Here is a 63,971-nt window from a genome sequence, read left to right as displayed (position 1 = left end):
TCGCTTGAGCTTCTGTACCAGGTTCTGGATGTTTCGGAAGCCGTAAGCGGTGGCGAAGTGCAGCAGCACCTGGCCCTCCCTCTCCAGGGTCACCTCCTGGAAGTCCCTGTTCCTGGGGATGGGAGCGACGGCATGCAACACCAGCACCAGGCTCCTGCACACACGCAGGGGCCCTGCTGCAGCGCCACGCCCTCCCTCCTGGGCAGGAGGGAGGGTGGAGTGCTTCCTTCCAGCAGAGGTGGAACAGGTGACCTGACCCTCACCCAGGTCTGTCTCCTCACCTGTGAAATGGGAACCCGCTTTCCTAAGGATGGTCCTGAGGCATGGCAAGGGAGGACTTGGCCCTGCCCGCCCTCCCAGGCGCAGGTGCCACTGGCACCCACCTATCCTTCGTACACTGTCCTTGGGCTCAGGACCTCTGAGGGGGAAACAGGCCTCCACTTGTGCCCAATGCTCCAGGGTCCACCACCAAGCCCACCAGGCCACGTGGACCCAGGGCTGGGGAGATACCAGGCTAGGAGCCTCATGGCTGTCCTGGTGCCCCACCCAGCCATCCCACTGACCTCAAAGGCCTGTATGTGACTTCATCCACGTGGACTCCAAAGAGCTCTCTGGCTGCATGCCGGAACACGTGCTCCAGGTAGCCCCCTGAACCCCCGCCCCGGTGGCTGGTGGGCTCCTCCGCAGATGTGCTGCTGGACCTGTGGGAGGGGCAGGCAGTGTGGGTGAGAGGAGTAGGGCCTCAGCCCAGCTGTGCTCAAGCTTTTTTAAGTGGGAAACAGTCCTGGACACACAGGAGTGTCTTGGGGTGACCCCAGGCCCCCGGTGTGTCTGACACTGGGTCCCAGGGAGCTCAGGCCTCTCCAAGCTGGGCTGTGCCTCTCTGAGGCCTAGGACAGGCCATGGGGAGGGAAGGAGAGGCACTGCCCACCCCAGAGCAGCCTGGTTCCCTCTGCTGACTTACAGGCCATCCAGAGGGGCTGGCTCCACCTCTGAGAGCGAGACCCCCTCCTCTTCCAGCAGCTTGAGGACTTCTCCTGTGGGACCACAGCACAGGTGATCCAGCCGCTCGAACCTCAAGCTGCCCGCATGCCTGGCAGCTGCGTCTTGGCCTCAGCAGGCCCACACAGTCACCAGGCCAGAGGTGGGAAAGGATGACCCCTCTGAAGACCCTTAGAGCCGCTCACCCCCTCAGAGTGGCATAAGGTGAGCCAGGTCATTGTGCTGGTCTCGTGCCATCTGCCCAGCCTCCTGGGCAGTTCATTTTCCTGTCTTGCTAGTATTTGAGACTCTGAAGCTTCTTAACTCAGAAATGGGGAGCAGATGTGAGTCAGAGGGCTGGACTGGAGCCTTTCCACCCCCTCCCAGACCCACTCAAGCCAACAAGGAACTCCAGGCCTCAAGGGCTGCAGGTGCACGAGAGGGGTCAGCTGAGAATGCCCTGCCTCCTGGGCTCCACGGGCCCAGTGCCGACACACCTGTGGTGAGGACGCAGTCCACGTCCCGAGCCTGGTGCTCCTGGCTGAAGAAGTCCGGTCTGGAGGCTTCCAGCTTCTTGTCGTAGCAGGGCATCACTGTGACGTGGTACACCTTGTCGGGGGTCAGGCCCTGCAAGAGAGGAGGTGTGACAGGGGAGGTGAGCGGGGGTCGTGGGCGACCTAGAGCAGCCCCACGGGCTGGCACCGCTTCCCAGCAGCCTCCTCACTGGCGCTGTGGACCCACGGTGGGCGCCACAGTCCTGCAGCAGCCAGCTCCAGCGGAGGAAGGGGCCCCACAGCCTTCGTGGTTCTGGGGTCAACAGAAAAGCAGGTCACGGTGTGGAGATGTGAGGGGCCCGCGACCTAACTCAGCACCAGAGCACGTGCCTAGCATATAGGAGGCCCTGAGCTCGGTTCCAGCACCCGACACGAGACCTGAAGCAAGCCTGGCTGTGTCCACGCAGAGGAAGCATGGCGCAGGACTAAGGTCAGTGCGTGGGGAGGCCAGCAGCAGTGAGCTCCCCACCTCCCGTGGGCCATGGTGCCAGGTTCAAGTCCTCAAGGCTCAGCAGGTGCCTGTGGAGGTCTCCACTGCAGACTGGCTCTAGCCTGCTGCTCCCCAGGGCCTGGCCACCTCTCGGAGAGTGAGGAGCACCCTCACTGGCAGCTGCCATCAGTGCCTCCAAGAGCCTCCAGAGGGCACAGGGCCACAGCCACCAGTGACTGGTACCAGGGCCACCAGATGCCAGGCTCACAGCCACCACTCCCAGCATGCCGCCCTGCATGGCCCAGGGCTGTTACCTGCTTCTGGGCGAAGAAGTCCTTGACCAGAGAGCCCATGACCTGCTGTGGGGATCGGGCCGTGCTGAGGTAGGGGAGGATGAAGCTGCCGTGGGTCTTCTCGGCATAGCAGATCCAGCCTGTGCAGCAGAACCCACAGCTCTTGTCTTGGTGGGGCATGGGACAGGTCTGGGCAGCTCACAGACAGCCTCTCTGCTCGACAGTGACGCAACACTCTGGGGGGGACCAACTTGTACAAAAAGTGACCGCAGCCTAGAAAGCATCCCATTCTGTCACCCGTCACAGGAGCATCAGCATCCAGGTCACAGGAAGGGGGTGACTGCAGGCAACTTCCTGATGGGGTGCCTCCTTCTCCAGGAGGCCTGAGGAGCTGCCTGGTCTGAGGTGCTCTCCCTCCCTACCTGCTGCCCTGTTCCCAAGTCATGCTGTTGGTCCTGTCAGCTTTTAACCAACTAAACATGAATCTCGTCACCTGCACAACCATGAACACACCTGGACAGGCAGAAGCCAGCACGGGCAAGGCCACACTGGAGTTGGCCCGATCTCGAAATCGCCGAACGAATTCCCGCTGGCTCTCGAGGAGGCTGAAGTTCCTCGAGAAGGCAGTATCGAGGACCAAGTGCGCCCCTGGAAAGAAGGCACACGCCTGACCCCCACCACAACTGGCACCAGCCACAGATGACCCCTCTGGTGCTGGCCACAGCAGGGGCAGCGCTGTTCACACCCAAGAGCAGGGCACTGGCCCCAACACACAGTTGCTTCTACTGCAGCCTCAGGAAGCTCGTCACAGCCCATTCCATGGGGATGAAATAGGAGCTGCCTGGGGCCAGGGGACACCTTCCTGTGACACGTCTCCCACTCAGTGAACTCTTGTTTTAACTTTTTTTTTGTACTGGGGATTGAACCCATGGGTGCTTAACCTCTGAACTACATCCCTGCTCTTTTTATTTTTTCTTTTTCTTTTTTTTTTTTTTTTTTGGGTGCTGGGGATCAAACCCAGGGCCTTGTGCTTACAAGGCAAGCACTCTACCAACTGAGCTATCTCCCCAGCCCCTTATTTTTCATTTTTTGACAAGCTGTTTCTCAGTTGCTCAGGACCTCACTAAGTTGCTGAGGCTGGTTTTGAACCTGTGATCCTCCTGCCTCCCCACCTCCCGTGGGCCATGGCGCTAGTTGCCGGGATTATAGGCACGCGCCACCACACCTGGCTCCTGTTTGATTTCTAAGGTTTAGTTGGACAGTTCCTAGTGCTCCACCGCTTCCCAGGTCCTCATAGCAGCACATGCAAACATCTGTTTCACACAGCTGCCTCCAAGGGACCACTTCTCCCTGGGCTGTGCAGAAGTCCCACAGTGAATGCCACTCAATCACAACGAGATTCTGGGCAACTTGTACCTGCCTGCTCCAAACCCATCCACTGAACTCCTGCAGGAAAAAAGGCTGCCCTCCTGATTCATTGCACCTTCCCTGCCTAGGATCCAGAAGGAAAAATCTTTGAACTTGTTTCCTTGGGTGGTGCCATATTGATTTCCATCTTCCATTGGACCAGGGGCTGCCCTACACCAGTTTACCCAGGATGCCGGGGACCAAGGCCAGCCAGCCAGCACCAACCAGACGGGGCCGGTGTCAGCAAGTTTCTGGTGAAGAGACCCCTCTGGTCATGGGAGGACAACCAGGTAAAAGGAACATTCTGTGAAAGAGGCCTGTGAAGACCCATATCGAGCCCCTTTCATGTCCCACTAGGGTGGGGGTGCTGGCCACTCCCAGCACGAGAACCCCAACCTAGCCAGGGGCTTTCAGGATACTCAACTGCTCCCCTAGCCCAGGTCCCCAGCACAGTGATCAACAAAAGCTGACCTGACCTGGAATCCAACGAGACCTGGAACAAGTACCGTAACAACAACAAGTAAGAAATACACAGCGGTGGTGAATCCGTAGCGTGGGGAGATACAAGTCAGAGCAGATGGCTGCTCTTCAGAGGTGCTGCTCCCAGCCAGGCAGTGGCCACACCTATAACCCAGCCACTCAGGAGGCTGAGGCAGGAGGATCGAAAGTTCAAAGCCAGCAACTCAGCCAGGCCCTAAGCAAGTTAGCCAGACCCCGTCTCAAAAAAAAATGAAAAGGGCTGGGATGTGGCTTAGGGGCCTAATGCCTCTGGGTTCCATTTTTTTTTTTTTTAAATATATTTTGTAGTTGTAGATGGACACAATACCTTTATTTTATTTATCCATTTTTATGTGGTGCTGAGGATTGAACCCAGTGCCTCACACATGCCAGGTAAGCTCTACCACTGAGCCCCAGTCCAGTCCCAGCCCTCTGGGTTCAATTTCTGATGCAAAAAAAATGGTGCTACTCTCAGCTGTCAAGCAACCTCAAGATGAAGTCGCGCTGGGAACAGCACAAAATGTCTGAGTTCAGGGCTGAGTGACATGGGACTTGGAGGTGGAAATCACCGCATGCTTGATGCCCGGTCACCCAAGGTTCTGCACCTACCTATTTTTTTAAAGAACGAGGTTAATTTCCTGGCAGTGTCTGTAGGATTCAGCTGAAACCGTGCTGCCAGCGACGCTCTGGACTGGGGTGAGACAGAAATGACAACCAGCCGCTGCTCACTGGGTGCTGCTGTCTGTGAGGCGGGGGAGAGGTGCTTACTCTTCAGGTCTGTAAGACCCAGACGCCGCTGCTCTGGAGACAGCCTGCTGCCCCACCGAGGCCCGACACATGGGGCACATTCAGGACAGAACTAGGGCCCAGTGCCTCAGAGCCATGGGAGTCCCCTGAAGGCGGGACAAGTGGCACCAGCTGAGCTGCCCCTGAAGTACACCCTAGGCTGCTGGGCCAGTCTGCACCACTTACTTTGTTAGCATCTAGAACCTTCCGCAGCTCTGCACCACTTACTTTGTTAGCATCTAGAACCTTCCGCAGCTCCTCGTGGCTCTGCTGGGTGATCAGCACGGTCTCTGCGGAGGTGACACAGCCACTGCATGCCAGGCAATCGTTCAGTGAGACCCTGGCTTTTGCCAGCTTCTGGGTCCCACCGTCCTGCAGAAGGGGCATGAACTAGGAGCGTGGCCCCTCTGCAGGGCTCCTCTCGGGAGCGCAGACCCCTTGGCAGCCCGTGCTCGTCTGCTCTCCACCTACTGGCAACCAACATGGTGGCTAGCTGGGTGCCATTCGAGTTGTATTTTTATTTTCTTTTTGGGTCCTCCGGATTAAATCTAGGGCCTTGTATAAGCTAGGCAAGCACTCAATCCCTAAGCCACATCCCCCGCTCTGCCACTCAATATTTTAAAAAATTAGAATATTTAAAAAACTTATTTTTTAAAATTAAAAAATATTACACAAATACTTACATACATCCTAAGTTTTCACATTGACATCAAACTCTTAACTTTTGGGACAAACTCAAGTAGCACATCAAAACAGTATGAACAGCTGGGCACAGTGGTGCACGCCTATAATCCCAGTGGCTTGGGAAGCTAAGGCAGGAGGATCACAAGTTCAAAGCCAGCCCCAGCAACTTAGCAAGGCCCTAAGCAACTCAGTGAGACCATGTCTCTAATAAAATATAAAAAGGGCCAGGGATGTGGCTCAGTGGTAAAGAACCCCTGGGTTCAATCCCTAGTATCAACAACAAAATCGTGTGAACAGGGCTCGCTTGCATTTAGTCAGCACAAAAGCAGTGGACCTGCCTGCTGGAGGGCTGCTGGCCCTGCTCACCCATGCAGGCCTATGGGAACAGGCTCTAAAAGGAGGAGGGAAAGCCAGGGCTGGCTCCCAGTCAAGTGCAGAGCTTTGGGATGCTGGTGTCCAAGCCGGCCTCTAGGAGGGCACTCAACGGACTTTCTAATCAAAATGATCTCAGCTCAAGTCCCGACCCCTGCTTACAAACAGGAATGGTTTCAGCTGGAGACAGGGAAGCTGCAGTGGTGCGGTTCTGGACTGGAAGGCCTCTGGGCTGCTTCCCCTCTGGGTCTGTGTGCCACATTTGAGCTCAGCCTACACTGAAAAGCTAACGGTCCACAGGCCTGGGCTGTGATGTGCCCAAGGAGGCCACTGTGCTCCTTCAGATCAACAACCATGGCTCTGGACAGCAATGCCCACGAGTGCCCAGCACCTTCCCTTGGTCCCTTCATTTGTGGAACCCTTGAAAGAACCAGGCCCTCTTAGTTGCACCAGCTCCAGCCATGGCATGTCTTGGGGTCACTCTCTTGTAGGCAGCAAAAGTCAGCTTTCCTGTGATCACATGATCCTGCTGACCATCCCTCACAGGCGTCTGCACACCCCACACCATGAACCAAGTAAGGCTCCCATTCAGGGAGGATTACTCATCAGGCAGACAGGGCATCACTTCTCAGTTCAGTGGAGAGTGTAGTTTTGAAGCTCAAATGGCAGGTGGCTGGGGTCAGTCTTGACACCATCACATCAGGATCTCATGCACATTGGTATGAGAGAAGCAGGTCTACTCCAAGATCTCACACTAGAACTAGGGAGGGCAGCAGGACCCACCACGTCTGTAGAACAAGTGAGGCCCGCTGCTCAGCCTGGGCACCCAGTCAGATCCCCAAGCACTCTGACATGGTGCCCCAGTGGTCACTGAACAGACCAATTTGAAACAACTGGCAGGATGTGGAAAGTCTCACGGCCCCCACATTGTGACTGGATGAGGCAGAGAAAACAAGCTTCGATCCTTGCAGCTGGACTGTGGTGGGGCCCCATGCCTTACCTGATTAACTTGGAAGTAACTCCCATCGTCCTCGATATGGATCCTGGCCACACCGCTTCCAGGTCTTTTAACCACCTTCACAGGCTTGATGCAATCCTATACCAGGAAGAGATCCCAAATCTGGTCTGTGAAGGAGTGGATGCTCCTGAGGAAGTTGAGCCTCAGGATGGCTGGCCCCATGGCACAAGACTCTGCCCAAGGTGCACGCTCCAGGACAGGACGGTCCCACCATCTTCCTGCGGCTGTCCCAGGCTGCCCTCCTCTGCACTAGGCACTGGAGGCTTACATCAAGGTCACTCACTCTCCAAGTGTTGGTCAGCATGAAGACCAGGATCAACTAGGCCTGCAAACTGCCCATCTGCAGAGACCTCCAATCCTGACCTTCACCCTAAGAGCAGACAGTAGTGCAGCCACCAAGCAGAGGCCACAGTTAATGGCTACTGAGGGAGCCAAGGAGTACTTCCCTTGGTAGTATCTGGAGGTCACCAGCCCACCCTGCCCTGGGAGCAGGTCCCTGGCTCTCCCCGTCTCTGGGTTCTGTCTGCCCATTCTAGGACCATAGTGCCCACTTCCTCCCACCTCGCAGGAGGCGCTGGAGTTCATCCTGCCTGCAAACCAGCCCCGCTCGGCTACTCCGAGGCACCAGCCTCCAGCCTCTGGTCCAGCTGGCCCCCACAGTGAGCTCCAAGTGGACCGCTGCCTCAAAACCCATGGCTGTCTGGTTTCCGCACGTGCCCTAGAGAACTGTCCCCTTAACACCGTTCACTGGTTCCCGCCATGTCCTAGTGAACTGCACCCTTGACACTCTGGTCCCCTGTCGAGGACCATGGGCCGTTTCCGGACACCGTCCGTCCCGCCCGGCCCCAGTGGGATGCCTCCAGGCCTCCATTTCCACGTAATCGGGCGGCCTGCTGGCCCACCTGGGACGGCCCAATGAAGTCGTCCAGGTCTGTCAGCTGCAGCGCCCCGCTGAAAGGCGACGCCATAGCTGCGGCGCTACCGTCAGGCGCCGCGTGCAGGTGTCGTCAAGTGGCGCGAAGCAACGCGGGTTCCGCCTCGCTACCGGAAAGCACCCCGCTTGGCGCATGCGCATCTGCTCTGCGGCTCGTGGTGCGCGCCCTCTGCTGGCGGGCCAAGCGCAGTGGCTCTCGTGCCCTCGCCCGTGGATGCTCAGAGCCCTAAGTTCCAAGCTTCCATTTTCCGCGCCTTCTCTGGCTGCGGCGCTGGGACGCAACCTAGACCAAAGACGACGCGGTTCTAACGCCAGAGTCTCTTTGGCTTCGCAAAGAAGTGGAGGGGTTCCTCACCTCATTTATCTACTTACCCGTTGCTTACCTGCCAGCCAGGTGTGAGCCTGAGAGCTGCCCAGAGGCACGCCTTGGCTGTGCTCTGCTCACTGATGCAGCCCAAGAGTCAAGGATTTACACCAGGAACACAGTAGTTGCCCAGTTTCTATTGCTACAGATTCAGGCAGTGCTGAAAATCTGTCTACAGGTAGGGAACCTCCCTCTCCAATGGTGTTCCCATGGTTTGTTTCTACAGACCTCCAGGACCAGTTACTGATATTTTGGAGACCAACCCGAGGAAACTACATTTCTTTAGCATAAGAATTTATAGCCTGATGCTGGGGTGTAGCTCGGTAGTAGAGCGCTTGCCTAGCAGGTGCAAGGCCCTGAATTCCATTCCCAGCACTGCAAAAAGAAAAGAAATAAAAAATAATTTATAGGCTGCTGGTCTTAGTTGTGAAACCTTTATAAACCATATCATGTCCAGTTACACATTTAACGACCAATTTTTTTTTGAACTTTCCAGAAAATTCCAGGCATTAACCCTGGCTTATTATCTCCAGATGCCTGGACTGGTCTGGTGGGTGCTTGGCAGGCTTGGCCCTAGATCATCCATGGTAACCCTTCATTTCTGAGGAGCTGGCAACCTACACTTCCCTCTTCCTGAGCTCTGGGCTCTGAGTCCCACAGTTGCTCTGCTTGGCAACCCTTGCTTGCCTGCCTGAGGGTTCCGCCATCAGGCCTGGGGCTGGTGGCCTCCCTGAGCCACGCGGATGCTCCCCCAATCCCATGGGGCTTTCTCCTCAGGAGTGAGAGACTTTGCCAGGTGGGATTCTAGGCCACACCTGACCCCCAGTCTCCTGGGTCCCAAATCTGAAAAAGTCTTCCAGTTATGAGAAAGAGAACACAAAATAAACTTAGTTTCACTGAGTGCCTTGGATTGGGTTACGAGTGTGAGTGGCAGGTGCCATTGAGATTTGAGGATCTGTTAGCAGGAGTGTGAGTGGCGCAGTCTCCTTGGGGTTTCTGGCAGTGCTGAGGGAGAGTTTGTTGTGTTGAAGCTCAAAGAGGCTCAGCCTGTCTTCCCCCCGCAGAGTCTATAAGGGCAAACACAGGTGGAGCGGAGGTGGTCGTGACCTGGGTGCCACCTGCAGATGAGCCAAAGGAAAGGCCACTGGTGGTTTGTCCAGACAGGAATGTCGTTAAGCCATGGGAAAGATGGGAGTTCTGACTTGTGCAGCACGGGCAAGCCATGACATTTTATGGTCAGAGAGGACAGTCACGGAAGGTACAGGTTGTGTGAGTCCTCTCCTTCTCTGAGCCACGTGCCAGCCTTGTCATATAGATTTTGTTTTCAGACAGGGCCTTGCTAAGTTGCCCAGGCTGACTTGGAACTTGTGATCCTCCCGCCTTAGCCTCCTGAGTCGCTGGGATCACAGGTGTGTGCCATCACACCTGACTTAATTGTGCACTTTAAATAGGCTACATGCGTGGCGTGTGAGAAAGCATGCAAGTTCATTCTAAATGGAGAAAGATTGAAAGCATTGCCTCTAAAAACTGGTACAAGACAGGGATGCCCTCTTTCACCACTTCTATTCAACATAGTCCTTGAAACTCTAGCCAGAGCAATTAAATGAAAGAAATTAAAGGGATATGAATAGGAAAAAAGAACTCAAGCTGTCACTATTTGCTGATGACATGTTCTATATTTAGAAGATCCAAAAAATTCCACCAGAAAACTTCTAGAACTAATAAATGAATTCAAGTAGTAGGATATGAAATTAACTCTTATAAATCTAATGCAGTTCTATACAGAAGTGATGAACCCTCTGAAAGAGAAATTAGGGAAACTACCCCATTCACAATAGCCTTAAAAAAATACTTGGGAATCAATCTAACAAAAGGGTAGAAAGATCTCTACAATGAGAACTATAGAACACTAAAGAAAGAAATTAAAGAAGACCTTAGAAGATGGAAAGATCTCACATGTTCTGGGATAGGCAGAATTAATATTGTCAAGATGGTCATACTACCAAAGTGTTATACAGATTCAATACAATTCCTATGAAAATCCCAATGACATACCTCATAGAAATAGAGAAAGCAAACATGAAATTCATTTGGAAAAATAAGAGACCTAGAATAACCAAGGGTATCCTTAGCAGGAAGAGTGAGGCAGGAGGTATCACAATACCAGATCTTAAACTAGGCTACAGAGCAATAGTAACAAAAACAGCATGGTATTGGCACCAAAAGAGACAGGTAGACCAATGGTACAGAATGGAAGATACAAAGACAAACCCACATAAATATGGTTATCTCACACTAGACAAGGGTGCCAAAAATATACAACGGAGAAAAGATAGCCTATCAACAAATGGTGCTGGCAAAACTGGAAATGCACATGCAACAAAATGAAACTGAACCCCATCTCTCACCCTGCACCAAACTCCACTCAGAATGGATCACGGACCTAGGAATTAAACCAGAGACCCTGCACCAGACAGAAGAAAAAGTAGAGCCAAATCTTCATTATGTCAGCTTAGGACCAGACTTCCTTAACAAGACTTCCAAAGCACAAGAAGTAAAACCAAGAATCAACAAATGGGATGGAGTCGAACTAAAAAGATTTTTCTCAGCAAAGGAAACAATCAACAATGTGAAGAGAGAACTTACAGAATGGGAGAAAATCTTTACAACTTGCAATTCAGATGCAACACTAATCTCCAGGATATATAAAGAACTTAAAAACCTTAACACCAAAAATACAAATAACCCAATCAATAAATGGGTTAAGGAACTGAACAGACACTTCACAGAAGAAGACATGCAATCAATCAACAAATATATGAAAAGATGTTTAACATCTCTAGTAATTAGAGAAATGCAAATCAAAACTAAGATTCATCTCACTCCAATTAGAATGACTATTATCAAGAATACAAGCAGGACTGGGGTTGTGGCTCAGTGGTAGATCATTTGCCTTGCACATGTGAGGCACTAGGTTCAATCCTCAAGACCACACAAAAATAAAATAAAGGTATTGTGTTCATCTACAACTAAAAATATTTTTAAAAAGAATATAAGCAACAATAAATGTTGGTGGGGGAAAAGGCACACTGATACATTGCTGGTGGGACTGCAAATTGGTGCAACCACTCTGGAAAGCAGTATGGAGACTCTTTAGATAACTTAGAAAGGAACCACCATTTGACCCAGCAATCTCAAAGACCCAAAGGACTTAAAATCAGCAAATTACAAAGATGCAGCCACATTAATGTTTATAGCAGCTCAATTCACAATAGCTAGATAATGGAACCAACCTAGATGCCCTTCAATAGATGAATGGATAAAGAAACTGTGGTATATATACACAATGGAATATTACTCAGCCTTAAAGAAGAATAAAATTATGACATTTGCAGGTAAATGGATGGAGTTGGAGAATATCATGCTAAGCAAGATAAGCCAATCCCCCAAAACCAGAGGCCAAATGTTTTCTCTGGTAAGTGGATGCTGATACATACAGGGGTGGAGGGAGTGTTAGGAAAGAATGGAGGAACTTTGGATTGCACAGTGGGGAATGAGGGGAGGGGGCAGGGGGTGGGAAAGATGGTGGAATGAGACAAACATCATTACCCTGGGTACATGTATGATTGCACAAATGGTGTGACTCTACATCATGTACAACCAGAGAAATGAAAATTGTACTGTATTTGTGTACGGTGAGTGGAAATGCATTCTGCTGTCATGTATAAATAAATAGAACAAACAATAAAAAAAAGCAGAGGTGCAAGTTGCCAGGCGTGGTGGCTCAGGCCTGTAATCCCACCAACTCGGGAGGCTGAGGCAGGAGGATTGTCAATTCAAAGCCAGCCTCAGCAAAGTGAGGCACTAAGCAACTCAGTGAGACCCTGCCTCTAAAAAAAATACAAAATAGGGCTGGGGTGTGGCTCAGTGGTCAGGTGCCCCTGAGATTAATCCCCGATGCCGCCCCTGCCCACTGAAAAAAAAAAAAAACTAAAAACAAAAAACAGAAAGCCTGCGAGTTGGAGATGACTCCATAGTAGCACCCAGGATGTCCAGTCTCAGGATACCACCTGTCGTCCCTGGAGGAGTGCCCGGTGGCCCACACAGCCAGTTCTGGGTTCTTTAGGGGTTTTTTTGCAATGCTGGGGATCAAACCCAGGGCCTCACACACGCTAGGCAGGTCTACTGCTGGGTTACATCCTGATTCAGAAAACGGGAGCAGGGCTTTCTGATCCCCTGCCGCAGGCGGGTTCTGCTGCTGCCCAGGTGGGCTTGTGGCTCCTCGAGGGTCTCGGCTGCCTTGCCTCCCTGCAGACCCTGGCTCTTGTGCAACATCAGGCCTCCGGGTCCCTGGACTCCTGTTTTGCAAACTGTTTCATCATCGTCATTAGTGAGTGTTCACCATGAGCTTTGTGCGAGTCCCTAAGCTAGACCCTGGGGACTCCAGGGTTGACACACGTCAGCATGGAAGGAGGACCCAGGGCCAGTAGAGGACACCAGGCCAGGGCGGCTGGGCCTGGGGCTGCTGCATGTTCTGACCCAGGGCTGCATCCCTTCCTGGGTGGGCACGGGTGCTATGGCTGGGGTTGCCTCTGGAGGTGGCGAGAGGACACCTGCCTGTGGTTGGTGGAAGGAAGTGCCAGCAGTGTGGCCCCTGGGTGTCCACGGGGCTCACAGCACTGCCCAGCCCCTCCTGTGGGCTGGCGTGCTTTCCCCTGGGTTAGTGTCTGGAGGCTGCGATAACAAATGACCACAAACTGGTGTTCAGAACAGCAGGAATTCCTCCTCTCACAGTGGTGGAGACCTGACTCTTCCTGCCTCTCCAGGCTGTGGCCACGTGGTGCCCGGTCTGCCTCTCTGCGCCCTGCCTTCCCGTCTTCTCTCCTCTTGTCAGAACCCCTGTCTGTCAGGACCCCGTCCTCACAGGCCCCTTTTCTGAACGAGCCCATGCTCACGGGTTCCGGCAGACGTGCCCGGGAGGCCCCCTTGCCATGCAGCCAGGCTCCTGAGGGACGGGAGGACGGGCCAACACCAGGCGCTGGGCCATGGTGCGACTTAGGGCGGAGGTGAGGGCAGGCTGGAGCCTTTCAGGGCCACAGCCCTGTGCCAGGGCTTAGGGTACCAGGAGGGAAGGCTGCCTGGGTGGGGGACAGGCAAGGGCAGGAGAGGAGCCGTGTTTTGAAAGGAAACACCGGTTCCCATGTCCAGTGTCAGCACTGCCTTCTCCAGTGTTCTGTGCTGTGCGTCGAGGTCCCCGTCCCCAAAAGCTGGAGAGGATAAGTGGGTTTGCCCAGAGCACACGTAGAGACGCTGGCTGCCTACCTGGGGGCCGGTGCAGACGGGAGGTGTCCAGGCCCATGAGGGCTCCCTGCTCAGCCTGAGGTGCTGGATTTGGGGCCCAGGAGCTTTCCAGAGGACAGGCATGGAGGGAGGAAGGGGCTTTGAGCGTCCGCCTGGGTGACCACCTCTGTAGGACACCGGGCATCGCCAAGGCTGGGTCGGCTAAAGCTGCTCCTGCCTATGGGGCTCAGCTCCCTGCTGGCTGCCCCACGAGCCTTGTGAGCTGGGGACTGACCTGTTGGTCTGCTGTGTGGGTGGCTTCCTTGTCCCCCGAGGCCACGTGTTGAAGGCCAGTTCCCAGCCCATGGACCAGGAGGAGGTGACAGGAGGATGCTGGGACTCTGTCTCCTTCCTCTCTCTGCTTTCTGGCAGCCATGTGAGCTGTGGTCTCGGTCCACTGTGCCCTCCCACTGTGACATGCCACATTGCCACAAGCCCCAAGCAACAGGGCCAAGTGACATGGACTGAAATGTCTAAAACTGTGAGCCAAAACAGCTCGTCCCCTTTAAGTTGGTTATCTGAGGAATTTTGTTACAGTGACAGAAACGTGGTGGCCAATAAGGAGCTCTCCCTATGACTCACGCTCAGGACGTTCTGGGCGAGTCAGGGCCTCAGTGGTCATGGGGACACCCCACGCCTGTCCCCTGCTGTCCCTTCCACGTGGACCGAGGGCGCAGACCCTGTGCTGATGGTTGGGATGGAGGTGGGAAGGCCCCATGGGAGGGCTTCTCTGCAGCCTGTGCCGCAAGGGGCCCAGCAGCCTCCTTCCCCAGCTTTGGAAAGCCTGGGGCTCGTGACGTTGGACGGGCCCCTTCCCCTGATGTGTGCCCACTGCCTCCCTCTTGCTCGGCCCCTGTGGGTGTGTGGACGGTGCTGTCTGTGGAGGGGAACTGCCACAGGGGACGGCAACACAGAGTGGCTTCCCTCTGGGACGCCACATCTTGTCAACAGGTGGAGCCCCGGCAACAGCCCCGGGAGGCCTGGCACGGGCCCCAATTAAGAGCTAATGAGCAGCCCAGCTGCGGCTGCTCCTTGGCAAGAGTCCCTGGCGTGGGCAGTGGCCGTCCCGGGGCAGCCAGGACCCTGCTGGCTGGGGTGCCAGTCCATGGGTGGTGGGGAACAGGGCCTGGGCTTTCCGAGCACCGCACACTTTGCTGACTGTGGAACGGCAGGCGGCTGGCGCCCTGCTTGGTTGACCATGGATGCTGGAGAGGGGTGTGGCGGCATGGCGGTCAGGGCCCCGTGGGGCCTGTTCACTGTTGCAGAGTCCACTCCTCAGCTCCCTCTGCATACGTTGAGTAGGCGCTGCCTCCCTGGACACCCAGGGTCCAGACGAAGGCAGACCTGGGGGCAAAGGACTCAGCAGGTGCAGGCTGCAGCACAGGCCTGTTGGGAGGGTGGCCACTGCAGGGGCAGCAGTGCAGTGGGCTGAGGTCCAGGGGAAGCAAGGGCGGTGCTGCTGGCCCTGCTGCGTGTGGCTGGGCCCCCACTCCCACCTATTCAAGTGGGCTGGCCCCCTTCCTGGGCACAGGAGAGAGCAGCTGGAGCCGCACAGGACACCTTCAGGCCACAGGTTCTGGGGCAGGTGTCTGGCGGGGAGCCTGGGCTGTGGCCCTCGTCTGCCTCCCTCACAGGGACACTTGGTGTCCCAGCGGCCCAGGTTGCCCTCTTCTGGGACTTTGGGATCACGGCTGGTGGAACCCCGACCCTGTCTCTGACAGCACCCACTCTTCTCAGCAGTGGGAGCCTCTCACCTCTGTCAGCATGGCCACCCTCGGAGCCCTGAGAAGATGGGTGGTGGTGCACCCAGTGGGGGTAGGGGTGGCCACTATGGGGCTAGGCCACCCTGGGAGCTCCCTCAGGAGGAAAGAGGACCCCGGGGTTCCTCATGGCCCAGAGAACCCCAGAGGCCCAACCTCAGGCCAGCAGGACCTCACTGCCTCCCTGCTCTGGGGGGACAGTATTTGGAGGCCAGAGCAGCAGCTCCTGCCTCTGAGAACGTGGCTCCTGTCAGGGAGCCAGCTGCCTGCTAGCCTCTGGGGCGACCCTGGCACGCCGAGGCGTCTGCACCAGCGCAGCCGAGTGGTGGTTCTTCCAGGTCCTAGCTGTGCTGGAGGACCCTGAAGGAAGGCTCAGCCATGCCGGAAACCCGAGGAGGAAGGCGATTTGATCTGTGTGCGAATGCACAACCTCAAAGTCGCTTGTCTCCTCAAGAGTGGAAAGGCCAGCTCTAGCCCAGGCGTCAAGATGGCAGCCAGCACAGCGACAGAGGCTTCACAGAGGCCAGCTGCCCTAGGCAGGGGAGTCAGCACAGCACACACTGCCCCCTACCAGAGCTGGAGACGGGCAACCATTTGTCTGAACTTTACACCGTTTTTTTCTTTTCTTTCTTTAAAAAAAAATTATTTTTGCAGTGCTGGGGATTGAATCCAGGGCCTCACGCATACTAAGCAAGGACCTCTCCCCCTGAGCCACCCCTGGCCCCTCTTCAGTCATCTTAGAGTGTTCGAGGCTGCGGCATTAAGTCCTGCTGCAGCGTCATGTAACCCTCACCGCTATCCATCTCCAAAACTCTCAGCCCAGCCGGACGCCAGGTACCCTTCAACAGTGAATCTGTGTTACCCAGCCCAGTCTCTTCAACTTCTATTAAGCCCTCTGTCTCTGGATTTCCCCAGTCTGTCCATTTCACATCAATGGCCCCTTGCAGTATTTGTGCTTCTGAGTCTGGCTTCTTTCACAGAAGCATGTCCACAGGGTCCACCCGCCGTGCAGCAGGTGTAGGAGCGTCGGTCCTTCTCAGGACTGAGCAGCTTCCCTCTGCATGGACATGCCACACTCTGCTGTCCACCTGTTGGTGGGCATTCAGGGTGTCCCTACCCTTTGGTGGTTATGAACAGTGCTGCTATGTTAGTAGAGTTCTTGGCCAGAGGCCTTACAAATCAGGCCCAGCCCCCTGCCCTTGGGCAAACAGAAAAGTACTGCTCAGGAGCAGGAAAAGAACTTCAATGCACAGGGCCGTGCTGGGGAGGCAGAGTGAAGGCCAGTGTCCACCCTGTCCAGGACTTGAATCGGAGCTGCAGGTCTAAGTAGAGGAAGGGCGGGCGAGCAGGGATCTGCATCCGGGTCACACCAGCCTGGCGGCCACACGCTCAGCCCTGCTCCTGCCAGGAGGCTCCGGAGCGTCTTTATTGCTTGAGGCCCCAGGTTCCACTTGCCGCTCAGGGAGTTCATCAGACCCGAGGTCCTGGAGGGGCGATGGCTGGAGACGTCTGGGCACTGCCCCAGGGGTCCAGTGCTCTAAGGGTGGGCTGTCAAGTATCCCCGCAGATCTAGCCTCAGTCTGAAGGTGGGGAGATGTGTTAGGCAGATGCAGGACTAAGAAACCTCGTGTTACTAGATTTTAGATGAACACTCCTCAAATGATCAACACCCAGTGCAGAGCTGAGCAGGGTCACGACGCTTAGGCGATACAGACGCAGAATGAGGGCAGACACGGGATGCTTCCTCCTGCTTTCAGTTACCGCCAGTATCCGCAGGCCTGAGAGCCACGCTTTACAAAGGCCTAAGCCCTGGTTACACTGCGCACGAGTGTGCAAGGATCCACTCGGTCCCCGTGTTCATCTTCTGGAATGTTCTGCTGGAATCGCTGGGTCAGGTTGTAATTCTCAGCCCCGCTGTTTGAGGATCCCCAAGTTAATGTCCATGGGGCCAGGTGGCCTGTCTCCCTCTCGGGCAGCAGAGAGGGTGGCTTCCTGCATGCTCACCATCCTGCTGTGCTGTTGACCTTTGTGCTACTGGGGATGGAGCCCAGGCCCTTGGACATGCAAGGCAAGTGCCCGCCACTGAGCTGTGTCCCAACCCCTGGCTGACAGTGGTCATGATTGGTGTGCAGTGAACACCTCCTCTTCAGCCTACAACTCAGAGTCCAGGAGACACGGCACGAAGCCATCTGCACAGTCAGGAGGCATGTCCACCGCCCGCCATGTTCCCATGAATGGCTGACGGCCGGCTGGGAGGTGGGGCCTTGTGGGAAGTCCCCTGGTCCTGTGGGGCTGGCCCTTGCTGTTCCTCCCACTTGGCTGCCTCTGGCGAGCAGCCCAGGCTGGCCTCAAACTTGGGATCCTCCTGCCTCTGCCTAGTAGCTGGACCAACAGGCGTGGCTCCAGGGCGGCCCCAGCACTGATCTCTGGGTCATTTATTGTCCTTTGAACTTCTGTCTCCTGTTTTCTAGTTTCCCGAGGTAGTGCCTGAAGTTCTTGATTTCAGACCTTTATTTTTAAACGTATTTTTAGTTGTCGGTGAACATAATGACTTTTTCTTAATGTATCCTGTGGTACTGAGGGTGGAGCCCAGTGCCTCAGGGTGCCAGGCCCACCCCAGCCCAGCCCAGACTGCTCTTCTTTATACCACGTGACCACTCAAAGCTACAAGTTCCTCTCTGTGCTATTGCTTTTCTTTCTTTTTTTTGTTTTATTTGTTCTGCTTAGATGATTTTTCTTTCTTTTTATGGTTGTTTTAAAATCCTTTTCAGTCTTGTTGATGTAACTGACCAATAGGAATTGTATATATTCAAGGTGTACAAGGTGATTTTTACATTTTTCATTTCTGTATTTCCCATTTGAAGAAATGTTTCTTACCTAATATATTTTTTTAACCTGCACATGACTGTTCATAGCAGTTTATTTATAATAGCCCCAAACTCACTTTTAAATGCTTTAAAAAGTTGAACAAACTGAGACAAATCCATACCACGTGACTCAGCCATTGGAAGTGTCATTGGGTCTGTGGGACACCGTGGGGGAAAGCGGGTGATGTGGCTAAGAAGACAAGAGGGGGATCCTTCCGTCGCTGGAAATATTCTGTACCTGGATATGGTGATACTGGTTTCTTGATCTCAGTCACATATTTCAAATTTACATCTTTAGTCACGCACGCCGGTATGTATTTCTCTACAGTCGATGCGTGGCACCCACGCACGGGCACGGGCACCGGCTGGCATCTCAGTACTTCTCAAGGGCACGGCTTAGTGGCAGGTGCTCCCTGGCTTCTCTGTGTCAGGTCTCGAGACTTCTCTGGCAGCTGCTCTGAAGCACAGTGACTTGCTGCTGCCCAAGTCAAGGTCCTGTGCCAGGTCACGGGCCAGCGCCAGGCACCCACACCCTCCAGCCTTCCTTTCCGGTCTTTGTCCTGCTCTAGCTGCTTTCAACAAGGACGGAAGACTCTGGCTCTGCTGCCCAGGCTGGCCGCAGCCTCGTGGCTCAGGTTGTCCCCCTGCCTCGGCCTCCCAGGGCCGGTCACCTGTGCAGGCCAGGGCGTGGGCTGGTCCACCTGTGACTTAGGTACAGGAAAGTCCACCTCCTTGAGGAGTGCTCTTGTGTGAGTTTCAGCACAGGCCACTGTGCCTGCCTGCAGTCGCTTCCCCTGGGTGCGGGGTGCCACTCTTAGAAGTGCCACCTCATCTCCTTTGTCTTGGGGTGCTGAACCACTGAACCACATCCCCAGCCCTTTTTATTTTTAATTTAGAGACAGGGTCTCACTAAGTTGCCTGGGGCCTTGCTAAACTGCTGAGGCTGGCCTTGAACATGAGATCCTCCTGCCTCAGCCTCCCGAGCTGCTGGGGTTATAGGTGTGGCCACTGTGCCCAGGCTCCCAGGTAATCTTTACTACTGATGGTTTCATGTTCCGTGACTCCCACCCTCTGGACTTGGAGACTCACTCCACAGAGCGGCCTGCGGTCTGCCTTGCCCACACTCCTCCAGTGGCATGACCCGTGGCTGTGGCTGTGGAGCTCCCTGTGCCTGGGCGCAGCCACGCCAGGGTGGTGCTTCTCTTGCCTCTGCTGACTCTGCTCCCAGTCGCTCTAGTGCTTGCTGAGGGAAGGGTGCTGAGGTGCCCCTTGGCTGGAGGCTGGTGCACCTCCCTGCGATCGCCAGCCTCTGATGCGCAGCTGATTCTCTTCCCAGCCTGACACCTTCTTCTTCACCAGAGGCCCTTCCTGACCCCTGGCCTGCCGTCTGTCTGTCTGGAGTCAGTGCAGCCCCTGCGGCCTCCTCTCTCTGTGTGCCCGGTGTATCCTGCATCTTTTTTTCATCCTTTACTTTTTTGTGTTTTTTTGGCAGTACTGAGGATTGAACCCGAGTGCCTACCGATGTGCCACACTCCAGCACAGTTCTTACATTTTCAAATGGCTAAGAATCAGAAGAAGGCTGGTGCACACCTGGATCCCAGCAGCTCGGGAGACTGAGGCAGGAGGATCCTGAGTTCAAGGTCAGCCTCAGCAAATTAGTGAGGCACTAAGCAGCTCAATGAGACACTGTCTCTAAATAAAATACAAAAAAGGGCTATGGATGTGGCTCAGTGGTTAAGTGCCTCTGAGTTCAATCCTTGGTATGAAAAAAAATTAAAAAATAAAAAAGAGAGAAATCAGAAGAAGGTGATATTTTGTAACACATGAAAATTATGTGATTCTGGGTCCAGTGGTGCACACCTGTAATCCCTGCTACTCAGGAGGCTGAGGCAGGATGATCAAAAGTTTGAGGTCGGCCTGGACAACTCAGCATGACCCTCTGGGGTCTAACGTCTGCGGGGAGCTCAGTCGTGCTTCCTAGAGAATTCTTCCTGAAATCACAGGGAAAAGCCCCTTGTGCAGGACATGCAGTCCATTACCACCATTTTGGTGGCTGATGCTGCTTGAGTCACAAGCAGCTGGTGTCAGTGACTCCCATGCAGCCACAGCAGGAGGCAGTCTCCACTCCCACACACCCGTGCCTGGGCGCTGCTGCCGCTCCTCCCCTCCCCCTCCCCCTCCCCCTCCTCGCTCCTCCCTCCTCCCCTCCTTCTCTGCTTCCTCTCCTCCTTCTTGAGAGGTTGAGGCAGGAGTGTGCAAGTTAGACCAGCCTGGGCCACTTAGCGAGACCCTGTATCGAAGCCACATTTGAAAAGGCCTGGGGGGCTGGGCTGTGGCTCAGGGGTGGAGGCTTGCCTGGCATGGTGAGGCCCTGGGAACCATCCCCAGCACCACAAAAGTAAAAAAAACTTGAGCCAAAGTTGTCTTGGACTGTCCTTGGTCCTGTGTAACAGCCCTTGGCCATCCACGGAACGACACTCTGTGACGTCACCTAAAACCCCGGGAACATGCCCAAACCCTGGCCTTCCAGCCTCCACAGCCTGGTGCTGAGGCTGTGCTGGAGGCAACGCCTGGATTCTGCAGCGGGGCCGCCCGTCCTGCTGCAGCGCCCACGGGATGCCCTACCGGGGCCCCGTGAGCCTGTGGGGTCGTGACCATGCAAGCCCACCTGACTCCTTCCCTGCTCCAACTTGTCACTCAGGCTGACGAGTCTGCTCCTGGCCGTGGTCACTCCTGTTGGGCTCAGAACAAGCAGAGTCCTTACTTCCTCTGAGGCGGCTTGTTTCACAGAGGCGTCTGCAATGCGAGATGTGCTGACCCAGGAGAGCGGCTCAGGAGAGCCGTCTGACGGACTCCGCACCTCCCAGGTGGAGTGTTGGCCCTGGCGGACTAAGTACTCATACCTGAATAGGATGACAGGAGACTGACTCTGCTCGCTTGCACTGCAGGTCGTCTTCCAGGTGATCCCGTCCTGCTCCCGAGCAGGCCTGGGCCACAGTTTTATCCCGTTGGTGTTTCTCGTCTCCATATAGGTATGGCTGTGGGTGGACACAGTACCTTTATCTATTTATTTACCTTTGTGTGGTGCTGAGGAGGGAACCCAGAGCCCCGCAGGTTGCTGGCTAGTGCTTCCCCCTGCGCCCCAGTCCCCGCCCTCCCCTGGTGTCTCTCGAGTTCATCAATGAAGAGTGTGGACAGTCCCTGCCTCATCGCACGCTTTTCATCCCGCACTCTCCAGCAGAAGGGATGTTGTGAAAGGCACTTCTCTGTTGACTTTTGTAAGTTGATCAGGTGCCTGGCAGCCTTGCTGAGTTCTGCATTAATTAGCGCTGGGTTCAATTGCAGAAAACAGTACCCACTCACGGGAAAAGGTCAGAGATGGACGCAGGGCATACTCAGTGCAGCCAGCAGAATCCTTTCCGGGCTTGTGTTTGTTTTTGTTGGTGGTGCTGGGGGTGGAAGCCAGGGCAGCGCACGCCGCCAGGCCCGGGCACTGCACCCGGGAGCCGCCGCAGCCCCTTCTGCAGCCGTGGAAAGCAGGGAATTGGTGTCACAGAGTCATCAGAGGGAAGGGCTGGAGGTGAGGGCTTTTGGTCTCAAGGTCACTCCACCAAGGCTGTGGTCCCAGGCCAGGAAGGACAGGCCAGTGCCCAGCGGGTTGGTTCCTACGGCCTCCATCATGGTGCCAGGCCCCGCTTGGATTTGCCTCCTGCAGTCCCTGCCCACCCTCCCTGGCCAGGTCTCTCCTTCACACTGCCTGAGCCCAGTGCTCCCGGACTCCATGCTGTGGCCAGTGCTCCCGGGAGCCGCACCCTGGCAGTGTGGTCTGCAGAGACCCACCGAAGCTCGGGCTGGGGCCCAGCTCTAGGCTTGGCCCAGGGCTGTGGCCACTCTGCTTGTTTCACCCCTGAGAAGTGGAAGCACAAGACACCCAGAGCCGGGGCCAATACTTCCACCGCACCACTCAGCTAGGCAAGGCGGGGCTGCCGTCCTCCCCAGGTGCAGTCGGGCGGGCGCCCCGCAGGGTCTCCACCCGCGCATTCCTGCGGCATGAGCAGTGCCGCTCCCAGTGGCCACCCTGCCAAGCCTCATGGTTCCCTTGACAGCCTGGGAGGCTGTCCAACCTCTCCACACCCCACTTCCCAGGTGGGGAAATGGAGACAGAGGGGCTGAGGACTGCCCCTCACCTGGCTCCTCCCCATCAGCCTGGGCCTGGGGAGGGTCCAGGAAGGGCCTCAGGGCCTGGGGTGTCAGGGGCCTGAATCAGGACACCACCCCCAGCCGTGGCCAGAGGTGGGCACTTGGAGGCCTTCCCACAAGGCTGGCTACCACGTTCCCAGCACTTCCTTGGGCAGACCATCTGGCACTGCCAGGGCCCAGAAAGGCCTGCACCCTGCAGAGGCCTCGTCCAGGCCTGTCTCTCCCTCGCTGCCCCCCACCTGGGGTCTGCAGAAGCTGGGGTGCTGCTTCCGTCTCCGGAGCAGGGCCTTCCCTGCCTCGGCGTGGAGGCAGGCACAGCAGTCAGCCAGGCCAGAGCCACGGTGCCTGCCCGTCCTTTTCCCGTAGGCAGGGATACCAGCCCCTTGGGACAGAACCCAGTTTACCTGGGGCTCTCAAGACAGGGGGACGGGGGCTTCCCAGGAGCCACATTTTCTGGGGCTCACAGGGACTGATTGTGGCCTGGTCCGCGTGGGGTGGAGAGAGGGCTGGGGTCACGTACATCCGACGTGAGTGGGGAGGGTCTGCAGGCCTGCACTAACACCTACCAGCCCTCTGGCCGGGCCTGCCCAGCCCTCCGTGGGTGCCCCTTCCTCTCCCTGAGGCACGTGAGTGTTGTGAGAACCCCCATCTCCTGCTGTCTTCAGGGGCCAACGCTGTGCTTGGAGCAGGACTGGATGGTCCTAGCTGAAGACCACCCTGACCCACAGTCTCCCTCTGGGTCCTCACTGAGACCCAGCCTCAACAAGGAGTGTTGTCCACCTTCCTCACTTGTCACTTGAGGGTCTGACCCTGGGGCTGGGCTGGGCTGTGGCGGCTCTGCTGGTGGGCCGGGAAGGCTGGGTGGGAGTCTGCAGTCTCTCTCCAGCCCTGCCTCTTGACTCTTGGGGGTGGGCTGGCCTTGCTCCGCCCAACACAGCTACTTCGGCCTCACACTCCCCTCCAAGGAGCTTGTGGTCTGCTCAGACCCCAGACCCACTGGGCATAAAGGAAGGCTTGTCATCCAGCTAGCAGGGTGAGGCCAAGATCAGCTCTCCCCGTGGCCACACCCCACCCAAGGGTCCTGGAAAGGCCCTGCTCTCTGCTGGGGGCAGGCTGACTCAGACCCAGCTCTCCTCCCTACAGGAGGCGGGCCAGTCTGACAGCGGGGCCAGTGGCATAGACGCTGCTGCCTGTGCCCAGGAGGCTCGGCCAGAGCTCTTCTCCTGGCCCAAAGGCCCCTCACTGACCTGGCGGGGACAGGGGGGGACTTCAAGGCACTGTCATCCAGAGGCCATGGCCCTGCCCACGACTCGACGCTCCCTGGGGACCTGTGGGGCCCCCGCCCATGGCAGGCTTCTGCTGCTGCTCCTCAGTCTTGGTGAGTCCAGGGATGGGCTGCTGGGTGGGGTCAGGGAGAGGTGGACGGCAGCCCTGGGTCCTTCACAGGTCAGGACCTTGGAGAAGCCCCTCCTGCCCGCTGCCTTCTCCCCCAGCGTGGGCAGGAGGCCTGGGGCCCAGTGGGGCTGGGGGTGAGCGTGACCTGGGTGCCCAGGAGGAGGAAGGTTCCAGAAGCCCTGACTCCCGTGCCAGCAGTGTGCCGCACCACGAGGGCCTCTACTTTGTGCCCTCACCCCATAGGCTATGCAGGTGGGGCTGAGAAGAGGCCCATGGTGGGGAGGGGAGAGGCCTCCTGCCTCCCTGGGGTGGGGTCTACCCCAGAAGCCCCCAGCCCTCCCCTCCACCCTCATGCCCTCTGCCCACAGGGTGGCTGCAGCCTCTGAGGTCCCAGGTTACCGAGACGGGACAGGTGAGGCGGTGGGGGCAGGGAGGGCTTCCGGTCCTGGGTGGGTGGGTGAGGCTGTGCTTTCCGCCATGCTCGGGGGCTGGGGGCGCTGGGCAGCGGGGGACCTGGGCCGAGAGGCGCATGCCCGGGGAGCCGTCAGCCGGCCTCGTCCCCCAGGCGGAGATCCAGGACCCAGGCTTGGGCACCACCAGCGGCCTCACCAGGTGGGTCCTGGCCTGCAGCCTTCGAGGCTTGGGCACCTTGACTGGTGGCCGAGTGCCTCCACCCCACGTCCTCCCTGACAGGCTCCACCCCCAACACCCTGGGACAGCCTGGTCTCTCTGTGCCCCTGGGGACGCTCAGCCCGAGGGGAACTGCCCTCTCCAGGGGAGTGACCCCTTGCCCTCCGGAGTGTGGCCTGGGGGTGAGGCCAGGGGGCGTGGCAGGAGGAGGCGACTGTGGGAGGGTCAGTCCTGCGCAGGCTGCGGCCCCCGACAGGCCCGGGCCTTCTTCCTGGGTTCGCTTGTGGGTGTCTGGCCTGAGCGTGGAGAACGCCCGGGGGGCCTGGTCAGGGAGCAGGCGACCGCCGCTCCCCAGGCGGATCGGGTGGGTGCCCAGCCTTCCGGGATGCCGCGGCCAGGCCTTCCCAGCCAGACACGGCTGTCTGGTGGCTGAGCGGTCTGGCAGGTCACCTTTCCCAGCACCTCGTCCCCGAGGACCTGGATGCCTTCCCTCTGGACATGCTGCCCTTCCTCAAGTAGGGACTGGCCGCACCTCTCTGCCCTGGACCAAAGCGCAGGGGCTTGGCTCCCCAGGGGGCCGCGGGAGGCCTGGAGCTCAGGCTGCGCCCAGGCCCTCTGGGCAGTGCAGGCCTGGCTCGCCTCTTCTCCCGTGTCACCGGGCCGCAGCTCTGGTCGGCCAGGTTGGGGACAGGGCGGGGGCTCGCGGTTCCCCAAGGCACTAAGGCCCTGCCTGCGCGGGGCACCTGGCTCCAGGTGCGCAAGGGGCCGAGCAGGCTTGGGCCGGGCTGCTGACCGGCCTGCTGACCGGCCTGCTGACCGGCCTGTGCGCTCTGGGGTACACTCAGCTCCAGTCCTCCTCCCCCGGCTGGCGGGCTGCCTGGGGCCCCTGGACCAGGACCATCAGGCAGCAGCCAGGGCAGTTCTGCCACGCAGAGGACCCCCCTGCAGGTGAGCGACTGGCGAGTGCAGGGGCAGCCACGCTGTGCAGGGGGCCCAGGGTCAGCTGTCCGTCACACCCTGTCAGGCCCCTCAGGGTCCCCGTTACAGCACCTGTTCAGGGGCAGGGCCCGGCTTGCTTCTGACCCCTGTTCATTCTGGACGGGCCTCTATATCTGGACAGGCCCCTGTCAAAGTGGTCAGTCTCCGAGCTGGACATTCTGAAGGGCTTGGGGGCCATGTTGGACCAGCCCATCATCCAGGACATCCCCAAGGTGAGACCCGGTCCCCTGCCTCGATGCCTCTGGGCTGGGGGCTCAGCCACCTGCTCTGTGCTCAGGGCATCCTGGCCACTTGGTGGTGGCGCCTCTCCGGGGGCCCGTCCTGGCCGAGCCCCGAGCTCCCTGCCACCCTCACGAGGCTCTGGCAGGACACACAGAGTGAGCCTCTGTCCTGCCTTTGGGCGTCGGGCTGGGATGAGACCTCAGGGTTGGGGGCCAGCACCCCCACGGCCCCCGCCCGCCTGGGCCTTTCCTGGCTCCTCGGCTGGTTGGATCACAGAGGGGACAGAGTAGCCCCATTTCTCCAGGGGGCAGGCTGAGCCCCCAAGTCTCCTGGAGGGTCACAAGACAGCCCCTGACCGGTGCTCCCCTGCAGATAGGGCCTGTCCCCAGAGGCAGGGGACCTGCCCCCCAGGCCGGAAGCCCCACACAGTGGACGAAAACCTCATCTTTTATGAAGAGTGGGAGCTGGAGGCCTGTGTGGACGGCGCCCTGCTGGACGCCCAGATGGCCCTGGTGAACATGCTCCCCTTCACCTACCAGCAGATCCACATCCTCAAGTGCAGACTGGACCAGGTAGTTAATGCCCAGGCCGCTGCCTGCCAGCCTCACCCAGGACCTCCCCAGCCACCCAGGGAGCCGTCCTGGCCCTCACGGTCACCTCCCACACAGACCTACCCACAGGGCTACCCTGAGTCCCTGGTCCAGCGCCTGGGCTACTTCTTCCGCTACGTCAGCCCCGAGGACATCCACAAGTGGAACCTGACCTCCCTGGAGACTGTGAAAGCCCTGCTCAGTGTCAGCAAAGGGCAAAGGATGGACACGCAGGTGACCACCTGCCTGAGGGGCATTGGTACAGGACCGTGCAGCCTGGGGGGCCACAGCACAGGGCCGTGCGGCCTGGGGGGCCACAGCACGGGGCTGTGCGACCTGGGGGGACAGCTCAAAGTTTGCTGGCTGGTAGGGGTCCATCTCTCCCTGTCCCAAGGCACCTCGGCAGCCTCCTCCCACAGGTGACTGCCCTGATTGCCCGCTATGTGCTGGGCGGGGGCCAGCTGGACCAGGACACCATGAGTAGCCTGGCTGACGTCCGTCCTGCCTACCTGTGCTTCCTCAGTGCTGAGCAGCTGGACTCCGTGCCCTCCAGGGTCATGTGGTGAGTCACAGGACTCTGTAGGGCAGGGTGGGAATACTGAGGTCCCCACTCACTGCCTGGCCCACATTGTCCCCAGGACCCTCAGACCCCAGGACCTGGACTCATGTGGCCCTAGGCAGCTGGATATCCTCTACTCCAAGGCCCGCTGGACCTTCAGGAATATGAGCCAGCCTGAGTACCTTGGGAAGATCCAGACCTTCCTGGGTGAGCTGGGAGACACTGGCCAGTGGGCAAAGCAAGGGGCAGGCAAGACCCCATTTGCAGCGGCCAGGCAAGGGCCTCCCTGGAATGCCCTCTGTAGGTGTGAGTGGGCAGTTCCCTGTCTCCTGTCCCCCCAGCCCCCAAATGTGTTTCCACAAGGTTGTGAGCTCTGGCCCTTTTTAATTAGAGGATGAGGTGGTCACCAGGCAAAACTGGGGCCAGGACCCCTCAGGAAGAAGGGAGTCTCTGTAAGTCGCTGTCAGTGCTCCTGTAACCTGTGGCAGAGGGTGGGACGGGTGTGTCATGAGGCCTCAAACTTGGGATCCTTCTTGGACAGGTGGGGCCCCTGTGGAAGACCTGCGGACACTCATCCTGCAGAATATGACCATGGATGTGGCCACATTCAAGAGGCTGCGGGTTGAGGCTGTGGTGGTGGGTAGGGGTGGGGCATCAGGGTGTGGCCTCTGGCTGGGTGGCCAGCATGCCAGGGCCAACCTGCCTGAGAACCCAGTCTGTCCTGGCCGAGGTCAGCAGGCAGCTGTGGGAGGAGGCAGGGGTGGTGGACATACAGTGGAGCCCCACCTTCGAGGGGTCTGGAGGTCCTGATGACTGCCTGGCGCTCTGGCAGGGCCTGACCGTATCTGAGGTGCAAAGACTCCTGGGAACACACGTGGGGGACCTGAAGGCTGAGGAGGAGAACAGCCCCGTGCGGGACTGGATCCTGCAGCAGCGGCAGGAGGACCTGGACACGCTGGGGCTCCAGGGCGGTATCCCCAACGGCTACCTGGTCCTGCACCTCAGCTCCCGAGGTGCGCTGTAGGCCTGGGGCGGAGTCCGGGGGAGGGCGGAGGGCAGAGGGTCTGAGTCGTCCCTCTCTGTGCAGAGGCCTTCTCTGGGGTGTGTCCCCTCCGCGGACCTGGACTTGTGCTGGCAGCCAGCCCGGCTCTGCTCCTGGCTTTGACCCTGAGCTGAGGCCACCTCTTCCTCTGCAGAGAGTGGCAGCCAGGTGGTTGCTGTCAAGCTCAATAAACAGTAGCACCTGCCCTGCAGCCATGTCCTCTGATGGTCACTGGGCCAGCGGGGAGGTGTGGCTTCAGAGCTTCCTGTGACCCTATAAGCCAGGCTCCATGTGGTCAGCTCTCCCCTCTCATGAAAGGAGGCCTTCCTGTTGTGACTGATGGGGTCCCCAAGGTGGTGGACACATGGCTGGGCCCTGGTAAGAGGGTCCCTGTGTTCCTTCAGGGGCCTTAGCAAACACACAGTTGGTGACACAGAGCTTTATACTTTATTCAGATCCACTAGGGAGAACGGTGACCTTGAAGCCCTGCCCAGTCCAGGTATCCTGGAGGAGGCCAGGAGACTTGGGCCTCATCCCCCTGCCTGGGCTTGTAACTGGGCAGGTCCCCACTCCTGAGAGCTGAGGCATGAGGGTCCAGCCCTGCAGACCTTCGGGGAGGCAGGGTCTGTGCCACTCCTGGGCAGGTGTCCAGCTCCACCTAGCAGCTCCCTCTTTCCTGCGTGTGATGCCCGTGGGCCTGGTCACCCTGGGGCAGCACTGTCTGCACTGGCCAGGGCCCTGGTGCCCCGTGAGCAGTCCCCACTGGGCTCAGAGGTGTGCGACGCAGCAGCAGCCACAGGAGGCCAGAGGGCAGGGCCACAGAGAGTGGCAGAAACCCCGGGTGGACTGGGAGGCTGCCTGTGGGCGGACGGGGGCCGTGGCTTCCACCTGGAAGCACCTCCAGCCCCTCTCGGAACCCCTCCCTCTGGGCTAGTGAGGGTGGGAGGCCAGCGAGGACCCTCTGTGCCCGCTCGTTCCGGCCCAGCAGGGAGCCCCTTCACCCCGCCCCGCTCTCGGCAGACCTGTGGGTTCAGGAGGAGGCAACTGTGTGCTCAAATGGGTCAGCGGGCAACGGGAGGGGTGACACCTGTGCCAGGCAGCAGTGCCCGAGGCAGAGGAGAAGGCGCACAGGGTGGCGCGGGGACGGCTATGCCGGCATGCAGGGCGTGGGCCCAGAGGGAGTGAGGGCCCGTACCTGAGCTGGGGGCCACGACGTCATTCTCGGGCAGGCCCGAGGTGGGGGCCAGGTGGAGTGCCGGGCGGGTGATTCTGGGGGGCCTGCTGGCCACAGGGGCAGGGCTGGGCCTGGGGCGGGCAGTGTCCAGGCCCAGCTGGCCCAGGGCGGAGCTGCTGAGGCTCCGTAGCCAGGAGCTGACGGTGGGGTGGCTGCGGGCCTTCTGCAGGTCCCCCACGTTCCGGCCCAGCAGGGTGGTCACGCTGCTGACGCTCAGGCTCTGCGAGAGGCAGGAGGGGCCGCAGGGCTGCCTCTGGGGCTGCGGAGGACCCCAGAGGGGCAGGGCTTCCCCGGTCGACTTGGGACAGGGCACAGGACACTCGGTGCCGCCGACTCTGGCTGTGTGGGCCTGGGGCCTGGGGCATCCTGACTGGCCTGCCCTGCCCCCCTCCGCCGGGCAGCCCGGAGCCCACCTGCAGCACCCTGGGATTGAGGTTGGTGAAGGTGTCAATGTCCATGGAGACGTTGGCCTGGGCCAGGTGTTGCAGCTCCTCCACGGGGGCACCGCCTAGGGGGGCAGCAGTGAGAAGGGGCTGGGCGGGGCTTCCGGGGCACCCCCCGCAGACGGGGCTCACCCAGGTAGGGGCGCATGGAGCGGTAGTAGTCGGCCGTGGACTTGGTGTTGCGGAAGGCCTCGCGAGCCTTGGCGAAGAGCGCGTCCTTCTGGCTCTGAGGGCAGGAGGAGACGTCCAGGACCCCGGCCAGCCTGTGGGGGGTGGGGCTGTGAGTGGCCTGGGAGACCCTCACCCCTCACAGTTTCATGTTGCCTCTGTGCTGGGTCCAACAGGTCCCCCAAAACCTGTATCCACCCAGAACCTCAGAATGTGACCTTATTTGCAAGTAGGGTGTTTGCAGATCAAATTAGATTAAAAGACGGAGTCGGATGGGATTAAGTCAGCCCAAATCCAGCACCTGGGGTCTTTATGGGAAGCGGGGCGTGCGGACACAGGCAGAGGAGGCCGTGTGAAGGAGAGGCTGCGTCTGCAGGTGCACCAAGCTGTGAGCCACGCTGGGAGCTGGGAACGGGAAGCACGGGGGGGGGGGGGGGCCGGGGGGTCCGAGGGGAGATGGGGTGGGACGTCCGGAGGTTCTGGAGAACATATTTCTCATCTTAAGTCACCTAGTCTGTGACACTGTGCTGCAGTGGCCCTGGGACATGAACATACCTCCAGTACCCTGGCTCAGGCCAGATGGGTCTCCCTCCTGGCCCTGGTTTTCCCTGGCGACCCTTGCCAGGTGGACGGCTAGCTGTGCAGCTGGCTGGGCGGCTCACCGTAATTCTGAGGGCTGGATGGTCCGGATCTGCTGGGGGCTCATCCAGCAGAGGCGGGAGCCCCCCATGGCCACCAGCAGGGCACTAGTGACGGTTCCGTTGTGGTCCAGGAACTTCTGCAGGACTGCCTGAGGGCAGGGCCAGGGTCAGCGGGGGTGGTAGACCAGACAGCTCCCCGACCACCCCCGTGTCTTCACCTCCGTCTGGTTCTCCAGAGCCACGTCCGAGGCCAGCAGGGCCACCACCGTGTCCCTGGACGTGATGTTCCACTGGCCTATCTCGGTGCGAGAGTAGAGGTAGACCAGAGAGGTGATGAGTCGCAGCTGGTCCTCGGGGATGCCGTGTGGGTAGACCTGAGGCGGGCGGCTGGGTCAGTGGCAGTGCCCGTGTCCTGCTGCCCCGCCCGTGACCGTCCACACACCTGGGCCAGCTTGGCCTTGATGACGCGCTGGCACTCGGCAGGCAGCGGGTGCTGCATCAGGGGGTCCAGGTTGGCCCTGAGCACAGGGTCTGCCAGGCAGGACTGCAGCTGGGAGCAGTCGTAGCGCACCAGGAACAGGTTGTCACGCAGCGTGGCCGCCGTGATGTCGCCGTGGACACAGGGCCGCCCGGCAGGAAGTGCTGATGGCCAGGCTGGTTGCCCAAGCCAGAGCTGAGCACCACTGCTGGCTGCCACCCCATCTCTGACTCTGACCTCCACTTGGACCCTAACAGACCTTGACCACCATCCCAGCTTCACCTTAACCAAGAACTTGGCCCAAACCCAGCCAGCGGGGAGCCCAGACCTGGCTCCCAGCCCATGGTGGCCACACCCACCTGCACCCCGCTTGGGCCTCAACGATGCCGCGGTCGCCTTGGAGTCCAGGAAGTTGGTCACGAAGTGGCGGGCGTCACGCTGGCTGAGCCGTCCTGCCCGGCAGGCAGCCACCACGCTGAGGAAGAAGTCCAGGCCCACAGCCTGGCAGGAGCCATGACGGCCACACATCACGGGGTGGCCTGGCCCTCTCCCACCCGCAGTCCCCCGTGGGCTTGGGGCCACTGGAAGGGCCTCGGAGTGGCGGAGTGGCACGGGCTGGAGGAGGGGTCATCTGGCAGCCCCCTACCCTATGCCACGGCAACCCGCCTGGCACCACCCTACCTCGGGCACCTGTGCCCACAGGCGGGGGCTGATGTGGGTGGCCAGGGATCCCAGGGCCTGCAGCCCCTTCAGGTTCCAGGAGCCGGGAGGCCTAGAGTGTGGGAAAGGGCACTTAGCTGGGCCTGGTGAGCGCCCACCCGCCTCCTCCCCTCGCTGCGCACACAGCTGGTGGGCCTGCCCTGCTGGGTCCCCCGCCAGCCCGTCAGCACACCCAACCCTGTGCCCATGGCCTGTGGCCAGAGCAAGGCTGAGGGCCGGGTACAGGTCCGAGGTCAGCAGGATGTGGCCATCAGTGACTCCTACCCACCCAAGCTGGGTCCTCCCACTGGCCAGCAGGGTGTTGAGGGCCACCCTCTGGGCAGCAGTCAGCCGGGGACATCGTAGCAGGTTCTGCAGCACCCGGGGGTCTGCGGTCACGATGCTGGACGCGTCCATGTCACACACCAGGGTCCCGAGGAGCCCCAGGTCCGAGGCACTGAGCTGCAGGTGGGGCGTCCCCTGCAGGGAGAGTGGGTCGGCACCGGGCAGAGGCCAGTCATACTGCCCTTCCACCTGCACCCAAGGCACCTACCAGGCAGGCCAGGGCTGTGTGTCGCAGGGCCACCCTCTGGTCAGGCAGGTTGGCCAGCAACTCGGTGTCCCCCTGGGCAGCGCGGTGGGTGAAGGCTCGGCAGTCAGCTTCCCTCACCTGGCTCAGGCTGCGGTCAGGTGGGAGGACATCAGGGAGGCAGGGCCGCAGGGCACCCTGAGGGCCAGGAATCGCGGGGCAGGACACTCACTTGTAGAAGAGCAGGAGGTCGGGCGGGTGGAGCCTGAAGTCGTCCTGGAGGCCGAGCCCCGTGGCCAGGTTGGCCAAGCAGCTGAGCTGGGCAGGAGGGCAGCAGGTCATTCCCTGTCCCGTCTGCATGTGCCCTGGTGGGGCGAGGCCCCGGGCCGCCCGCCCCAGAAGATGCACCTTAACAGAGAACTGAGCCCATTGTGGGAAACATCAGGCGGAAGAAACGGCCGACGCAAGGACCCCCGAGCACACGCACCGAGGGATTCGGAACCCCTGGGTCCACACTGCTCACAGGCCCAGCTCGGAAGGGCAGCCCTGGCAGGGCCAGGGAAGCCGTCCTCTGGAGCAGGGCCGGCTGTTGGGAGGGTCTGCACGGGGGCCAGCGCGGGTGCCCCTCCCCAGCCGCCGGGCGGCACGCCAGGCCTCCCTGCAGGACGCGGCTGCTCCTCCTTCCGAGTGGGCGCCTCCTTCCTTCTCTTCCTTCCCTCTTCCCGGCTGGGACTCGCATGTCTTTCCACAGCAGCAGCTTTTGTCTCTTCAGTTCCATTGAGCTTCGCTCCGTTTTCACTACCTTTCTTTCCTTTCTTCTTCTTTTTCCTTTAGTACTGGGGATTGAGTCCAGGGGTTCTGTGCCACTGAGCCACATCCCCAGCCCTTCCTATTTTTATTTTGGAATGGGGTCTTACTAAGGCTGTGTCTGGCCTGGAACGTGTGATCCTCCTGCCTCAGCCTCCAGAGTGACAGGGATCACAGGCATGGCCACCAGGCCCAGATCAATTTTCTCTATTTCTTTTTTTTTGGGGGGGGGATAGGATTGAACCCAGGGGTGCTTAGGCACTGAGACACATCCCCAACCCTTTTTATTTAGAGACAGGCCTCACTAAGTTGCTGAGGCTGGCCTCAGATGAGGCTGGCCTCCTGCCTCAGCCTCCCCATTTGCTGGGATGACAGGCGTGCATCACCATGCCCAGCTCAGTTCTGTTTCTTTTCTTTGGCTTCCTTTTGGCTTATATTGCTCTTCATCCCCCAGTTCTCTGACAAGAGGTTTAGATGGTTGATTTCAGATCTTTCTCTTGCCTAATATACACATTTGGGGTACCACCCCTCTAACCCCACCCCACAAATTTTGATAAGTTGTATTTGCATTTCCATGCAGTTCAAAACATTTTTAAAAATCGTCTTGAGACTTTGCCGCTCGCCGTGTGTTCAGTCTTAGAGTGCATGTGAGTGTCCCAAGCTCTCTGCTACCCAGCTCCAGTTCGATTTCATTGCATTCTGAGAGCAGGTGTATGATTCCTATTCTTGAAATTTGTTAAGGAGTGTTTTGCTAGAGACACATGATCCTCCCAAACTGAATCAGGAGGACATACACAATTTGCGTGGATAGCAGAAGACATCAGGAAGGTGATTAAAAAGAATTCTTAGAGGTAAAGGAGAACAAGGATATAACATATCAAAATCTGTGGGATGTTATGGAAGCAGTACCAAGAGGAAAATTCACTGCATGGAGGGTATTCAATAAAAGAATAAATAGTCAACGAATGAATGACCTGACGTTACAGCTCAGAGCCCTAGAAAAAGAACAGATCAACACCCAAAGTAGGAGAAGACAGGAGATAATTAAAATCAGAGCTGAAGTCAATGAAATTGGAACAAAAGAAACAATTCAAAAACTTGACAAAACAAAGTTGGTTCTTTGAAAACGGAGTGTTTTGTGGCCGGGAATGTGGTCTCCCTTGGCGACGTGTCCTGAGAGTTTAAGAATGTGTGCTCTGAGGCCAGCGGAACAGAAAGGTGGGGCAGATCTCACCAACCGCAGGGAGGACGGCGCGGGGAGGCCAGGGGCGCGGGAGGCCGAGGGCCTCGCAGTGTGCGAGGGCCGCGCCCGGGGAAGCCCCGCCACACGCAGCGCGGTGCCCCCACGTGGGAACGAGGTCGGCCAACGACGTGCCGGACGGGAAGGAGAGAGGAGCCCCTGCCGCGCCGGGGGACAGGTCCCGGCGTCGCTCGACTGGGCGCAGGGAGCATGCGGAAGTCTGAGCGCCTCTCCTGGCCCGGGTTGGCCTGGGTTGGCGCGGCTCTCTCAGGACATCCCGCCTCCTGGAGGACTGCGCTCTGGGCCTTGGTAGCACTCCTTGCTCGGGAGTCAGCTCTGCTGAATTAGCAGCTGCTTCCTGCTCTCCTCTGACCCGGATTGGGGGGGGGGGTGGCTTCTCCATCCATTCACTTTCTTTTTCAGGGCTGCGGGCTGAACCCAGGGCCTCCCTTGTGCTAGGCGGGTGCTCCCACTGAGTGGCACCCCAGTCCCACTTACTTTTTTGGTGGGGATTGGTACCAGAGATTGAACTCAGGGGCACTCGACCACCGAGCCACATCCCCAGCCCTATTTTGTACTTTATTTAGGGTCGCATAGAATTGCTTAGTGCCTCACTTTTGCCAAGGCTGGCTTTGAATTCGTGATCCTCCTGTCTCAGCCTCCCCAGTCACTGGGATTACAGCTGTGTAGCACTGAGCCCAGCACCCACAGGTATGTACATTTAAAGTTCGTAGCTGGGTACAGTGACACATGCCCATTATCCCAGCTACTTGGGAGGCTGAGGCCAGAGGATCACAAGCTTGGGGCCAGCCTGAGTGTTACGGAGACTGTGTCTCAAAATGAAAAATAAAAAGGGCTGGGGTGCAGCTCAGTGGTAGGTGCCTGCCCAGCATACCTGAGGCTCTGGGCTCCATCCCCAGCACCTCATCTACCACACACAAAAAGATAAATATAAACAATCTTTTGTAGACAACACAGGGTTTTTTTTTTTTTTTCTTTTTTTTTGGGGGGGGGTACAAGGAATTGAAACCAGGGGTGCTTTATCACTGAGCCACATCCCCAGCCCTTTTTGTTTTGAGGAAGGATTTCATTAATTTGCTGAGGCTGACCTCAAACATATGATCCTCCTGCCTCAGCCTCCCAAGTCTCTGGGGTTACAGGTATGTGCCACTGCACCCGGCAAGGTCTTATTTTTTGATTGACTCTAACGTTTTGTCTTTTCTCTCTCTCCCTCTTTTTATTTTTTGCACTGCTGAGGATTGAACTCAGGGCCTTTCATAGGCATACCATCTTTCAATCTATGCATTTACTATTGATGTTATTCAAAGTAAGTATTGATGTCGTTGGACCAATATCTACCATATTTTAAAACTATTTCCTGTGATTCCTCTTTGAGGCCTTCTAAGGAATTCATCAACTCTCTGTAAAATATCCCTGTGATATTCAGAACAGAGAGAGTGGAGGATGCCTAAGCACCAGGAGAGGACAGCTGGGACCCCAGACTCCCTCCCCCTTGCACTCCTGGCGTCTCCTGCAGGACCCCGTGTGGACTCCACAGCCGACCAACCCCGTGAGAACCGCACGAGGCTTTCCCAGGCTCCTCTGCAAGGCCTGTCCTGAGGAAACCGCTGAGTCCACCACACATCTGATCGATCCCCAGCACCACAAAGAAACGAAACGAAAGCCAAGAACCTGCTCCCACAGTTTGACTCGCTCTGGGGAAGGGCAGCAACCAGGCCAGGGGCCAGCAAGAAGGGAGCAGGCTTGGGGACTGTCCCTTTGGTGGGAATGGCTGGGACCTTGGAACGGCCACGTTGGCACAGCCTGGGGCTTGGAAGTCAAACAGGTCCTGTTTAGAGGGCCAAGGGGAGGGTCCCCAAGAGCTGGGCATTTCTCTGGAGGAGGGGGTCTTTCTACTTTTCTGCATTTTCCGATTCTTCTTGAATATGTTTGCTACTAATTTTACAACAGGACACAGTGACCTCTTTCTTTTAACCCAGGATGCTGCCTGGGTCTCAAGGCCCAGGGTCCTCAGGCCCACCCCAGGGAGAGGTCAGTGGGCTGCAGAGGCCACCCTCAGGTGTGTCTGGGGCCTGGAGGACCCACAAGGGCACTGTGCACCAGAGGAGGCCAGGGAGGAGCCCGTGCAGCAAGGTGGCTAGTCCATCACCGCCGTGCCGGGAGGCAGAGCACCCGCAGGCAGGTTGGCCGCCATTACCAGTGACCTGCCCGAGGAGTGAGATCCAGGGCAGAGGGCCGGGCATTCTCTATGGCGGCCCCAGGAGCCACGTTCTTGCTTGGTTTGAAGCTGGCAGAGTGGACTCTGCACTCCTGAGTCCCCCGCCCCAGTCTAGTGCCTGTCCCCCTCCTCTGCCTCTGCTGGGTCTGGCTTAGTTGGCCCCCACACCCACACGCTCCGCCTGTGTGGAGGCTTACCTGCCAGGCTTTGAGTGACACCCGCTGGGCGGCCAGGCTCCTGATCAGAGCCGAGAGATGCTCCCGGGGCAGCTGGCTGGCTGGCTGGCACCAAAAGTCTTGCAGGAGGGAGGCTGTGACCCTGGGCAGGAGGAGGAGGCAGTGAGTGGCCCAGGATCATGAGGAGAGGCTCAGGAAAGGGGCAGATGCAGCATGTGGTATTGCACCAAGGAAGTGAGGGGCAAGGAGTGCTTGGTCACGGAGAGACCCCCGCTCCCTTCCTCTCCTCCTCCCTCTCTGAGTGCCCGTTGAGGCCAGACCTCCAGCTGCTTAGGGCCTACATGTGGCCCCTGCTCACATATGGGTCTGCAGTTGCTCCCAGGGTCCAGGCCCAGCTGGCTCAGGCCCTGACCAACCTCACTGGTGTCTGAGGAACCTGGAGGCACCTGCTGGGTGACCGCAGGTGAGGCCATCTCCCTGAGCCTGCCTTCTTTAGGGTTTGACTAATAAAATCCACACACAGGTCTTGGGCCACATGAGCTTGAGCTTGGCTGGTCCCACTTGGGCGCCAGGTTCTACCCGACCAGCCTCATTAATTGACTGATCAGTGTGTGGACCTGAGGTGTGAGACCCCTGGACAGTGGGAGGAAATGACCAGCCTGGGGCAGTGGGGCTGAGAGGACTTGGGATGAAGTGATGGGCTAGAGGCTCCCTGGGCCCAGCCCAACAGAGAGGGTTCATAGCCTGAAGTCCCAGGGAGACTCGGGGGCCCAGCTCACAGGCCTCTGATGGTCACGGCCTCTCTGTGACTGGCTGCAACCTTGAGAAGGCTGGGGACCTCCTCCCACCAACACATGAACCAAAGCCAGAACCTGGACAGACTGGGCTGTCTGGGGCCAGGTAGGTGAGTAACCTTGAAGGCAGGCCAGGTCCCTAGTCATGGCCTGGGGTGTGATGGACCTGCATGGCCATGTCTGGGCCTCGAGTGCAGACCCTGGACACAGTCCCTCCCTGCGACCTCCAAGGCTGCCCAGGACCCCTCTTTCTACCCCCTGCCCCCCCCACCACGAATCAGGTATAGGAAACTCTCCATTCCCAGGAGCGGCCCAGCACTCACCTGGCCCAAGGATCAGCCCCACCAATGTCCAGCTCTCCCTGGTGGAAGCCCTCAGCCTGGGAATGGGAGCAGTGGGCAGGGAGGGACAGGAAGAGGCCCAGGCTCACCACAGCACCTGAACAGAGCAGGCCATGAGGGGTTGGAGGCAGCAGGAATGTGGGCCAGCAATATCTGGGGTCTGTGCAGGGCTCCCCAAGTCCTGGGGGCCTCTGACCCCCAACCCTGCCCTCCTCAAGGGAGTGCGCGGGCTCCTGCACACACAGGGGTGCACGTGTGGCATGGGTGTGCACATGGGCCAGTGTGTTCTCTGGCCTGTGCCTGTGCAAACTCCTCCCGCCTGCCAGACCTCCTGCTCAGCCCCCACTGCCCCAGAGCCCCTCACCTCTGCATAGGGGTATAGAGGGCTCCCCGCAGGACTTGGGGGGCCCAGCCTGTTCTTGCCTGGAAGCCCTGCCCTGGAGGTGGGGTCACCCCCTTATCTCACTGGCCCTGAGCAAAATCTCCAGCACCGAAAGGGCACAGTAGTGGCAGAAACTGGTCTCAGCCCAGGCAGCCCTGCCTGTGGCCTCCTGGGCTGCTGTGCTGGGTGCCTGCCCTTCTAGGGAGGACAGGCGTGGGACAGTGCGTCTCTGGGCCTCCTCCCCTCTCCCTGCCCATCCTTGGGGCCTGGCCTGGCCTGTACTGGGGCTGCCCAAAAGAACTCTGTCTTTTGATGTTCCTCTGCTGGGGCTGGCGAACATGGCCTTCCCTGCCTCGTCCCTGATAGGACCCCAAGGCCTACTCTCCTGGGGTTATGTTCACGATGCCCTTTGGCACCACCCTGGTCAGCCCCGTGCTTCCTGGGGACCCCCCCTCTGGTCTGGGCCCCTGAGGAGACGGCAGCCAGAGCACCAGGCCCTCCCACTCCGCAGCCGTGCAGTCCAGAGTGCTCCCGAGGGCCTAGGGTGCCTCTTCCACAGGGAGGTGGCATCTTACCCACTCCGGGGCCCACGGCCGAGCGGCAGTAAGCCCTGGTCATCCTGGCTGAAGTGTCCTGGGGTAGTAGGTCCTGGACAGCAGGAGAGGTTGGCAGAGGTGGCAGGGGTGGGCCTCAGGCACCGAGCAGGGTGTGTGCAGCGTCACACGGGGTATTTGGGCTGGGCCTGGGGCTGCAGCCACCCCGGTCCTGCCTTTGGGAGGAAAACAATCCCACAAATAAGCGTCAGAGCAGAAGGGAGCGCGGGGGAGGGGAGCTGGGGAGCCGGCCTTTCTTATCACAGGTTGGCCCCTGGGACCCGCAGGCTGCAGTGTCTCCAATTAACACATCTCTGGCAAACAGCAGTCCCGCAGGCAGAGGGGGCAGCGCCCAGGCTGGGTGGCCCAGGCAGCTCCCTCTCCCTCTCCAGGTCTTGGACACCAGTGCTGTCCATGAGGCCTGGGTCCTGGGGCACCACTCAGGCGTGGAGCCTGAGCTCTTGGACTGCTGGGTGCCACCGGCTCCTCCCGGGCGCAGCTCGCAGCCCCTCGGCTTTCGGGTACCTTTGGATGTTTGGACACTACCTGGCCCAGAAGGAAGACAGGGAAGCTACCACCCTTGCAGGAGCTAAAATGGAGGCTCAGAGGGTTTCAACCACCTGCCCAGGTACGCATGCCGGAGCCCTGTGGTCCAGCTCGTGGCTCCTGCTCCTGCCCCTGCCCCTCACCTGAGCAGGAGCCACATCTGTGGTAAGTGGAGGCGCCACCTCTGCCTCGGAGATGAGGCTCCTGCCACGTGGCCTTTGGACGCAGACGCTCTGCGTGTCAGTGACCCAGCCTGCCCAGCGTCTCAGTCCATGCAGCTGAGCACGGGGGGCAGGAGGGTGGGGCAGGGTCACTGGGGTCCCCACTCACCTCCATGCCTGCCCAGTGGGTGGCATGCAACTGCCCTGCCTTGTCCCCACTCCTTCAGTGACAGCCGCCAGACAGGCCTGGAGGGAGGGGCCTGGCTGTGCCAGGTGATGCTGCCGTGTCCGCCCTGGGGCCCTGGGCCCAGCGGGCACCTGATCCCCAGGCCCAGGGGAGCCGGAGGCTGAGCTCACCTTTGGCAGCCACCCAGCACACACCCCTCCCAACGGGAGCCCAGCCCTGGTGTCGGCACCCCTTGGGTGGCGTGCCAGGCAAGCACACGGCCACGTGCGTACGCACCTTGGCTCATTGCGGTGCACCCCAGTGCTCGTCCATGTCCCCAGGTGTCCCAGGCGGGACTGTAGGCACACGTGGGTCACCACACTGGCAGGTGTGGCCATGCTGCGGTCTGTGGGACAAAGAAGGTGTGCCACACTCAGCCCTGGCCCAGCTAATGGCACCGCTCAGGTCTCAACTGTCCTCGGTGATGGCTGCTGCAGCCTCCGAGAGTGGGATGGGATGTCTTCATCAGGCAGGCCTTCAAGAGGACCAGGGCAGGAAGAAAGACTGCAAGAGGGACTTCCCAACCCACCTGTGGATGGTGCCAGCAGAAGGTTCTTCTGGGCTGGGAGGTGGTGCAGGATGCCCCGTGCTGACCCTGGCCCTAGCCCACCCGCCAGCAGCTCTGTCCTCGGCAGGCCCAGGGTGCTGCAGGTCCTTGAGCTCCCGCTAACTTCCATCTGCACCCCATTCGGGTACCCTGTGAGCCAGCTCCACAGTGGGGTTGAGCCCTGCTCGGGGCCCACAGGACCCACAGCTGGAGCAACAGCAGACGACGTCTCCCCAGGCACCAGAGAGGCCCAGCCAGGAGCACCACTGAGGGCTCAATGGGCCACAGAAGGTGAGGCCCCAGTGTAGGTAGAGCCCAGGCTGCCTGGCTTGTCTGGAGTCTTGCCCAGCTTAGCAAGGGCCTCTGACCACCAGCTGGACCAGTATAACATATAACTACCCGGCGGCTCTGAGAGCTGCGCTTGGCAGAGGTGAGCAGTGGAGTGGTGAGGCCTAGCAGGCCCCGTGTAGAGGGGACCTGGGTCCTGGGGGTGGGCTTAGGAGGTCCTCGGCAGAGAGGGTCCACCTGAAGCCCAGCACTGATCCCGGAGGCCGAGACTGCCTGTGGATTGCACCCAAGCCCTGAACTCACCTGTGGGAGCAGGTTTTGGCTGGCAAAGTCTTAGGGTAGCTCTGGACACTGGGGGTTTGTGGGGAGGGGTCATGTGGTAGGATATGGAGGGAAGGCCATGGAGCTAGTCACTGCCTTGTCCCTGCTTGGCAGGGCCCTGGTGGGGGCCGTGAGGGTGGCCCCACCTGCAGTGGGAGTTTTTAAGAGTGCGGGTATTTGACTTCAGTAACTGAAAGAAACCGTGGCCTTGGTCGAGGGCTCCAAGGGGCGACCCGAGAACGTATGTTCTGACCTGGACTGAGCCCGGCTCCTCGGTTCAGTCCTGAGCCTGACCGACCCTTTGGGGCGTCTTGGGATAGTCCTGCCTGAGGTCTGGCAGGGAGGGGCCCCTGGGGCACCAAGGTGTGAGGGGGACCCAGGCCCAGGGGCCCAGGCCCCAGGCCATGTGCCCGACAAGCAGCTGAGCTCCCCACCTTAAGGTCCCAGGCGCAGGGGCGAGGGCGGCCCCATGTGGCAGCAGCAGGCATGGCAGCTGCTGAGCCCGCAGGAGGTTGCCAAGGAAGCTGGACTGGTCGGAGACTACAGGGATATCCCTTGTGAGGCCTGGCCGGTGGCCAGGCCTGTGCCAGGAGAGGGGCCCCAACTGCTGCCATTCAAGGAGACCCTGAGAAACCAGGAAGTGAACCAGACCACCTCAGTGGGAAGATGAGAGACACTGGGGTGTGAGCAGCAGAGGGCAGAGGGCTCGCGAGGAGGGGCCCTGAGGTGGGGGCTTGGCCTCCCCTGCCCTCTCCAGGTATCCGCCACCTCTTTATAGATGAAGAAGCTGAGGTGCAGGAAGCAGAAACAACTGGCCCTGAGCCCCATGGCGTCCTGCCAAGGGTGCAACAAGGGCAGCTGGAGAATGCAGTCTGCAGTGGGGAGGGGCCAGGGGTGCCAGGACAAGGCCATGGGACCTCAGGCCAGCAGTGGGGAGGGGCCAGGGGTGCCAGGACAAGGCCATGGGACCTCAGGCCAGCAGTGGGGAGGGGCCAGGGGTGCCAGGACAAGGCCATGGGACCTCAGGCCAGCAGTGTGCAGGAGTGGCGCCCCTACCACAGAGCTGTCTGCGGTAGGCCAACACGAGACCCCGGCTGAGACCAGGTGGATGCTCTGGGAGGGCTGGGGTCCTCCAGGGACCAGGCAACCCCACTTCTGCTCCCATCAAGGGTTCAGCCTCCAGGGCCCCTGCACGACAAGGGGCTCACTGCCCACGGGGAGAGGACAGGTCCAAGGCCAGGGCCTCACGGTGTTGTGGTTCTGCTGGGTGGCGGAGAAGTGTAGGAGGCAGGGCTAGCAAAGGGCAGGAGCAGCCCAGAACCCCCACCCCAGATACACTCAGTCACTCTCGGGATCCGGCACTGAGAATTTATTCCAAATCCTAATCCAGCTGCTGCCAGGGTGGTGTGGCCAAGGTGTGGGGGACAGGAGGTGAAGTCGGGCTGTGCTGTCCCCGAAGGTAGAGACTGACATCCCTCGGTTGTGTACGATCCAGGCAGGTGCTGGCGTGGCGGGACCCTGCAGCAGAGGCAGTTCCCAGGGGAGGGGCCTGTGTGGGGGTGCCTCTGCTGAAGCCCCCAACACCCGCTGCTCCAGACACAGCGGGGGAGGGCGAGGCCGGCAGCAGAGTGCAGCGAAAGCAAAGCGTGAAGGCCAGGCCAGGCCTGAGACAGCACAGAAGGCACAGCTGGGCTGGGAACCAGAGGGGCGGAGTGCAGCAGAGTGCAGCAGAGTGCCTCAGGATGTAAGAGACGGGCTGGCCGGGGCCCAGGCCTGGAGGGGCCAGGGAAAAGCCTGCCCTGGAGGTAGAACCTGGCCAGAGCTCGGCTCTGCCCCTCCCTGCTGGGTGGCCTGGGCAAGTCTGTGAGGTGCAGGCCCAGGAGTGCATCTCCAGAAAAGCAAGCCATCCCAGGAAGAGCCTCCGTTTCCCCGGGGGACATGGAGGAAGCCTCCCCAGTTAGGTATCTGTTCCACAGCCTGAGCCCCAATCCTCCAGCTACCATGGCTACCTGGTGTCCTGTCAGCCCTGCCAGTCCCTCCCCACAACCTGCCACTGAGCCTGGCACCCACTGCACAGCCCAATGGCTCTCAGTTGTCTGGCTCCAGTGTCCACTCTGATAGCCACTGCAGGAGTGAGGCTCGCTGTGCCTCAGTCTCAGGAGGCGGCCGACCTGGCTCGGGCAGCAGTGTGGAGGGGCTATGGGGCCCAAGGCCACTGTCCATGGGGTCAGGGTCAGAGGCAGCCCGTAAGGTCTGGACGAGCTGGTCAAGTGGCTGCACCAGGGTATGTGGGCTCCAGCATACGTCCAGTGTGGGCAGGAAGGGGTCTGGTGTGCAGGCCTCCACACACTCAACCTGTGTAGGTATGCGCAAGTAGAAGGCATGCAGCATCATTCGGAAGGGCTGGTCCTCCTGGCCCTCAGCCTGCCCATAAGTCAGGTCGCCCACGATGGGATGGCCCAGGGCACTGCAGTGCACACGCAGCTGGTGAGTCCTGCCTGCAGGGTGGGGTCAGGGGTCAGGGGTTAGGCTGGGTGGGGTTACTCCATGCCCACACCCAATCAGGCTTGCATCACATCCGGCAAGGGTCCTTGCTGTGACTGCGGAAGCCCATGGTAACTGCTTGGGGCAGGACCTTCCTGTCCCTTGCTAGGGGTGAGACAATGAGGGGTTGGGGCATGGGACAGAACTCGCTCTGGGACTGCTGTCAGCGCAGAGCCAGGGCAGTGCTGGGTTCTCCCAGCAGAGCATAGCCAGCAGTCAGCAAGACCTGCTTCCACTCTGCTGGATGCTGGGTGACCCCCACATGGCCACACTGTCTGTGCCTTAGGCTCCTTTCCCTCTGACTGACTGGCCTCTGCCATGATGGACACACCTGTGAGTGGCTTCAGCAGCACCTTGGACACTGGGTTGCCAGCATACAGTCCATGTTCCAGGACCACCAGCTCCGTGAGACTCGGTTTTGGGTTCTCGCAACCTGGGTACAGAGAAGGGTGGTCTGGAACTGTTGACTTTGTTCAACTACCTGCCTAGGTTGGCCCTGTTCATGTAGGGTCCCTGATGGACATATTCTGTGACCCCTGCCTCAGACTACCCTACCGTGTGTGCCCTCGATGCACATGGTGTGGGTCCGGCCCTCAGTGCTGTTCTTGCCAATGGCATGGCTGATGGTCACCCGGCTCTCCTGGACGTGTCCTCGAACCTGCCAAGCAGGAGGCTCACTGGGCCAGCCCTCCACTGCTGGGAAGCCTGATCCAGGTGGCCATGTGTGGCTTTGGGGAAGCTCTGGTCCGAGGGGCCTGCTGAAGTGGGCTGTGAGTGCCCAGTGTCCACACCCCACCCTGGGGACCATTCAGGTCTTACCAGTGCCAGGTAGGCCTTGGTGACTCGCCTCTCCTTGAAGCATCTGTAAGCGCTGCCTGCAGCTGCCTTGTTAAGGGCCACGCACAGTGCCCCACTGGTGGAGAAGTCCAGTTGATGGCAGAACCTGGGAAGGGGCAGAGGGGGAGAGGTGGCTGGACCCTGTCCTATCTTGGCCAGCAACTTCATGGCGGAGCTTTCCTCCGACAGAGATCAGACCACCTATGTGGTTGCGTACCTGAACCCGTAACAAGTGTCAGGGTCGGCTAGCTCTGGGAAGTGGTGCCGCAGCTGCTTCTGCAGGGTCAGGGTCTCCCGCCACGTCTTGCTATCAATGCGCAGGTCCCAGTGCTTGTTCACCACCAGGAAGTCGCTGCTCTGGTAGACTATGGACAGGTTCTCCACGCTGCCAGGCTCCATGGAGGGGGCTGCCTCGCAGGTGGGAGTGAGCCCTGGGAACGGGGGGTGCCGGGCTCCGGGTCTGCAGTCACTCACCGTGCATCTCAGGCAGTGTGCAAGACCCACCGTGCGCCTGCATTCGCAGGAGCCCGTGCTGCCCTGCACCCGGGGCCAGGCTGGGGCGTCGGCTGGGAATGGGAGTCCGACCAAAGTCAGGGGAGTCAGCTGTGCCTCGGGCTGACTATAAGGGGGACCTCTCCGCCCCAGACCTGGGAGAAACAGCCTGGGTATCCAGCGCGCCCCACAAGCCTTCCCACGGGGTTACGGCCCGCTCCCGGAATGGGCAGGGACACCGCGTCAAAGAGGCAGACCTCGGTTCGGAGGGCCCCTCCAGCCTCAGGACCGACAAGCAACCGGGCCACGCCGTCCGGGCCCCGATGACGCTTTGGGCCACGGCTCCAGCCCCGCGTCCCCGCGTCCCCGCGCCTGGTCACTGGGCCCCGGGGCCCCCGGAGTCGCGTCTCGGTCGACCAGCCTGCGCGAGCAGCCCCGCCTCCGGCCCGCCCACGGCCCGCCCGCCGCTGACAGACAACTGTTCTGGCCAATGGAGAGCGTCCGTGGTCCCACTGCTCCCACCACTCTACGGCGATTCGGCCCTGCCCATTCTGCGCGCGCAGCCCACCTTCACCCCGCCCACGGCCCGCCGGCCGCAGACGGGCGGCTATGCAGACCAATGGTGAGTGGTCTCGGTTCCGCAGCTCCTACTACGGAGTGGTGATTCGGCCTCTTCGGCTTTGTGAGCGGCCCCGCCCCTGCTCCGCTGACCAATGCGCCGCTGGACACCCCGGTCGCTGATTGGCGGCCCTGGCCCTCGGGGCGGGGCGGCGCGCGGCGGCCGCGACGCGGGAGTTTCGGGGCGCGCGGCGGCGGGCTGCAGCCGTGCTGTGCGGCGTCGGCTCCATGGAGGACTACGAGGAGCGGCTGCCCGGCGTGGAGGATGGCTTCCACAGCCAGTTCGCCGCCGAGCTCGAGGTGCTGGCCGAGCTGGAAGGTGGGCTCGGGCACGCGGGTCGCGATCCCACCGGGGTGTCAGGGAGGGAGCGCGGAGGAGGTGGACGTGGCCTGGCGAGGCGGAGCTAGCGGGCCTGGGCGGTAGGGCGCGCCGGCTCGAGGCCGGAGGTCCGTACCTGCCCCGCGCGGCTGCCGTGACTCCTCTCTCAGCAGCGACGCCGTTCCCAGCGCCCTCCGAGCGCCAGCAGCTCACGTTCGAGGAGGCCATCGCTGGAGGGGACGTGGCCGTCCGTCCCTATCCGGCTGGATCTCCCGGGAGCGGCAAGCGCAGCACCAGGAAGAGGGAGGTGGATGCCGCCGCCGGGAGGGAAGAACCCCTGCCACCCAGTATGTCCTCGGCATGGGTCCTGGGGGCTCAGGGTGGGTGAAGCTGGGAAGGGCCTCTGCTCCCTTGGTGTGTCTCTGAAGCCCCCAAGGTCAAACGACCCAAGCTGGAGGCGGTCAAGAGACTGGACTTCAGGCTGGAGAGGGAGGAACCGCTGCTTCCTGACTCCCCGCCAAGGGACATCACCCCCCCACTGAGTCCTGAGGTCCCCCTTGAACTGTGGGGTGCTGGGTATGTGATTGGGGCACTCCTCACACCACATCTGTCCAGGTGGGTCCTGGAAGGCCCCCTTTGCCCGGATTAGGCCCTGTGGTAGGGTGGGCCAAGGCACTTCATGTAGGGGTGATAGGAGGCAGAGTCCCTGAGACTGTCCTGTTCCTCCCCAGGTCCCCAGACAAAGGTCCCAGGCAGGCCTTGCCAGGCACCCGCAATCCCGTTCTGAGGCGGCCCCCAGTCTTGGAGGATTTCATCAATGTGACATCCACCAGTGGCGACCGGGCCTTTCTGGTGCTGCATGCTGATCCCACAGGCACAGGGGTGCAGGTAGGGTCTGCGTGGGGCTGTTTGTGGCCTTCTCGTGGGATGGGCATGTTGAGGCTGTCCAAGAAAGAGTCCTAGGCCTTATGTCCCCGTGGGGCTGTCAGCAGACTTGGCAGGTGGCTGAACGGTTTGCTGGAAGTGGGCATGGCTGGGGAGAAGGGAACTGCCTTCTGGTGCCCTGCTGCCATCCTGGCTGTTTGCATGCCCTCCACCTGCACACTGCCTGGGGTGAGGTGGGGAGGGCCCCCTTTTCTTTTCTCTGCTCCTTATGTCTTCCTTCCCACCTGGGTGGCTTCCTCCCTTGTTGTCCCTGATCAGTTAGGGTTTCATCGGCTTCCCTTGGCCAGTTTTGGGTGACCCCATGGCCTGGGAGAGGGTCCAGAGGTGACTGCTGCCTTTCTCCTGCCCAGAGCCCTCTCTTGGATGTCCAGTGGCGAGGCCGTGGCCAGCTGGACCTGCTTGGTGTGTCCTTCAGCTCCCTGAAAGAGCAGGTGGACAATGAGGTGGGGTCTGCAGGGCTTGCTGGGGTTAGTGCTGGGGTGATTGGCTACTGGAGCTGCCCTGATCTGGACCTGTCTTTGCATAGCGGCACCAGCGATTGCTGGAGGAGGCCCAGCGACTCTCAGATACTCTGCACAGGTGACTTGGTGGGCCCTTCTGCCCTGGGACTCTTTCTGGTCTTGGAGTGATTCCTGCTGGGTATGCTGTTACTATGGTTCCTGTGAGCAGTCAAGGCATGGACGCATTAGCTCAGGACACAATATTCTCCAGCCTTAGGCCTGAGGAAGAGGAGACCCAGCCTATAGGGGGCCCAGAGGAGCAGCCCACTGGTGTACAAGGCACATCCCAGCACTGCCTCTGGGTGGATGAGTTTGCACCCAAGCAGTACACAGAGCTGCTCAGTGATGATGTAAGTGTCCTTCTTAGTTGTGACTAGCTTCCCACAGGAGCCTGGCACCCAGCTGGTCTTTGCATTGCCAGCCCACTGGGCTGCTGGAATGAAGTGGGGATCTGGTTTGCCACATTGAGTTGCAGATGGGGAAACAGTCAGCATGGAGCTGGTTTGCTGCTGCTCACTGACCAGCTGTGAGCTGAATTCAGGGTCCAGGGTGTCCCCCCGCCTCCAAATCTGCTCCCTTTCCTGCACTCAGCACTTATGCTGGCTGGGCTCCTTAGGGAGGGAAGCGTGTTGTGGAGGCTGGTGCCAGGTCTGTGGGCATGGAGGCCCTGGTGTGAGCACCATTGTGTCAGTCACTATCAAGTGACTGGGGCCAGGCCCCTCATCTTCTTGAGCCTCAGCGTCCCCATCAGTCATAGTGCTCAGGGCTACAGGTGGATGTGAGGGGCAGGCAGGGCTCCTTCCCTTAGGCCAACCCTCCCTTCCTGCAGTTCACCAACCGCTGCCTCCTTAAGTGGCTGAAACTCTGGGACGTGGTGGTATTTGGCCATGAGAGGCCTGCCCGGAAGCCCAGGCCCAGTGTGGAGCCGGCCCGGATTGGCAAGGAGGCCACAGCCCCTGGCAAGTGGAAAAGCCATGCACAGGTGCTAGAGGAGATGCTGGAGGCTGAGGTGGATCCAAGCCATCGCCCCCGGCAGAAGGTGAGCCCCATCCAGCTGTGCTGCACACCCCATGGAGCCTGGGGCTGTGCTGCAGAGCAGCTGTTGCTGCCTCCAGGGTCTGAGTTTAAGACTCCAGGTCTTCGGTTCCTCTAGAGGCTGTGGGTGTGATGAGCTCAAGTTGGCATGAAATGCCAGCGTTGGGGGTTTGGACTTGACTTCGTTCTCTTGATGATCTGGGTAAAGTCAGTGCCTCTAAGAGGGTCCTGCACCTCACCAGCTTGATCTGGGTGAATGGGAGGTTGTTTCCCACATAACTCACTCTTGCAGGGTTTTCTTTCCTGTCCCGAAGGACTGTTGCGCTCTGAGCACAGGGACCGATGTTCTCATGTGACAAGGACTGGGTGGGTTGGGGTGACAGCTGGCAGGACCCAGCCTCATCCGCCCGTGGGTTTGCAGCCTCTGGCTGGCAGCCAGGCTCTGGGCTGTGGTTCGCCATGCATCTTCATCTGTCTTGGCTGCAGGTGGCGCTGCTGTGTGGGCCCCCGGGGCTGGGCAAGACCACGCTGGCACACGTGATTGCAAAACACGCTGGGTACTGCGTGGTGGAGATGAACGCCAGGTGGGTGGCGGGCAGCCCTCTGTGGTGGCCTCTGTTCTGACGGGCAGCGTGGGCTGCAGTCCTGAAGCCCAGCTGTGGTTGTTGTCTCATGAAGAGGCAGGGCCTGGGTACGGGGCCTGGGGGACACAGCCTTCCTCGGTGGCCTCAGCACAGGTGTGGCTCTGGTCTTGAGGCCCTCCCGCTGGGGACACTGGCCGGACTGAGGTTACCACTGCCCCGTGACCCTCCTGGTGTCGCTGCCGCAGTGACGACCGCAGCCCTGAGGCCTTCCGCGTTCGCATCGAGGCAGCCACGCAGATGGAGTCAGTGCTGGGTGCCGGCGGCAAGCCCAACTGTCTGGTCATCGATGAGATTGACGGGGCCCCCACGGTGAGCCTCCTTGCTGCCTGGGAGAGCAGTGGGCTGGCACAGTGGCCTCAGCTCACCGCCCCCTGCACCTTCCTCAAGGCTGCCATCAGTGTGCTATTGAGCATCCTGAACCGCAAGGGTCCACAGGAGGTGGAGCCAGCAGGCCCAGCTGTGCCCTCAGGTGGGGGCCGCCGGCGCCAGGCAGAGGGGGCCCTGATGAGGCCCATCATCTGCATCTGCAACGACCAGTGAGTGGGGTAGCTGGGAGGGCTCTGGGGGGAGAGACCCCGGCCTCTGGGAGGACCCACTGGTCTGCTGCTGGCGGGGCCCAGCCCATGGCCTCCTGCCTGCAGGTTTGCACCGTCTCTGCGGCAGCTGAAGCAGCAGGCCTTCCTGCTCCACTTCCCACCCACTCTGCCCTCAAGACTGGTGCAGCGGCTCCAGGAGGTCAGCAGGGTGTGGCAGGCAGCCAGGCTGCACAGTCTCTGGGTGGGGGATGTGGCCCCCCCGGCCCCCTGTACTGGTTCCAGGACCAGCTTGACCCGCAGGGTGGATGGTCCAGTAGGGTGGGGGGTCATTTCCAGGGACCTGCAGCCTCTGGTCTTTTTCGGGATGAAAGCTACTATCTACCTCTCTCTAGGGAACAGGATCATGGCCGCAGGTGGGCTCTGAGGGCAGGCTGTATTCTGAGAGCCGTGGGCAGGGCGTGGGGTCTGACCCCAGCACTCCGGACCCTCCCCTAGGTCTCCCTGCGGCAGGGCATGCGGTCTGACCCTGGTGCGCTGGCAGCCCTCTGTGAGAAGACCGACAACGACATCCGTGCCTGCATCAACACTTTGCAGGTGGGCAGGCGCCCAGATGGGGCAAGGTGGGGGAGGGTGCTGCCTCTCACCCACCACCTCTCTGTGTCCAGTTCCTGCATGGGCGGGGCCGGCGGGAGCTGAGTGTGCGGGATGTGCAGACCACCCATGTTGGCCTCAAGGACCAGCGTAAGGGACTATTTTCTGTGTGGCAGGAGGTCTTCCAGCTGCCCCGGGCCCAGAGGTAGGCAGTGTGTGGCAGGCCAGCCTCAGCACAGTGGTCATGGTGCTCAGCACTGAGGTTGCTGGCCCTGTGTGTGTGGGCCAGTACCTCCTTCAGTGACAGAGACCCCGTGCCGGGAGGCCTTTGAGACTGACGTGACCTCCCTTCCTGCCCCTGTGTCTCCGTAGCCTGATGGTGTAGGGCCAGTGGCATGAAGCCACCTGGACACCTTAGAGGGAGGACGCCTCAGGGTGCGGCTGAGTTCCAGGCTGCAGCTCTGGGTCCACCCCTGTCTTTGCCACCTGCACAGGACCATGAGGCCTCAGCTGGGCAGGGAGCAGTCATGACTGCCCTGGCCAGAGTGTGGGGCCCAGTGGGGATGCTCACCTGGTTAGGGTCCTGAGCACAGAGGGGAGGCATGGGGGGAGCTCCTGGGTCTGTGGGACATGCTTTCCCTGGTCCCATGAGGACTGCCCACCCCAAGGGGAAATCTGGAGCAGGGCTTCCCAGGTATGGAAGCTGAGGTCTTGAGCAGCCCTGGCAGCATGGCACAGATGTAGGCCAGCAGGGGCAACAGAACGCCCCCCAGGAGCTGCCCGGGCTGTGCTGGACAGGGCTGCAGGGCTGTCAGGGTGCTGGCGCCTCTGACTCAGCTCAGCATTCGATGCCCCTCAGGCGACTTGTGGGCCCAGGCCCAACCCTGCCAGCCCACTCGCTCCTGCTCGGTGACGGGGACACAGGCTCCCTCACCCTGGCCTCCCAGCGGTTCTACCACCTCCTGCGCATCACCACCTCAACAGGCGAGCATGAGAAGGTGGTCCAGGTACCTGCCCTCCACTGCAGACCTCTCCTGGGGGGCAGCACCTCAGGCTGTCCCGAGTTCAAGGCAGTGGACAGTGAGCTACATGTGCTCTGGACAGTGCCATGTGAGGAGAAGGGGCGGCGGGAGCAAGGTGTGGGGTGGGCCTCAGTGTCCCCTCTGGGGGGGAGCAGGAACCTGAGCTCTGGTGAGGGGCTGCTCTGGCTGCTGTGGGAGCCTCTGAGGGTGAGTCCCTGGGGGCTGGGCAGGGCTGGACCTGGACAGCAGGAAGGGCAAGGTTTTGACCTAAGCAGGTGGCAGAGGCCCCCACCCCCAGGAAGCCCTGCCTAAGCTGCTTCCCAACCCTAAGCAGCTTTGGATTAGCTGGGGATCATCTGCCAGAAAGTCATGGCGCAGAGGGGCAGCAGGGATGGGGCTCCCTGTGGGCCGACTGGACCGCTGTGCGCTGGGTCCTGGTGGGCGGTGCTTCTTTTTGGCTGCCTGGGGAGGGCCTGGGGCTGGACCCTTTGGCTCTGGGCTCCACAAGCAAGCTCTGGGTGGAACCCCTTGGACCCTGTGGCCTCCCTGTAGCTGGTCCCTGCACCTGAACTTTGCAAGGTGGGCAGGAGGTAGAAAGAGGTCCTGCCAGTGGTGCTTGTGGTGTGGGTGGACTGGGCCTGGGCTGCTGGACTCAGGCTACCCATTTCTTGTAGGGCCTGTTCGACAACTTCCTGCGGCTCCGGCTTAGAGACTCCAGCATGGGTGCTGTGTGCACAGCCCTCGACTGGCTGGCCTTTGATGACCTGCTGGAGCGGGCTGCCCACCACGGCCAGAGCTTCCAACTTCTGCGCTACCTGCCCTTCCTGCCTGCAGCCTTCCACGTTCTCTTTGCCTCTAGCCATGTGCCACGGATCACCTTCCCCAGCAGCCAGCAGGAGGTGTGTCCTGCACCTGCCCATGTCCAGGGTCTGACTCTGGGACATTCTGGGAACCCACCCCTGGCTCATCCTCTTCCCAGGCCCAGAACCGGATGAGCCAGATGAGGAACCTGATCCAGACGCTGGTGGCAGGCATCGCACCAGCCACCCGCAGCCAGGCCACGCCCCAGACCCTCGTCCTGGACACCCTCTGCCTGCTCCTGGACATCCTCGCGCCCCGCCTGCGGCCCGTGAGTGCAGAGTGCTGAGGGGTGAGTGGGGCTCCTGGCCGGAGCAGCCCTGCCTGCTCAGCCTCCCCACCTGTTCCCAGGTGAGCACACAGCTGTACAGTGCCCGCGAGAAGCAGCAGCTATCCAGCCTTGTGGGCACCATGCTGGCCTACAGCCTCACCTACCGCCAGGAGCGCATGCCGGACGGGCAGTATCTGTACAGGCTGGAGCCGTGAGTCCCCCAGCACCGGGGTGGGCCCGCCTGGTCTTGGTGAGGCTGGGGTCAGCTCCAGCTCAGCCTCTCCCTGTGCCTGAGGTGGGGACCCTGACCACCAAGGGTCAGCTCTGCCTTGGACTGAGTTCCTAGCCTCAGTGTCCCACAGGAGTGGTTCCCTGAGGGACACCCAAGCTGGGTGGCCTTGTGTGTGACTGCAGCTTCCCAGGGCTCCAGGGGAGCAGAGTGGTGGGAGGCACGGGCATGATGACGGTGGCCTTGCCTGTTTCCTGCTCCCCCTTCAGCCTGGCAGGTTCCACCTTGTCCCCGCGTAGAGTTCAGGAAGCAGGCTAAAGGCAGGTAGTGCAGGCTGCCCTGAGGCTGGGGTGTGGCAGCCCCAGGACCTTGTTCCACACCCGCTCTTGGGTCATGGCGTGTGGGGTTGGTGGACCAGAGGGATGACTGGCCCTGGCCTGCTGACTGGTGCCTTGGTGTCCTGCTTTGCCCACGTGAGCAGGAACATGGAGGAGGTCTGCCGCTTCCCTGATCTGCCTGCCCGCAAGCCCCTCACCTACCAGGCCAAGCAGCTCATTGCCCGGGAGATCGAGGTGGAGAAGATGCGGCGGGCAGAGGCTTTTGCCCGGGCTGGGCACAGCCCCCAGGTGAGCCTGTCTTGAGGCAGAGTGGGGCCTGGGTGGGCTGGGTCCTGGGAGTGGACTCTGCCCATGGTCTAGGACTGCCCAGCAGCCCTTGTCATGCCATTCCCTACAGGTGGACCAGCATCGCCCAGGGCTGGAAGGTCTGCTGGGGTGCAGTGGGGGTGGAGGGGTGAAGCGGCCTGCCCCACGCAGCCAGGAGCAGAGGCTGGAGCACATCATGAGAAGGGCAGGCCTGGAGGAGCAGGTACCGTGGAGCCCGGCAGCAGGGTGCTGGGCGGGTGAGCAGCACTCTGCGGCTGAGTCCTAAGGACCCCTGTTGGTCTAGCCCCTGGCCCTCCTGGCAAGGCTGCAGTGGGTTGGGACAGGTCTTCCAGCCCTGGGCCCTTGCTCAGGTGCCCATGGCCCCGGCCAGCTGCCCCACAGCCTGATAGCCCCTCTTCCCCACCAGCCTGAGAGGGACTTCTTTGGACGTGTGGTCAGGAGAGCTGCAGCCCCAAGCACAGGTGTGTGGGGAACCCCGGGGGGCGTGGGGGGCCAGGAGTGGCCCAGGACCAACATGTGGTCCCCACAGGAGCGGAGGCCTCCAAGAAGGATGCAGCTGAGCAGCTCATGGGCACGGCGGTGGGCAGGAGTCAGGTCTGGTTCCGCTTCCACGAGGGTGTCTCCAACGCGGTGCGGCGCAGCCTGTACATCAGGGACCTGCTGTAGCGCGTAGCGACTGGGATGCCGGCGCCCCGCCCGCAGGGAACGCACAACAGAGACTGGAGAAGTCTTTATAAAGTCGCGCTTAACATGCAGTCGCCTGGCTCACAGGATGGCACACTTGCCCTTCTCCACCCAGGGGTTGTTCTTCATCAGGTCGGGGTTCAGGAAGGGGTCTTTGGGGATCCCGTCCTCGATCCATTTGAGGAGCCTGCAGGTGGGGGCAGTGTGAATGCAGGCTCTCCTGTGGCCGCTGCCCACCCCCAGGGCCCCGTCCTGGCTCACACAGATGGTCGGTGAAGCCAGGCAGTGATTGAGGGGCGCACAGGGCAGAGGGACTCACTCGGGGATGGTTTTGGAGGACATCTCCCTCTTGAAGGCCAGCTGGTACTTGAGGCTCTCAACCTCCTTCTTCATCTGGGGCACATCCCACTCCTCCATGGCGTCGGGGGCTTCGGAAGTGGCCAGCCTGGGGCTGGATGGCAGGGAGGGAACAACGGCTGTGGGCTGCCTACCTACCCACTGGCCTGAAATCCCCAGGACAAGGGGAGGGAGGGGCCCAGCCCTGCCTGGGCCCAGTCTTGTCCTTCCCCAGGTCCACAGAGGCAAGATCCATGCAGGGCCCCGAGATGTCCCAGGAGGCCCCACTAACAAGGCCCTGGTGCCTCCCCCTGTCCCCCGCCCAGTGGGGCTAATTAGCTGCTGAACACTTCCATCTTGGGCCCACACCACAGTAGGACAGCTCTGGTGAGCCCAGACCAGCACCTCCACCCTTCTGTCAGGCCCTCAGACCATCTTGTGAGGAGTGGGATGAGGACCCCTGGAGTCTGGACGCGACCTGACCTCCTATGCCGTGGGCCTGCTTTGCATGGGCAGAGCCCACTCTGGGCAAGCTGATCCTGGGGCTGGGCGGATTTGGCTGTGATTTGCATTTCAGTGGGGTGTGTGCTTAGGGTCTGGGGAAACAGGCCTCACAGCCCACGGGCAGTGGGGCTTCAGCTGTGGGCAGCTCTACAGGCCAGTGCCTCCACAGCAGCCCTCGAGTCACTGACCTGTCAGCTTGTGAGCCCGCCAGGAGGGGCTGCAGGCTGGGAGCGCTGGGGAGACCTGGCAGTTGTGGGCCGTGAGGGTGGGTAGCCTTCTGCCGGTCCTGCCCCAGCCCCCTCCAGGGCACCAGTGAGCCCCTCCAGTTCCCCAACCACCAGCCTGGCGTCTGCCACTTTGGAAGGGGGACTGGCCGCGCTGGGAGCGCCTGTTTCAGGCCAAGGCAGCTGTCCTGGGCAGAATCTCCGTCCCAGGCGCTGCAGCTAAGCCGGCCAGGGGAAGGGCCCAGGGCCTGGCGGTGGTCCAGGCCACAGGCGCCAGGGGCCAGGGTAGCAGGGATCGCGGGAGGGTCCTTCAGCTATGGGAATGAGCCAAGAATCGGCCGGGGAAGCAGGTCCCCTCCTAGAGAACCAAGTTCCAGCGGCCCACCCTGGCGCGGGGTTCTTCTCCCGCGGCCCGGCACGCGGACAGCCACGTGGGCGCGCTCGCGCTGCCGCGCGTGGGACCCTCTGGGACCGGGGGTCCACCGCCCTGCCCACGCCCGCGCCGCATCCGCCCTACCTGCCGCCGCTGCCGGAGCCCGGCCGCCGCCCGCACACCCCGCGACGCCCCCGGTCGCGGCGCACGGCGGCGCACGCGGGTACTGCGGGCGGCGCGCACGGCGCAGGACAGATGCGGCGGCTCCGCGGCGCAGCGCTGTGGTCACTTCACCAGCTGGAGTTAGGGTCGGCCCAGGGAGGCCGACCTCAGCGAGTCCGCGAGTCCCGGGGCCTTGGTTTCCCTCTATGCAAGAGGCCCGTTCCTTGGACTTACTTTGTAAGGTGACAGCGAGGGTCAAATGATATCAAGGGCCAAGTTATGGCGAGGCGGCAGCGAGGACCGAGTGATGTTCGTGCTGAGTGAGTCTGAGCTGCGAGGCCGGCAGAGCACTGGCTGGCGCCCCGCCCTCTTCTGCCACCTGGGCCCTGGCACCGCCTCCTCAGGGCCAGGCTGACCCTAGGAGCTCGGCCTTCCCCAGTGGGCGGGGACATGCAGCCTGAGGCACGTGGGACTGGCCCAGCCCCGGGGTCAGCTCTGGAGCTGGGCTGAGAGGTCTTTACCCGGTTGGGTGGTCCCCTGGATGCCTCGTCCTAGTACTGGGACTTTTGATTGGCTAACTGCCCCAGCCCAACAGAACTCTCCAGTACTCCCAGCTGGGAGGGGATGGGCAGGACCCACTGGGTGCAGGTGGCCCTCAGGAGTGTCTACTGATGGAGGGATGGTGTGGCCCGGAGGCCCAGGGACCTGGTCTCTACAGGTTGCTTCCTGCTCTGGTTTCTGCTCCCCTTTCCAAGGCCGTGGCCCCCATTCCCAAGGGCTAGGGGATGCAGCCACTCTTAAGTCTGCTTGAGCTGAGAATGGCCAGGGGTCCCTGCACCATGCCCACCCTGGGTACTGTGGACCTACTGCTGTGGGTGGTGAACAGTCCAGGTGCTTAACTGTGACTGGGAGGCCTTTGGGGGCTCCGGGGAGGGGAATTTCTTCATTGGCCACAGTCCTTGGGGGCTCCTTGCCTGTTGGCCCCCCTCCCTTGCCCTTCCAAAGGCCCTGTGATGGAGCTGAGCTACATACAGGCCCTGCCCTCCACCTCCCACAGGGCCAAGGCCACCCCCATTTCCTTGGGCTCCTTTCCTGACATCCTGTTTGCCCAGGTGTGCCCTGGGAGTCCTTGGGTGACGCACAGAACAGGCTGTGTCCTGGGCAGGGGCCCCCAGGCAGCAACAGCAACCCCAGAGGGGTCAGGACCAGGCTCCCCAAACAGTCCCTCTAGAGACCAGGCCTGAAGGGAGGCCTGGATCTGGCACTTGGCAGGTGCTCCTCGACTCCCCGGGCTGGGGGCTTGTGGACAGCATCAGGGACAGTGATGTCACAGGGAAAGTCCTGGGGCCCTGCAGCCCAATCTGCCCAGGAGAGTGCAGAACCCTGCAGGGTGACTGGTGGGCAGGACTGTCCCCTTGGGCTCCCTGAGTCAGTGGGCAGCTTCCCTCCTGTGCTTTGTGAATCAGGGCCACTGCACCTCCCATCCCTGACCTGCGCCTACCCCAGCTGTGCCAGACAGCTGCATCTGGAACTGGGGCGTGCTGGGGAGCAGGATTATTTTTACTGTGGGTTTAGGGGGCAGGGAGCTTAATGCCAAGGGCGCCATGCCTCTCAAGGCAGATGGCTGTCCTCCTGGCAGGGTGGGGGATGCGTGTGTCCCCAAGGCCCTGGAGCCCGTGCTTGCCCCTTCCCTGCCAGGGCCCCTTATGTGCAGCGACTGGGAGTGTGTCCCACAGGAGGCTGTGGGAGGGTCTCCACTGTGGGCTGCCTGGGGCTGTCTTTGTGGCTGGGCACCAGAGAGCAGATGGTCCTGGGGGGAAGGGGAGCCACCTCAGAGGCTCCAGGACAAGGCAGGATGAAGGGGAGCTTCCAGGGCACAGAGGATGCCCCGTTCACGGGACACAGCAGTGTTTCCATCCTGGGCTGGCTCTGGCAGGTCTTGGGTTTGTCACCTACCCAGGCACTAAGCCGTCTGGATTCTGCTCTTATGCAATTGACTGGACTCACAAACCAACTGAGGGGGTCCTGAAGTGGACACAGCCCCAGGCTGTCAGGTCCAGGCCTCCTGAGTGCCCCACTGCCTAAGTCCCCAAGAGGAGTTGACTGATGGCTGCATTTTGGGGTGATGGGCTGGAACTGTCCTGCCACCGCAGGGGGCAATGAGGAGGGAGGAAGGCCTCCCTGTCTGCCCCTGGTCCCACCTCTCACCCCACTGCTGTGGTGTTTCCAGCCTCCGGAGAGCCTAGTCCACCCACTGTCAATGGGCCCTTGGGATTCCGAGCCAGTTCTTGTGCTCGTCCAGACAGCAGCATGGCCTTCGCTGCCCCCATGGGCAGTGCCTCGAGGTGCCACCTGCTCTTGTGGACCTGAGAGACCCCGTCCGGCTGACAGCACCCCAAGACCCCTTTGCACCTTGCTCAGGCTGGCCTGGACGCCCCCCTACACCTGCAGGCCCAGACGGTGAGACTGGAGCCAGCCTGAGGGCCCTGGCAGGTGTGGGAGCTGCGCCCTGGGCCCCAGGCACAGCTGCGACCCGCTTCAGCAGTTCTCGAGGGAGGGAGGGCTTTGGGGAAGCAGAGCCAGCCTTCCTCCTGCTGACCAGCCTCCGCCTGGCTGATCCTGTGCACCATCCCAGGGGCTCCTTCAGGAAACTGGGCCACTAACTGGGCCGCCGACAAGCACACGGGCTCCTGCTGGCCTAGAAGTGGCCACCCTGGGCTCCAGAGCTCTTCCTGGGTCAGGTGGACGTGATGGCCTGGCCTGGGGGGAGGGTGCCAAGACCCTGTGCGTGCCCCCCGGGCCTGCAGGGGACACAGCGGGATGCCGTGCACTGACTAGGACTCGGGCCAGAGTTGGTGTGAGGTGTCTGACTCCTCCAATAGGGGAGGGGAGTGCCGGCCCCAGAGCAGGGACCCTGGACACAGCCCTCGTGGCCTCTGGGGGTGGGCTGTGCTGGTCCTGTTGTCAGGGGTGCCCCTGGGAGGCGAATGGGCAGGTTTTGCAGGACAGGGGCAGTGTTTGGACCCCGGCCAGTCTGCTCCCCAGTCTGCCTCCCCACCTCTGTGTGGGGAGGGGGTAGCCCGATTCCAGCCTTGGCACATGCCAGTTCTCCAGGAGGGGGAAGGGTTCTCAGCCACACCCACTTGCCTGTGCCCATTGTCTTCTGCAAGGGCTGGGAAGCTGTGGCCCCACAGGGGAGTCGGGTCTGTGAAGGGGTTTCCTGGAGGCCCAGCCTGAGCCAGGACCCACAGCCTTGGGGCCATGCTGACTTCATTCCCACCCCTACGACCCGGGATATTAATAAGGAAACTTATTTTACCAAGTTAAACAGCTCAGAAAACTTGATGGCTTTCCTATCTTAGAAAGTTTGAAAATGTTTTTCAAAAGGAATTTAGACTTAAGTGCAAGGCCCACAACAGTTCATTCCAAGGAAGTCACAGGTACACAGCTCTCGTCCATGACCCTCTGAGCAGTGGACGGTCCTACATGACAGTAGCCTGCTGCTGCAGCCTCAGAAGCACTACCTGTAACTTGGTGGTTGTGAATCACCTTCACTGGAGGAGCCTGGTGCAGAGCGGGGGCCTGAAAGCCAGGTGTCCGTGCTTCCCAGGCCTGCAAAGCTGCTGTCCCACCCCAAGTGGGCAGGAAGCATGTAAACTCTTAAGGAAAAACCTGCACCACATGCACTGGGGACAGCGGCTCCTGCCCCAGAAGTGGGTCAGTGTCACCAAAAGCTGTGGCTGCACCTCCCAAATACTTGCCCTCTCCAGCTGCTTGGCTGGTCCCCAGACTGTGGCACCTGCAAGTCAGAGGGAAGGTCGGGTGTGTGGCCAGAGCCCAGGCGAAGCCAACAGCCCCAACTGACAAGCCGGGTTCCCCAAACACAGCGAGCAGCAGCAAGCAGCTGAGCCAGTGGCCTGCTGCTGGTGGAGGCTGACCACCCTGCACCACCCAGACACCAGCTGTGGGCAGCCTTCCACATGCTCCTGGGGCCTTGGGGCAGCTTCAGGCCCGCACTTTGCAGCAGCTCCTAAGGAGGTGCTCTGGATTTAGCAGAGGCCCCACACAGATGGACACTCGCCCTGAGACACTAAGATCAAGAATTTGCCCAGGGACACCTGGGGAAAATCAGTGTCTTGTCCTCCACCCAGTGCCCTTTGTTAAACAGGACTTTTAGACTGATCCACCTGTCTCCCTGCCTCCAGAGCCTCATCTGCATCAGCTAAGGGGCCATTGCTGCCCAGGCTGGAACCCAGAGCAGCCACTACCGCCTGCCACTCCTGGGTCTGTGGGGCTGCCCAGGGCCAGGCCAGGGTGCCACATTAACTCAGGAAACAGGCCTGGGCAGGCGTACATCCTGGCAGCGCGCCCGGGCTCTGGCGCAGGCCAGGACCCCTCCGCCCGTCCTGGACAGGACATTTCAGCACTTGGGCAGCTCCCCCACGTGGGTCCCTTCCAGTCAGGTCAGCACTGCTTGCAGCCAAACCAGGGGTGGGTCGCAACACCCACTGTACCCTGAGACACCCCCACAAAAAGGGGGCCAGACACACGCAGCGGGGTGAAGGTGTGCTGTCTGCACAGGCTGGGTGCGGCCCGGGCATCTGAGTTTAAGTTCCGCAGGCACTAGTTTCCTGGGGGGTGGGAATCTGCTTGCAGTCCCCTCAACTAGACCTGTAGTGGACCACTGAGGGTCCACATGCAGCAGGCACGCGGAGGTGTCCCCAGAGCCTGGAGAGGGATGTGCCGGGCGGAGGGACTGTGGGGACGGCTACCAGTCCGTCTTGGACCAGGAGGAGGGCCCTGCCCCTGAGCCTCTTAGCAGGCCTGGGGCCAGTGGCGAGCCTCGCTTCCCACGTCCCACCTTCCGAGTGACCTCACTGCCTCACAGCACAGGCTCATCTGAAGAACAGCACTTCCAGCAACAGCCCCCGCGCCCGCAGCCTTCCTAGGAGACAGATGTCACCGCTCTGCACCTTCTTTGACCCCGGGGCCTAGGCAAGGGTGGAGGACACCAGGGGTGGGCAGAGGGTGGGGGACTGGGACCCCAGGAAGGCGAAGCATCTATCTGGTGCCCTGCAGGGAAGGCAGACGGGGAGGGACAGCCCTGCTTTCCTGCCAGTGGGGGTGTGGAAGTGCCTGAGGCTCAGCCTGGTCAGGAGGCCTTGTCCAGGACTGTGATGAGCAGGGAGCCACAGCACGCCGCCTGAGCAGAAATCCGCAGCAGGACCCCTTCTATCTGTGCAGGTTTTGGGGGCCTTGCCAGTGGGCTCTCAGTGCCCGTGCAGTCTGTCAGCCTGTGCCTGTCCAGCTGCAGAGCCCCTAAATCTGACAAGTGGACGGTCGGCACAGGAGAGGAGCCCCAGGGCCCCTGTGCAAAGCAGTGACCATAACCAGCCCCTGCACCTGGCCTGCTGGCCCTGCCCACAGCCTGCCCAGGTGATCCCAGGCTGGGTGGACTGGGGTGTGGCCTGCTGAGCCTTGCAGCTGTCTGCTCCAGAGGCCCTCTTTGTACTGCCGTCCCCTGCCATCCGTCCTGGGCCCCCGGTGAAGCATTTGTCCTCACTTTGGAGTAGTGACTGCTCCTGTGCTTGTGGGTACAGGTGCCGCACCAACACTGGCCAAGCCATTGCCCTAAATCCAGGCCTTCTCACGGACTCTGGCCTCCAGGAGTAGGAAGGGCAGGTGGAGAAAGGCTCCAGTCCCCCCGGCCCTCCCAGGTACTTAAAGAAGGGCTGGTTATGACCGACTGCTGCAGAGCACCCAGCATCCCTGCTGGCCACTGCATGGACCTCAGGAGATGGAGCGGAGTGGGTGTTGCAGCCTGCCAAACAGCTCCAGGGCCAAGGAGCTTAGGCAGGAAGCTCCAGGGCATGGATGTTGCCCAAGACCATTGCTGCCCGGGACTGCCAGGCAGCAGGGCAGACGAAGCCGCAAGAGCTTCACTTTGGTGGGAAACTGATCCTGTTCCTTGTGATCTCCAGCGCGACCCTGCCACTGACAGCAGAAGTTCCCAGAGGAATCTCCCACTCATTCCTTGGTCTTTCAGCACAAGGTTCAAGCCAAAAGGTGGACAGATGCCACAGGATCTTGAGGGTTAGTCTTTCTCTCATTTTGCTTGTGTGGCTGTGATCAAGTGCCCCAGCAGACCAGCAGGAAGCTCATCACCCACGTCCAGGGCCAGAGACAAGGCACTTGTATAGAAGCCATTTGGGTTTTTCATGGCTTGGGTTTAGTATCCACATGCATGCTGTGGGTGAAGGAAGTCCCATCCTGCAACCCCATGTTCTCTTACCAGGTGACCCACTGCGGAATCCTCATTTGGCGACAGATGACTCTCTCCAAACATGAAGGGGCTCATTACCAGAAGTCAAAGGGGTGCCCAGAAGAAGCTGCTGGGCATCAGCATCCTCTCCAGGGGCCATGTAACTCCCAGAAAGGATGAAGGGACAGAGGGGACACTTCCTCACCACCCCTCTTCCAGGGTCCTGAGTACAGATGAATAGTGAAAGGGGAGCCTGACCCAGCCTCCTCCTCCTCCTCCTGGGTGGGCACAGCCACCTGAGAGGGCTCTGCTCATCAGCACCCACTCTGCTTGGCCTGTCTCCCAGGGTCTTTCCAGGGCATCCCAGGGTCCCTGCCTCACTTTCCCTGGACTACATACTCCAGGCTGGGCCCACGGAACCTCAGCCAGTAGCCCCAGGTCCCGCTCAGCCCACCTCTGTGCCCTGGACCAGCTGGTACCAGAAACAGTAAGAACACACTCAGGAGACTGAGCTCTGAAACAGCAGTGAACAGGGGCTCAGCTGGCCAATGGAGTGCAGCCTGGGAGGTGTGGGCTGGGTGACCACTCTCCAGAAGGAGGCGGTCCATGCTGACCCACCGCCTGCTGTAGGCTTTAGAGCCCTGAGTGGCGGCTGCCAGACCTGTGCCACAGTAGCTGGGACCGGGCCTCAGGAAGCAGTGAAGTGCAGGGCTGTGGTGCATGAGATCAGCATGGGTGCCCTAAGGTCTCATGCAGGCGCCCAAGCCTGCAGCACGGGAGGGTCTGCACAGGTGCCTGAGGGGCCCAGGGCACTTGGTGGTTCCCGCGCCCGGGCGGGCCTCACAAGACGCCGACTCGAACCCCGAAGGCGCGGAGCTCAGGGGTTAGGCCGGCGCCCCCACGCACCGAGGTCGGGCTGAGCGCTGCCCCGGGGGGGCCGGGCCCTTCTCGCGAACGTCCCCGATTCAGGCCGGAAGGCAAACCCCCTCCCCACCTCCAGCCAGGGCCATCCACTGCCAGCATCGTTACTTCCGCTGCGGGAGATAACTTCCGTTCGTAACAGGAAGGGGTGTGGCTTGACAGCCATTTTGGAGCCGGGCAGCGGCGCTGTTGTGGGCAGGGCAGCCATATTGGAATCGGGTATGGGTAGCGAAAGGAGTGGCCTTCGACTTACGAGCGCTGTGGCGAAGTTCGTTGCTCTGTTCCCGCAACCTCGAGAGTGCGAAGTGCCGGGAAGACCCGAAACGGTGCAGGCCCATGGGGGCGGCCTGAAGGATGCCTGGGCCCGGTCCATGTCGGCGTGCCTGCGCAGGTGGTGGTACTGGGCCAGTTAACACCGGGAGGCCTGCCACCAACCTGGCTGCTTTGGGTCATCCTACTTCCCGCAGCCCTTGTCTGTCTGTAAAACCAATCTCTACTTAGCTCATTGAAACGCGCGTCCCGTTTTTCTTTTTGAAGAAGGTGTTGCCGATTCTAGAATTGTGAGAGTTTTGAAATTAGTGTGTTGTAACTTTGTCTTTGTCATTTCATTAGGAATGTCCCTGTGCAAACATCTCAGACCAAGAGGGTGCTTGGAAGAACTGGTTCACATTTTCGGGTCAGGTAGAGACAGTCGTCAAAAACCTCCACTTGGGATCACTGCCCCTTCCTGGCCCAGGGCAAGTGCAGGAAAAATGACCAAATATATCCAGCAGCCATGCATAGGAGAGCCTGAAGAACCAGTGGAGGGGGGTTTGTAGTCCTTGCAGAGAAACAAAATGAAGGGACTTTGAAATAGGTACGTTTAACATTGCCAAGGAGAATATCAAGGAAGCACATCCATGAAACAAGAACAGGCATGAAGCCGGGCCTGGTGGCGCATGCCTGTAATCCCAGCGGCTGAGGAGGCTGAGACAGGAGGATCGGGAGTTCCAAGTCAGCCTCTGCAATAACGAGGCACTAAGCAACTCAGCGAGACCCTGTCTCTAAGTAAAATACAAAATAGGGCTGGGGATGTGGCTCAGTGGTCATGTGCCTGAGTTCAATCTGTGGTGTCCGTACCCCCTTCCCCCGTCAAAAAAAAAGTAGGTATATTGCAAAAGCAACAGAGATACAGTCTTCTCCAAAGACATGGGGCACCAGAGCTTGGAATCCAGTGGGGGAGTTTTGGCCTGTTCTTTTTGTGGTCTCTGGAATTTCCTCCTCTCTATCTCCTGCCCAGTCCCGCTCTCCCCGCTCTTATTGATTGGTGCCCCCCTGTCCATACGTCTCTTTTAGTTTTTCTGTTAGGAGCATGAGTGTGGAGGTGTCTGTCTGACTGGGTGCCCGCGTGTGTCTGCGTGCTTTTGTCCAGCAGGAAGTCAACCTCACTGGAAGACTTTCTCCGTGCTCCTTTGGGCCTGCCCCAGCCCCCTCTTGCTGCCTAAGCCTTTCTTTCTTTATTTCTTTCTTTCTTTTTTTTTTAATTTATTTTTATTGTAAACAAATGGGATACATGTTTCTGTTTGTACATGGAGTAACAGCGTACCATTTGTGTAATCATACATTTACATAGAGTAATGGT

The 63,971-nt window shown here is 60.2% G+C and overlaps 6 protein-coding genes and 1 long non-coding RNA gene across 13 annotated transcripts in view; 3 read left to right on the top strand and 4 right to left on the bottom strand.

The window, feature by feature from the left end:
• Ciao3 (cytosolic iron-sulfur assembly component 3) overlaps positions 1-8,064 on the bottom strand; it is a 9,131-nt gene extending 1,067 nt beyond the window's left edge. Inside the window, exons 1-10 of the mRNA XM_047533974.1 lie at positions 7,926-8,064; positions 7,006-7,101; positions 5,178-5,321; positions 4,773-4,905; positions 2,772-2,906; positions 2,280-2,398; positions 1,479-1,608; positions 965-1,037; positions 564-701; positions 1-112 (exon numbers count right to left, since the gene is read on the bottom strand). The exon at positions 1-112 is cut by the window's left edge and continues 46 nt beyond it. Of these exons, the coding sequence (XP_047389930.1) occupies positions 1-112; positions 564-701; positions 965-1,037; positions 1,479-1,608; positions 2,280-2,398; positions 2,772-2,906; positions 4,773-4,905; positions 5,178-5,321; positions 7,006-7,101; positions 7,926-7,991 (1,146 nt within the window). The 5' untranslated portion in view covers positions 7,992-8,064. The remainder of the gene's footprint in view (positions 113-563; positions 702-964; positions 1,038-1,478; positions 1,609-2,279; positions 2,399-2,771; positions 2,907-4,772; positions 4,906-5,177; positions 5,322-7,005; positions 7,102-7,925) is intronic.
• A 12,935-nt stretch (positions 8,065-20,999) lies between these two features.
• Msln (mesothelin) lies at positions 21,000-28,136 on the top strand. Of its 4 annotated transcripts, none has more exons than XM_047533706.1 (14): positions 21,000-21,155; positions 21,237-21,320; positions 23,632-23,866; positions 24,252-24,295; positions 24,449-24,495; positions 25,359-25,461; positions 25,616-25,724; positions 26,107-26,306; positions 26,415-26,558; positions 26,744-26,886; positions 26,963-27,090; positions 27,425-27,519; positions 27,716-27,896; positions 27,971-28,136. In XM_047533706.1, exons 3-14 carry the CDS (start codon positions 23,782-23,784, stop codon positions 28,057-28,059), a joined length of 1,368 nt encoding a protein of 455 aa, XP_047389662.1. In that variant the 5' UTR covers positions 21,000-21,155; positions 21,237-21,320; positions 23,632-23,781; the 3' UTR covers positions 28,060-28,136. The 4 variants fall into 4 exon arrangements, with proteins under 4 accessions (XP_047389662.1, XP_047389663.1, XP_047389660.1 ...); XM_047533707.1 differs by having other exon boundaries at positions 21,002-21,155; positions 25,634-25,724; positions 26,403-26,558; XM_047533704.1 differs by having other exon boundaries at positions 21,002-21,155; positions 26,403-26,558.
• A 306-nt stretch (positions 28,137-28,442) lies between these two features.
• Positions 28,443-33,105, bottom strand: LOC124969973 (mesothelin-like protein). The gene is made up of 14 exons (XM_047532965.1): positions 33,073-33,105; positions 32,526-32,938; positions 32,350-32,430; positions 32,142-32,268; positions 31,878-32,068; positions 31,571-31,661; positions 31,249-31,390; positions 30,854-31,053; positions 30,630-30,785; positions 30,433-30,560; positions 29,735-29,865; positions 29,573-29,667; positions 29,121-29,379; positions 28,443-28,783 (listed from the first exon to the last, which is right to left on the bottom strand). Exons 1-14 carry the CDS (start codon positions 33,103-33,105, stop codon positions 28,584-28,586), a joined length of 2,247 nt encoding a protein of 748 aa, XP_047388921.1. The 3' UTR covers positions 28,443-28,583.
• Positions 33,106-34,152: 1,047 nt separating this feature from the next.
• On the top strand, positions 34,153-36,137 carry LOC124969828 (uncharacterized). The gene is made up of 4 exons (XR_007106040.1): positions 34,153-34,282; positions 34,752-34,875; positions 35,422-35,491; positions 35,612-36,137. It is a non-coding gene; the product is annotated as an uncharacterized LOC124969828 (long non-coding RNA).
• Positions 36,138-42,139: 6,002 nt separating this feature from the next.
• Rpusd1 (RNA pseudouridine synthase domain containing 1) lies at positions 42,140-45,118 on the bottom strand. Its single transcript, XM_047534054.1, has 6 exons — positions 44,909-45,118; positions 44,377-44,590; positions 44,142-44,265; positions 43,878-43,980; positions 43,654-43,755; positions 42,140-43,276 (listed from the first exon to the last, which is right to left on the bottom strand). Exons 2-6 carry the CDS (start codon positions 44,556-44,558, stop codon positions 42,867-42,869), a joined length of 921 nt encoding a protein of 306 aa, XP_047390010.1. The 5' UTR covers positions 44,559-44,590; positions 44,909-45,118; the 3' UTR covers positions 42,140-42,866.
• A 289-nt stretch (positions 45,119-45,407) lies between these two features.
• Positions 45,408-53,664, top strand: Chtf18 (chromosome transmission fidelity factor 18). The gene is made up of 22 exons (XM_047534053.1): positions 45,408-45,588; positions 45,759-45,935; positions 46,017-46,164; positions 46,320-46,476; positions 46,884-46,976; positions 47,060-47,112; positions 47,245-47,383; positions 47,863-48,072; positions 48,555-48,652; positions 48,898-49,021; positions 49,100-49,248; positions 49,354-49,447; positions 49,744-49,842; positions 49,914-50,044; positions 50,699-50,846; positions 51,536-51,760; positions 51,841-51,990; positions 52,071-52,201; positions 52,701-52,845; positions 52,955-53,086; positions 53,291-53,345; positions 53,414-53,664. The coding sequence occupies exons 1-22, from the start codon at positions 45,498-45,500 to the stop codon at positions 53,548-53,550; spliced, it is 2,886 nt and encodes a 961-aa protein (XP_047390009.1). The 5' UTR covers positions 45,408-45,497; the 3' UTR covers positions 53,551-53,664.
• On the bottom strand, positions 53,606-62,869 carry Gng13 (G protein subunit gamma 13). Of its 4 annotated transcripts, XM_047534057.1 has the most exons (4): positions 62,336-62,449; positions 61,460-61,652; positions 53,888-54,019; positions 53,606-53,755 (listed from the first exon to the last, which is right to left on the bottom strand). In XM_047534057.1, the coding sequence occupies exons 2-4, from the start codon at positions 61,483-61,485 to the stop codon at positions 53,650-53,652; spliced, it is 264 nt and encodes an 87-aa protein (XP_047390013.1). In that variant the 5' UTR covers positions 61,486-61,652; positions 62,336-62,449; the 3' UTR covers positions 53,606-53,649. The 4 variants fall into 4 exon arrangements, with proteins under 4 accessions (XP_047390013.1, XP_047390012.1, XP_047390011.1 ...); XM_047534056.1 differs by lacking the exons at positions 61,460-61,652; positions 62,336-62,449 and adding an exon at positions 62,604-62,869; XM_047534055.1 differs by lacking the exons at positions 61,460-61,652; positions 62,336-62,449 and adding an exon at positions 55,402-55,900.
• Positions 62,870-63,971: the final 1,102 nt, after the last annotated feature.

This window comes from Sciurus carolinensis, chromosome 18 (assembly GCF_902686445.1).
Source record: "Sciurus carolinensis chromosome 18, mSciCar1.2, whole genome shotgun sequence".
NCBI lineage: Eukaryota > Metazoa > Chordata > Mammalia > Rodentia > Sciuridae > Sciurus > Sciurus carolinensis.
The sequence above is the reverse complement of the archived record's forward strand: the minus strand, read 5'-3'. Positions and strand labels throughout refer to the sequence as shown.

Excerpts from the sequence above, each read along its gene's own strand:
- Chtf18 (XM_047534053.1), top strand. The coding sequence starts at position 45,498 with ATGGAGGACTACGAGGAGCGGCTGCCCGGCGTGGAGGATGGCTTCCAC. Across the intron at positions 49,448-49,743 it reads TGGTGCAGCGGCTCCAGGAG|GTCTCCCTGCGGCAGGGCAT; the intron begins GTCAGCAGGGTG and ends ACCCTCCCCTAG. Across the intron at positions 52,202-52,700 it reads TATCTGTACAGGCTGGAGCC|GAACATGGAGGAGGTCTGCC; the intron begins GTGAGTCCCCCA and ends CCACGTGAGCAG.
- Msln (XM_047533704.1), top strand. The coding sequence starts at position 23,782 with ATGGCCCTGCCCACGACTCGACGCTCCCTGGGGACCTGTGGGGCCCCC. Across the intron at positions 24,296-24,448 it reads AGGTTACCGAGACGGGACAG|GCGGAGATCCAGGACCCAGG; the intron begins GTGAGGCGGTGG and ends CTCGTCCCCCAG. Across the intron at positions 26,307-26,402 it reads TCAAGTGCAGACTGGACCAG|ACCTACCCACAGGGCTACCC; the intron begins GTAGTTAATGCC and ends CCTCCCACACAG.
- Gng13 (XM_047534055.1), bottom strand. The coding sequence starts at position 55,619 with ATGTCCCCGCCCACTGGGGAAGGCCGAGCTCCTAGGGTCAGCCTGGCC. Across the intron at positions 54,020-55,401 it reads CCTCGCTGTCACCTTACAAA|CCCCAGGCTGGCCACTTCCG; the intron begins GTAAGTCCAAGG and ends CCTGCCATCCAG. Across the intron at positions 53,756-53,887 it reads TCCTCCAAAACCATCCCCGA|GCTCCTCAAATGGATCGAGG; the intron begins GTGAGTCCCTCT and ends CCCCACCTGCAG.
- LOC124969973 (XM_047532965.1), bottom strand. The coding sequence starts at position 33,105 with ATGCCTGTGATCCCTGTCACTCTGGAGGCTGAG. Across the intron at positions 32,269-32,349 it reads GACCTCCTGCTCTTCTACAA|CCTGAGCCAGGTGAGGGAAG; the intron begins GTGAGTGTCCTG and ends ACCTGACCGCAG. Across the intron at positions 31,054-31,248 it reads GAGGCCCAAGCGGGGTGCAG|CACTTCCTGCCGGGCGGCCC; the intron begins GTGGGTGTGGCC and ends CCTGGCCATCAG.
- Rpusd1 (XM_047534054.1), bottom strand. The coding sequence starts at position 44,558 with ATGGAGCCTGGCAGCGTGGAGAACCTGTCCATAGTCTACCAGAGCAGC. Across the intron at positions 43,756-43,877 it reads GTGCATCGAGGGCACACACG|GTTGCGAGAACCCAAAACCG; the intron begins GTAGGGTAGTCT and ends CTCTGTACCCAG. Across the intron at positions 43,277-43,653 it reads GCTGCTGAAGCCACTCACAG|GCAGGACTCACCAGCTGCGT; the intron begins GTGTGTCCATCA and ends CCCACCCTGCAG.